General features: G+C 44.1%; 1 long non-coding RNA gene across 1 annotated transcript; it reads left to right on the forward strand.

The window, feature by feature from the left end:
* Window positions 1–15135: 15135 nt before the first annotated feature.
* On the forward strand, window positions 15136–28003 carry LOC117511669. Its single transcript, XR_004561031.1, has 3 exons — window positions 15136–15145; window positions 22302–22312; window positions 27883–28003. It is a non-coding gene; the product is annotated as an uncharacterized LOC117511669 (long non-coding RNA).
* The last annotated feature ends 44086 nt before the right edge of the window (window positions 28004–72089 follow it).

Consider the following 72089-nt stretch of genomic DNA (forward strand, 5'->3'; position numbering starts at 1 on the left):
TACGACTGTCTACTTTCCTCATGCCTTTGACTATTCCAGTTCTTTTTTTTTCTATTCCAAAATGTTTTTCTCTTTATACTTCCAGGAAGGTCTTCATTCCTCCACGAAATCTCCTTGTCATCCTTCCTCTGACCAGATGTCATACCCAGTACCTTTCCATATGTCTCCTTCACCATTTCTGCAATAGTTTGTCAAGGGTCGTAAGATTAATGTACATTATAGCATTCATACTGATCCTGCAGAGAAAAAGAAGTGACTTTAACACTTGATGAACCAACTATGGATGGTGGAAGCATCACACTGCAGACAGCAATAATTTCCAACACTAGAATTAATGATACGTACAGGATGCTTACATGTGGGACTGGAACCATGTGGTCATTGCATTAAAAACAAAGAAAATAAACAAGTAAACAAACAAAAAAAATCCTCCTGCGAAAGAGCTGAATGCTTCAACAAAAAATTTAATTTAGTAATTTATAATTTTTTTTTTTTTTGCACTCCTTCTTCGGTGTGTTTATGGTAATTAATTGCTATCTATAGCAATTTTCTCCCAGATGAATCCTTATTTGGTTTGTCTATTTTCAGACTGGGGAAGAGGTGCTGCTCTGCTGAATATATGAGAACAATTATAGTCCCATTATGAAAAGTGTGTGCACTAAAACAGAACCGTAAAATAGAAGTACTGCTGAATGTTGTCAGAGAAAACAAAAAACACCATGCAAAATACTGTGAAAATCACATAATTAAATAAAAAAAAATACAACTAAAACAACAACAACAACAATAATAATAATATGCTGTCTGCTATAGACTGGTGTCCTCTCCAGGGTGTACCCTGCCTCTCACCCAATGACTGCTGGGATAGGCTCCAGCTCCCCTGTCACCCATAATTGGCATTTTTGGTATAGAAAGTAAGTGAATGAATAATATGCTGTGTAAAATATCTAATACATATGAATACATATATATTGATAAAATATGTCAGCACTTTTCACCTTTAAAAAGGCATAGTTTCCAAATTAAAATTATTGTAGGTGGTCTTCTACAAGTAATGAAAACGATTCAGTCGGGTTTATACAATAACTTGTAATAATAAGTTGTAATAACTAGTAATCAACAGTGTTTGTGTTGTCAGCCAGTGCATCTGGAATGGATTGATAGCGAGCTCGCCAGCCAGCCAGCCAGCCAGCCAGGCAGGCAGGCAGGCAGGCAGGCAGGCAGGCAGGCAGGCAGGCAGGCAGGCAGGCAGGCAGAGACAAACTCAAACTGGGAGGTCATGGCAGCCAGTAGTGTGCCACGAAGGGCTAAGACAGTGCAGGTTTTTATCCTGATCACCTCAAGGAAAAGCTCGTCAGTAAACCCACCTGCTGAGATGATTGGTTGCAAGGAAAACCTGCCACCAGTTTCATGTTGAGTGGATCATGGACTGACGATGAAATACTAGTAGGTGTGGTTGTCAGTGAGACAGAAAGGCTATTTCCAGCAGAGAATTGTTACATTCTGATTGTTTGCAATGAAGACACGCACACCCAAAACACGTAAAAAGGTGTGTAGGAACATAAAAAATTGTACCAAAGATAGAGACCAAATGATCCGCACAGCCACAGCGCTCCGATACAGAAAAACCTTTATTTGACACAACGTAATGTTTTGGGCGACCTGCCCTTTGTCAGACCTCTGACGAAAGACAATGATTTCAGAAATTCTTGTCAATTTGTTCATTCATTCCTTCCAGGTCCTTTGGGTGATTTACACTAATTGTTGGGAAGGTGTCATAGCACGGACCCACAACAGGGGGCGCAAATGAACGGACAATGAGTAAGCCAAAAGGTAACAATTTAATGTTGTGATATTACACAACGAAACGTGTCTTAATATTCACAGTCAATAAACACCAGGTGACGTGTGGGCAGGCTCGAAGATAGAAGACGCCCGACGAGAGAGAAGCCGCGTCCCACACGGCCTCCACCACCAACGGCCTGAAGAACACCGGAGCCGCCAAGTCCCGAGTCCCCAGGTGGCCTCTGTCTTCGGCTGTCGACCCTGGTACTGCTGGCAGAAAACAGAAAGATGATGTGTGAGTGTGAGTCTGCACACTCAGTAATTAACAGTCCAAACACAGTTGGGAGGAAGCACCTCCACCTCCAACCTAGGAACACACTAGCAGCTCCTGGAACCACTTATCTGGATGGAGTGAGAGGCGAAGACGTCGCTTCTCTCACTGACCGCCAACCCAGTTGAAAGGGCACCACAGGACAACGGCTGCAAACAGATCAGACATAAGTCACAGTTTAAATTCAGCAGAGAAATTACCTTAGTACTGGTAGTCGATTTCTCGGCGGGGAGGTGGAGTTGCAGTCCGGATTATATGGTGGTGTAGATGAGTGACAGCTGGAGTAATGAGTGACAGCTGTCACTTCCTCTGGGTCTGGCGCCCTCTCGTGCTTGGAGCCCGCACTCCAAGCAGGGCGCCCTCTGGTGGTAGTGGGCCAGCAGTACCTCCTCTTCAGCGGCCCACACAACAGGACCCCCCCCTCAACGGGCGCCTCCTGGCGCCCGACCAGGCTTGTCCGGGTGTCGTCTGTAGAAATCGGCCAGGAGGGCCGGGTCCAGGATGAAGCTCCTCTTCACCCAGGAGCGTTCTTCAGGTCCATACCCCTCCCAGTCCACCAGATATTGGAACCCCCGGCCCTTACGACGGACGTCCAGGAGCCTGCGGACCGTCCAAGCAGGCTCCCCGTCGATGAGCCGGGCAGGAGGCGGAGTAGGTCCAGGTGCACAGAGGGGCGAGGTGTGGTGTGGCTTAATACGGGACACGTGGAAGACAGGGTGGATCCGCAGTGAAAGTGGGAGTCGGAGCTTCACTGCGGCCGGGTTGATGATCTTGAGGATGGGGAATGGTCCGATGTACCTGTCCTTTAATTTGGGTGAGTCCACACAGAGGGGGATGTCCTTTGTTGACAGCCACACCTCCTGCCCGGGCTGGTACGTGGGGGCTGGGGAACGTCGGCGGTCCGCATGGGTCTTGGCCCTCGTCCGGGCCTTTAACAGGGCAGAGCGGGCGGTCCGCCACACCCGGCGGCACCTCCTGAGGTGGGCCTGGACCGAGGGCACACCGACCTCTCCCTCCACCAGCGGGAACAATGGGGGCTGGAACCCCAAACATGCCTCAAAAGGGGAGAGGCCGGTAGCAGACGAGACTTGGCTGTTATGGGCATACTCGATCCAGGCCAGATGGTGACTCCAGGCCGCCGGGTGCGCGGAGGTGACGCAGCGAAGGGCCTGTTCCAACTCCTGGTTAGCCCGCTCTGCCTGGCCGTTGGTCTGGGGGTGGTACCCGGACGAGAGACTCACGGTGGCCCCCAGCTCCTTACAGAAACTCTTCCACACCTGCGAAGAGAACTGGGGACCACGATCTGATACAATGTCCGATGGTATCCCATGCAGCCGCATGACGTGGTGGACCAGGAGGTCTGCCGTCTCCTGGGCTGTCGGGAGCTTCGGGAGGGCCACGAAGTGGGCCGCCTTGGAGAACCGGTCCACTATCGTGAGAATAACGGTGTTGCCCTGGGACGGCGGGAGGCCCGTGATGAAGTCCAGGCCGATGTGAGACCAGGGGCGATGAGGCACTGGCAGGGGTTGGAGGAGTCCCGTCGTCCTCCGATGGTCTGCCTTGCCCCTGGCGCAGATGGTACAGGCCTGGACGTAGTCCCGGACGTCGGTTTCCAGGGACGCCCACCAGAAGCGCTGCTGGACTACTGCCACGGTCCTACGCACTCCGGGATGACAGGAGAGCTTGGACCCGTGACAGAAGTCCAATATGGCAGCTCTTGCCTCTGGTGGGACGTACAGTCTGTTCTTGGGGCCAGTTCCCGGGTCCGGGCTCCTTGTCAGGGCCTCCCGGACGGTCTTCTCCACGTCCCAGGTAAGGGTGGCCACGACAGTGGACTCGGGGATGATGGTCTCGGTGGGGTTCGACAGCCCCGCTTTGGCTTCTTCTTCGTGCACCCGGGACAATGCATCTGGTTTTTGGTTCTTGGTCCCGGGGCGATACGTGATCTGGAAGTCAAAGCGCCCGAAGAACAGAGACCAGCGGGCTTGCCTGGGGTTCAGCCGCTTGGCGGTCCGGATGTACTCCAGGTTCTGATGGTCCGTGAAAACCGTGAAGGGCAACGATGCCCCCTCCAGCAGGTGTCTCCACTCTTCAAGAGCCTCCTTCACCGCAAGAAGTTCCCGATTGCCGACGTCATAGTTCCGTTCAGCTGGGGTCAACCTGCGGGAATAAAAGGCACAAGGATGGAGGACTTTATCAGCCTCCACGCTCTGGGACAGCACGGCTCCTATCCCTGAGTCAGAGGCGTCCACTTCTACTATGTACTGGCGATCAGGATCAGGCTGCACCAGAACTGGTGCAGTCGAGAACCGACGTTTCAACTCCTGGAACGCGGCTTCGCACCGATCCGACCAGGCGAAGGGGACCTTGGTGGAGGTCAGGGCAGTCAGGGGGCTAACTACCTGACTGTAACCTTTAATAAACCTCCTGTAGAAATTTGCAAAGCCTAGGAACTGCTGTAGTTTCCTGCGGCTTATCGGTTGGGGCCAATCTCTCACCGCCGCAACCTTAGCCGGATCAGGGGCGACGGAGTTGGAGGAGATGATGAACCCCAGGAAGGACAAAGAAGTGCGGTGGAACTCGCACTTCTCGCCCTTCACAAACAGCCGGTTCTCCAACAACCGCAGTAGGACCTGACGTACATGCTGGACATGGGTCTCAGGGTCCGGGGAAAAGATGAGTATATCGTCCAGATATACGAAGACGAACCGATGCAGGAAGTCCCGCAAGACGTCATTTACCAAAGCTTGGAACGTCGCGGGGGCGTTAGTGAGGCCGAACGGCATGACCAGGTACTCAAAATGACCTAACGGGGTGTTGAATGCCGTCTTCCATTCGTCTCCCTTCCGGACCCGAACCAGGTGGTACGCGTTTCTAAGATCCAATTTTGTGAAAATTCGGGCTCCATGCAGGGGCGTGAACACTGAATCCAACAGAGGTAACGGGTATCGGTTGCGAACCGTGATCTTGTTCAGCCCTCTGTAATCAATGCATGGACGGAGTCCGCCGTCTTTCTTGCCCACAAAAAAGAAACCAGCACCCATCGGGGAGGTGGAGTTCCGGATCAGCCCGGCAGCTAAGGAGTCCCGGATGTAGGTCTCCATTGATTCGCGTTCCGGACGTGAGAGGTTGTACAACCTACTGGACGGGTACTCAGCGCCCGGGACCAAATCGATGGCACAATCATACGGTCGGTGCGGGGGAAGAGTGAGTGCCAGATCTTTGCTGAAAACGTCAGCAAGATCGTGGTACTCCCTTGGCACCGCCGATAGATTGGGGGGAACTTTGACCTCCTCATTAGCCGTGGTGCCGGGAGGAACCGAGGATCCTAAGCACTCCCGGTGGCAGGTTTCGCTCCACTGCGTCACAACCCCAGACGGCCAATCAATCCGGGGATTGTGCTTCACCATCCATGGAAAGCCCAAAATCACTCGGGAGGTAGAAGGTGTTACATGGAACACTATCTCCTCCCTGTGATTCCCAGACACAACCAAAGTCACTGGTTGTGTCTGATGTGTGATTAATGGAAGCAGGGTGCCATCTAGTGCTCGCACCTGCAATGGTGCCGGCAGAGCCACCAGAGGGAGCCCTACTTCCTTTACCCATCTGCTGTCCAGCAGATTCCCTTCAGACCCTGTGTCTATCAGTGCTGGGGCATGAAGGGTTAAATCCCCACAAAGGATTGTTACTGGGATTCGTGCAGATTTGCGGGGTTTTCCCGCGTGCGTGTTATGACCCACCCTTAGCCCAGTTTCTAAGGACGGGCGTTGTAGATTGACCGTTTTAGGGCAGTCCCTCTGCATGTGCTCGCAAGAGCCGCAGACAAAACACTCCCCGCGGGCCAGCCTCCTTTGTCTGATTTTTGATCTTAATTTGGCCCTGCTCGTGTCCCTAGCCTCCTCAGCAGGGGGAGCCGTAGCCACACGGAGCTCTCTGGCAGTGAAGCGTGGGGACGACGTCACCTTGTCGGAACCGGAAGGGGGAGGGACGGCTCGTGCCCGGTCACGCCCCCCGGCCTGCTCCCGACGATGCTCATTTAAACGGTTGTCTAAACGTATAACTAAATCGATCAGCCCGTCGAATTCCCGCGGTTCATCCTTGGCCAGTAGGTGCTCCTTAAGGACCGGGGACAGTCCATTTACAAAGGCGGCGCGGAGCGCAACGTTATTCCAGCCGGACCTCGCTGCTGCGATGCGGAAGTCGACTGCATACTCGGCTGCGCTACGGCGCCCCTGTCTCATCGACAGCAGCACGTTCGAAGCGGTCTCGCCTCTGTTGGGATGATCAAACACTTGTTTGAATTCCCGTACGAACCCAGTATAAGACGTTAGGAGCCGTGAATTCTGCTCCCAAAGCGCCGTAGCCCATGCGCGTGCCTTTCCTCGAAGCAAATTAATAACATAAGCCACCCGGCTAGCGTCTGATGCGTACATGACGGGGCGCTGTGAAAAGACGAGCGAACACTGCATGAGGAAGTCCGCGCACGTCTCGACACAGCCCCCGTACGGTTCCGGAGGGCTTATGTATGCTTCAGGGGACGGTGGGGGGTTCGTTGAACGACCAGTGGAACGTCTGATACGGGCCCAGGACCAGCCAGAGGAGTGGCTGCAGCAGCGCCCTGATCGCGCGCTTCCACCCTGGCGGTGAGAGCCTCCACCCTCCGATTAAGGAGGACACTCTGCTCGGTCACTAATTCTAACCGGGCCTTGAAGGCGGTTAAGATCTGCTGCAGCTCACTCAACCCGCCTCCCGCTGACGCCTGCGCTCCTGGCTCTTCCATTGGCCGTTCAAGCTGGAGTTGACGCCCCTCGGAGTCCATGACGATGGCCGAGAAATCCTGTTGGGAAGGTGTCGTAGCATGGACCCACAACAGGGGGCGCAAATGAACGGACAATGAGTAAGCCAAAAGGTAACAATTTAATGTTGTGATATTACACAACGAAACGTGTCTTAATATTCACAGTCAATAAACACCAGGTGACGTGTGGGCAGGCTCGAAGATAGAAGACGCCCGACGAGAGAGAAGCCGCGTCCCACACGGCCTCCACCACCAACGGCCTGAAGAACACCGGAGCCGCCAAGTCCCGAGTCCCCAGGTGGCCTCTGTCTTCGGCTGTCGACCCTGGTACTGCTGGCAGAAAACAAAAAGATGATGTGTGAGTGTGAGTCCGCACACTCAGTAATTAACAGTCCAAACACAGTTGGGAGGAAGCACCTCCACCTCCAACCTAGGAACACACTAGCAGCTCCTGGAACCACTTATCTGGATGGAGTGAGAGGCGAAGACGTCGCTTCTCTCACTGACCGCCAACCCAGTTGAAAGGGCACCACAGGACAACGGCTGCAAACAGATCAGACGTAAGTCACAGTTTAAATTCAGCAGAGAAATTACCTTAGTACTGGTAGTCAATTTCTCGGCGGGGAGGTGGAGTTGCAGTCCGGCTTATATGGTGGTGTAGATGAGTGACAGCTGGAGTAATGAGTGACAGCTGTCACTTCCTCTGGGTCTGGCGCCCTCGTGCTTGGAGCCCGCACTCCAAGCAGGGCGCCCTCTGGTGGTAGTGGGCCAGCAGTACCTCCTCTTCAGCGGCCCACACAACACTAATCATTCTAGGTTGATGAAGGTGTAGCCTGGAATTGCAGTTAAAAGGTTTGTTTTGGAAAAGGTCAAGGTATTTGGGATCAAATGTCAAAATTCTGGTTTGTCTATCTGTTTGTTCCTCTCCTCCACCCAGCTCCTTGGCCTGATTTCACCTTAACGTGGTATATTGACAAATTTCAAATCTGGAATTGTCCTGACGGGCTTCTTTTGGAAAAAGTCAAGATCACTGGGCTAAACAGTCTTTATTTATTTATTTATTTATTTATTTATTTATTTATTTATTTCATTTGTAGGTCTACTAAAGACAGCATAAACATGTAGGTAGTCTCTGAAATTGCACAGGTGAGATCAAACTTTCCAAAGCTCATTCACTAGAGACAAGGTAATTCAGGTCAAAGGTCAGTTTTTGATTTTCACTGTCATTTCCACCAAATTGTTGTGTGGGCCGCCAGAAGAGGAGGTACTGCTGGCCCACCACCAGAGGGCGCCCTGCCTGAAGTGCGGGCTTCAGGCACGAGAGGGCGCAGCCGCTTCACAGGAGCAGCCAGGGTGACAGCTGTCACGCATCACCTGCAACAGCTGTTACCCATCATCTGATCAACAGGGGAATATCAGCAGGACGACGCCTCCACCTCTTTGCCGAGATATCGTTCTACCTGGAAGGTAACGTACCTCAGCTGACTGTTTTGACAGTATTTTTTGTGACTTGTGCGTTGTTAGTGTGGACTACTTTTCCAACGAGAGGTGGAGGTAGCATTCCTGCTATACGGATTCCTGGGTGCAAACGCGCCCTCATTTAATTGCTTTTTGTTCCTCGCCAGCAGTACCAGGTCCGACACGCGGAGGCAGTGGCCACCTGGGAGTTCGGGACTTGGTGGTTCCAGTATTCCTGGGGTCTGGTGGCGGAGGAAATCGTGTGGTTCCGGTTCTGCTTTGGACAGGCGTCTCCTATCTTCGAGCCTGCCCACACGACATCTTTGTGAATTGACTTTTGTCCATTGTTGTAATCTGTTGTATTTGTTGTGCACATTCACAACAGTAAAGTGTTGTTATTTGACCTACTCCATTGTCCGTTCATTTGCGCCCCCTGTTGTGGGTCCGTGTACCTACACTTTCCCAACAGGATATCTCGGCCAACGTCATGGATCCCGAGGGGCGTCAACCGGCTGTTGAACGGCCAATGGAAGAACAGGGCGCACAGGCGTCCGCAGGAGGAATGATCGGTGAGTTGCAGCGGATCCTCACCGCTTTCACGGCTCGGTTGGATTTAATGACCGAGCAGAACGTCCTCCTTAACCGCAGGGTGGAGGCTCTCGCCGCGCAGGTGGAAGCGCGCCCTCAGGGCGCTGCTGCGGCTCTCCCTCCTGTCGACCCTGTGCGTAATAGTGACGTTCCACAGGTCGTTCAACGACCCCTCCCACCTTCCCCTGAAGCATACATAAGCCCTCCAGAGCCGTACGGGGGTTGTGTGGAGACATGCGCGGACTTTCTTATGCAGTGTTCGCTCGTCTTCGCACAACGTCCCGTCATGTACGCGACTGATGCTAGTAAGATAGCTTATGTAATTAATCTGCTTCGCGGCAAGGCACGCGCTTGGGCTACAGCGCTTTGGGAGCAAAATTCACGGCTCCTTCTGACATATGATGGGTTTGTGAGGGAGTTCAGAACAGTGTTCGATCACCCAAATAGAGGAGAGACCGCTTCAGCCGTGCTGCTGTCAATGAGACAGGGGCGCCGGAGCGCAGCTGCTTATGCAGTCGACTTCCGCATCGCGGCTGCGAGGTCCGGCTGGAATAACACTGCCCTCCGCGCCGCCTTCGTAAACGGACTGTCATTGGTCCTGAAGGAGCTCCTGGTGGCCAAGGACGAACCGCGGGATTTAGACGGGCTTATTGATCTCGTTATACGATTAGACAATCGGTTAGAGGAACGCCGTCAGGAGCGAGGCGAAGGACGTGACTGGATACGCGCCGCCCCTCTCCCTTCCGGGTTCGAAAAGGGGCCGCCCTCCCCACGCTCCACAGCCGCAGCGCTTTGTGGGGCAACAGCTCCCCCTGTTGACGTTGTTAGGGAAACGCACAGGGCCAAAATGGGGAGGCTGATCCGTGGAGAGTGTTTTCTCTGCAGCTCAACAGAGCACACACAGAGAGACTGCCCCAAACGGCCAAAACGTCAACACTCGCCCTTAGAGACTGGGCTAAGGGGGGGTCAAGACATTCAAGTGAGACACACACAAATTGCCACACGACTCCCAGTCACAATCCTGAGCGGGGATTTAACCCTTCAAGCCCGAGCACTGGTGGACACGGGGTGAGAAGGGAATCTGCTAGACAGCAGATGGGCAAAGGAGGTAGGGCTCCCTCTGGTGGCGCTTCCTACGCCATTGCAGGTGCGGGCACTAGATGGCACCCTCCTCCCTTTACTCACACACAAGACACAACCAGTAACTCTGGTGGTGTCTGTAAACCACCGGGAGGAGATTGAGTTTTTTGTAACTCCTTCTACCTCCCGCGTGATTTTGGGCATCCCATGGATGTTAAAGCACAATCCCCGGATCGATTGGCCGTCTGGGGTGGTGGTTCAGTGGAGCAAAACCTGCCATCGGGTGTGTTTAGGATCCTCGGTTCCTCCCGGTTCCCAGGCTAAGGAGGAGGTCAAAGTCCCTCCCAATCTAACGGCAGTGCCGGTTGAGTACCACGATCTTGCTGACGTTTTCAGCAAGGATCTGGCACTCACCCTTCCCACGCACCGTCCGTACGATTGTGCCATTGATTTGGTTCCAGGCGCTGAGTTCCCGTCCAGCAGGCTGTACAACCTCTCACGACCTGAGCGCGAATCAATGGAGACCTACATCCGGGACTCATTAGCTGCCGGGCTGATCCGGAACTCCACCTCCCCGATGGGGGCAGGTTTCTTTTTTGTGGGCAAGAAAGATGGCGGACTTCGTCCATGTATTGATTACAGGGGGCTGAATGAGATTACGGTTCACAACCGATACCCGTTGCCATTATTAGATTCCGTGTTCACCCCCCTGCATGGAGCCAAAATCTTTACTAAGCTGGATCTTAGAAATGCGTATCACCTGGTTCGGATCTGGAAGGGAGACGAATGGAAGACAGCATTCAACACCCCATTAGGTCACTTTGAGTACCTGGTCATGCCGTTCGGCCTCACAAACGCCCCCGCGACGTTCCAAGCATTAGTTAATGATGTCTTGCGGGATTTCCTGCACCGATTCGTCTTCGTATATCTAGACGATATACTCATCTTTTCCCCGGATCCTGAGACTCATGTCCGGCATGTACGTCAGGTCCTGCAGCGGTTGTTGGAGAACCGGCTGTTTGTGAAGGACGAGAAGTGTGAGTTTCACCACACATCTTTGTCCTTCCTGGGGTTTATCATCTCCCCCAACTCCGTCGCTCCTGATCCGGCCAAGGTTGCGGCGGTGAGAGACTGGCCCCAACCCACTAGCCGTAGGAAGCTGCAACAGTTCCTCAGCTTTGCAAATTTCTACAGGAGGTTCATTAAGGGCTACAGTCAGGTAGTTAGCCCCCTGACAGCCCTGACCTCACCAAAAGTCCCCTTCACCTGGTCGGATCGTTGCGATGCCGCGTTCAAGGAGTTGAAACGGCGCTTCTCGTCTGCACCCGTTCTGGTGCAGCCCGATCCTAGTCGCCAGTTAGTGGTTGAAGTGGACGCCTCGGACTCAGGGATAGGAGCTGTGCTTTCCCAGAGCGGGAAGACCGATAAAGTCCTTCACCCGTGTGCCTATTTTTCCCGCAGGTTGACCCCGGCCGAACGGAACTATGACGTCGGCAATCGAGAACTCCTTGCGGTGAAAGAGGCTCTTGAAGAGTGGAGACATCTGTTGGAGGGAACGTCCGTGCCATTCACGGTTTTCACTGACCACCGGAACCTGGAGTATATCAGGACCGCCAAGCGGCTGAACCCCAGGCAAGCCCGCTGGTCACTGTTCTTCGGCCGTTTTGACTTCCGGATCACCTACCGTCCCGGGACCAAAAACCAGAAATCGGATGCCTTGTCCCGGGTACATGAAGATGAAGTCAAAGCGGAGTTGTCGGATCCACCGGAACCCATCATCCCGGAGTCCACTATCGTGGCCACCCTCACCTGGGATGTAGAGAGAACCGTCCGGGAGGCCCTGGCACGAAGCCCGGACCCCGGAACTGGGCCGAAGAACAAACTATACGTCCCACCAGAAGCTAGGGCTGCAGTCCTGGACTTCTGTCACGGCTCCAAGCTCTCCTGTCACCCAGGGGTGCGAAGAACCGTGGCAGTTGTCCGGCAGCGCTTCTGGTGGGCGTCCCTAGAGGCCGACGTCCGGGATTATATCCAGGTCTGCACCACCTGTGCCAGGGGCAAGGCTGACTATCGCAGGGCACCAGGCCTACTCCAGCCGCTGCCTGTGCCTCATCGCCCCTGGTCCCACATCGGCCTGGATTTTGGCACGGGCCTCCCGCCATCCCAGGGCAACACCACCATCCTCACGATAGTGGACCGGTTCTCCAAGGCGGCCCACTTCGTGGCCCTCCCGAAGCTCCCAACAGCCCAGGAGACAGCGGACCTCCTGGTCCACCACGTCGTCCGGCTGCATGGGATTCTAACAGACATCGTCTCCGATCGCGGTCCCCAGTTCTCCTCGCAAGTCTGGAGGAGCTTCTGCCGGGAACTGGGGGCCACGGTGAGTCTCTCGTCCGGGTACCACCCTCAGACCAACGGGCAAGCAGAACGGGTAAACCAGGAGGTGGAACAGGCTTTGCGCTGCGTGACTGCCGCGCACCCGGCGGCCTGGAGTACCCATTTGGCCTGGATCGAGTATGCTCATAACAGCCAGGTGTCTTCAGCCACTGGCCTCTCCCCTTTTGAGGTATGTCTGGGGTATCAGCCCCCGTTGTTTCCGGTGGTTGAGGGAGAGGTCGGTGTGCCCTCGGTCCAGGCCCACCTACGGAAGTGCCGTCGGGTGTGGCGTGCCGCCCGTACTGCTTTGCTAAAGGCCCGGACGAGGGCAAAAGCCCATGCAGACCGTCGGCGGGCCCCGGCCCCTGCGTATCGGCCAGGGCAGGAGGTGTGGTTATCCACAAAGGACATTCCCCTCAAGGTGGACTCCCCCAAGCTACAGGACCGTTACATCGGCCCATTTAAGATCCTTAAGGTCATCAGTCCAGCCGCGGTGAGGCTTCAGCTTCCGGCCTCACTGCGGATCCATCCTGTGTTTCACGTGTCCCAGATAAAACCACATCACACCTCACCCCTCTGTACTCCGGGTCCGGCACCGCCTCCTGCCCGGATCATCGATGGCGAGCCGGCTTGGACTGTACGCCGGCTTTTGGATGTCCGTAGGATGGGCCGGGGCTTCCAGTATTTGGTGGACTGGGAGGGGTACGGCCCCGAAGAACGCTCCTGGGTGAAGAGGAGCTTCATCCTGGACCCGGCCCTCCTGGCCGATTTCTACCGCCGCCACCCGGACAAGCCTGGTTGGGCGCCAGGAGGCGCCCGTTGAGGGGGGGGTCCTGTTGTGTGGGCCGCCAGAAGAGGAGGTACTGCTGGCCCACCACCAGAGGGCGCCCTGCCTGAAGTGCGGGTTTCAGGCACGAGAGGGCGCAGCTGCCTCACAGGAGCAGCCAGGGTGACAGCTGTCACGCATCACCTGCAACAGCTGTTACCCATCATCTGATCAACAGGGGAATATCAGCAGGACGACGCCTCCACCTCTTTGCCGAGATATCGTTCTACCTGGAAGGTAACGTACCTCAGCTGACTGTTTTGACAGTATTTTTTGTGACTTGTGCGTTGTTAGTGTGGACTACTTTTCCAACGAGAGGTGGAGGTAGCATTCCTGCTATACGGATTCCTGGGTGCAAACGCGCCCTCATTTAATTGCTTTTTGTTCCTCGCCAGCAGTACCAGGTCCGACACGCGGAGGCAGTGGCCACCTGGGAGTTCGGGACTTGGCGGTTCCAGTATTCCTGGGGTCTGGTGGCGGAGGAAATCGTGTGGTTCCGGTTCTGCTTTGGACAGGCGTCTCCTATCTTCGAGCCTGCCCACACGACATCTTTGTGAATTGACTTTTGTCCATTGTTGTAATCTGTTGTATTTGTTGTGCACATTCACAACAGTAAAGTGTTGTTATTTGACCTACTTCATTGTCCGTTCATTTGCGCCCCCTGTTGTGGGTCCATGTACCTACACTTTCCCAACACAAATATGATGCAAATGTGGAGGTGGGTTGTGGAATTGCCCAGGCCAGATCAGTCACCAGGGTTAAGGTCATGTCTGCCTGTCCTCTCAGGTCTTTGACCTGATTTCAACCCAGCTCATGCTAGTGAAACCTAACCACAGAATTGGTCAAGGCTAAGGAATTTGATTTTCAACCCAAGTTGGGTCAAATATCACACACACTTCTGTAGATTTCATAATTGCCCTGGCAAGGTCAGGCAGCAGTCAGACATTTGGGTCAGAGTCAAGGTCACTGGGGTCATATGTCAGATTGCCATATCTTTTAATGGCTTCATGTGCACTGGCACTATATCTTAGTATACAAAATTAATTATTTTTTGATTAACTGTGGTTACATTCTAAAATGTAAATAATGGTCACAAGTACACACAACGCTGCTGAAAGGATTTTGTGTGAATGTAGCTGAATCAGACACTTCTCTCCACAGATGTGCAGTTTAGAAGTTACTTGTCACTTCAAATGAGCTTATTTACCTATTTCTTAAATTTCCATATCATCTGCTTAATGATCACCAAGGCCACTGCTGCTTGTTTGCAATTTTTATATAAAAATACAGACACAAAGTACATGTGGTCGTCCGTACACCAATATGTCTGTTTAGTGTATATTACATGCATGAGTGTGCTGTATGTGCCTGTGTCCATGCTTTGGAATGGGGTGAATATGTACAGCAGTAGAGCCTGAAAATAAATCTGTTTGGGATTGGGGGTGTGGGGATGAAATATGGTCCCCGGGATGTGGAGCAATGTGAAAAACTCGGCAACGCCAGGGAATAACAAATCTCCTGATGTCGCCTTGCTGCAAAATAAATACACTCCCACATACAAGTCATCCATCTGGACTATGAGTCGCAACAAAGAGGCCCCCAATACATCCCCAACACACCCACGGGCCCAACACCCACCCCAGAATGTAGCTGTATTTATTTACATGTTTATTTATTTGTTTGTTTGTTGATTTAAATGGAAACTGGTAGTGGGGGGCTATTTATTGTTTTTATGAATGACGCATTATCCCCCTCCACCCCACCCCCATGCTGCCCATGTCTTAATGGGTGGTTTAGAGGGACTGCAATAAAGTGTGGGGTGGGGGGAGGGGGGGGGGTAAGGTTTGTGAACCGGGCATTTTAACTAATGATCGATCACGGGGGATTAAATAATTAAATTTCAGTCCTGACAATTTAAAAGTCTCCCCGCACATGTGGGACTGAATGAGGAAGGAGGGAAAGATGAAAGAAAGGGCCTGCAGCAATGCATCAGATTCAACATCTCATACGTTACAAAAAGCAAGTGGAAGGGTGCGTGCATATGTGTGCATGCTCTGCTGTCTGTGTCTGACATGTAGCGTGGGCCACCAGATTCTTCTTCACTCCGTATATCGCAGCCTTTTCTTGCAGACGCTCCATTATGTATTACTGTATGTATATTATTTCAAACTGTAATGGGTATTGTTATAATCATCAAGATCATCAGAAAAGAAGATGGTGTGCTGTCAATTGTTGAGAGAAATAGAGAAAATTAGCATTTAAAACAGCACAGTATTGCTTTTCCTTAATTTTTTAACCTCCACCAAATTTCAGTGTTGATCCAACTTTCAAATCCAACCTGAGGTCTTCATAGAGCCGACGTCAGGATATCTACATAGATCTGACATTGGGATATCTACATAGATCTGACATTGAGATATCTACATAGATATGGCATTGGGATATCTACATAGATCTGGCATTGGGATATCTACATAGATCTGACATTGAGATATCTACATAGATATGGCAGTGGGATATCTACATAGATCTGGCATTGGGATATCTACATAGATCTGACATTGGGATATCTACGTAGATCTGACATTGAGATATCTACATAGATATGACATTGGGATATCTACATAGATCTGACATTGGGATATCTACATAGATCTGACATTGAGATATCTACATAGATATGGCATTGGGATATCTACATAGATCTGGCATTGGGATATCTACATAGATCTGACCTTGAGATAGCTACATAGATATGGCATTGGGATATCTACATAGATCTGGCATTGGGATATCTACATAGATCTGACATTGAGATATCTACATAGATCTGACATTGAGATATCTACATAGATCTGACATTGGGATATCTACATAGATCTGACACTGAGGTATCCACATAGATCTGGCATTGGGATATCTACATAGATCTAACATTGAGATATCTACATAGATCCGGCATTGGGATATCTACATAGATCTGACATTGGGATATCTACATAGATCTGACATTGAGATATCTACATAGATCCAGCATTGGGATATCTACATAGATCTGACATTGAGATATCTACATAGATATGGCATTGGGATATCTACATAGATCTGACATTGGGATATCTACATAGATCTGACACTGAGGTATCCACATAGATCTGGCATTGGGATATCTACATAGATCTAACATTGAGATATCTACATAGATCCGGCATTGGGATATCTACTTAGATCTGACATTGGGATATCTACATAGATCTGACATTGAGATATCTACATAGATCCAGCATTGGGATATCTACATAGATCTGACATTGAGATATCTACATAGATATGGCATTGGGATATCTACATAGATCTGACATTGGGATATCTACATAGATCTGACACTGAGGTATCCACATAGATCTGGCATTGGGATATCTACATAGATCTAACATTGAGATATCTACATAGATCCGGCATTGGGATATCTACATAGATCTGACATTGGGATATCTACATAGATCTGACATTGAGATATCTACATAGATCCAGCATTGGGATATCTACATAGATCTGACATTGAGATATCTACATAGATATGGCATTGGGATATCTACATAGATCTGACATTGGGATATCTACATAGATCTGACATTGAGATATCTACATAGATCCAGCATTGGGATATCTACATAGATCTGACATATACGAGGTCTGTGATAAAACTAACGTACCTTTTTATTTTTTTCAAAAACTATATGGATTTGAATCACGTGCGATTACATCAGACAACCTTGAACCCTTGTGCGCATGCGTGAGTTTTTTCACGCCTGTCGGTTACGTCATTCGCCTGTGGGCTGGCTTTGAGTGAGGAGTGGTCCACCCCTCCCGTCGGAATCTCTTTGTCTGAGAACTTCCTGAGATACTGACGCTTTGCTTGATCAAAATTTTTTCCAAAACTGTGAGGCACATCGAAGTGAACATCATTCGAGAAATTCAGATGGTTTTCTGTGAAAATTTTAACGGCTGATGAGAGATTATGGACTGTTGCTGTCGCTTTAAGGACTGCCCACGGAGCGGGATGTCGCGATGCGCCCTGAGCCGCCGCTGTCTGCCTGTTTCGAGCTGAAAGCTTCCAAATTTAAGCCTCTGTTGACCCAGGACGTCGTGAGAGAACAGAGAACTTTCAGAAGAGGTCGGGATCAGCAGTTTATCTGGACATTCCACTGTTAAAGGAGATTTTATTAATGAAAGACGTGCGGACGGGTCCGCGCGTCAGGACGCAGCCGGCGCGGTGCGGCGGCACAGGAAAAACACCTCCGTGATGATAACCATTTGTAAAAACCAGGCGGCTTTTGATGGCTTTCAGTTGAGTTGAGTTTTTCTAACTTCTTTATTTTACTCCCATTTGTGTGAATTCACTTTTTTTGAGGATGAGTAACTTATTTGACTTATATCATAAAATTAAACATAGAAAATCCAGTTTTCTGATCAAACTATTTATTTTAAAACCATTGTCAACCTATGTCTAAGTGTGTACCTTGTAATACACCAGCCAGCCATTACGATGTGACCACTGACAGGTGATGTGAATAATGTAACAACAATTATCTCGTGACAGTAGCACCTGTCAGTGGGTGGGAAATATCATGCAGCAAGTTAACATTTTGTCCAAAAAGTTGATGTGTTATATGCAGAAAAAAAGAGGAAATATATATTTGAGTGACTTTAACAGGTGCCAAGTTGTAATGTTACAAGACTGGGCCAGAGCATCTCCAAAGCTGCAGCTCTTGTGGACCTCACCCTTTCACAAAGCAAATGTATTTACAAAGTCAACTATGGCTCTGGTTTACCGGGCTATACCAAAAGTGGTCCAAGGAAGGAAAACTGGTCAACAGCTAAGGTTCACTGATACATGTGGTGAGTGAAGGTTGGCCCATGTGATTTGATCCAACAGAAGGATCTGCTGCTAATGTCTTGGGGCCAGATACCACTGCACACCTTCAGAGGTCAAGTGAAGTCCATGCCTCCAATGGGTCAGGGCTGTTTTGGAGGCAAAGGGGGGCCCTATAACATATTAGACAGGCAGTCACAATGTTATGGCTGATCAGTGTGAGTTATCAACTTACTAAGATGTGTACATGTAAAAACTCTTTTTTGTGTGTGTGCCAAAAAGGCTCTTCAACTTAAGGTACTAACAGAGGGACCCATCATCACTTGGGAGAAGAGTAGTTACAAAATTGTCGGTGTTTATCTATTGAAAAAACAAATAATAAACTATTGAAATTTAGCCTGTAAATAAACTGCAGCACTCACAGACTGCTCTTGTGTAGTCTTTTAAAGGTGCTTTATGATTGTGTTAAAATGATCAAACTTGTGTTGTTTCCCAAGTGTTAAGATTTTTATTGTTCATTTGGATTATTTTATATTTCATTTGATTGTTTCATGTTCATTATTTTGAAGACGTCCACTTCCATGTGGATCACTGCACACCAGCTGCCTTGGTCCCTCACTTGTTCTTCTCAGGTCCTCCAGTCAATGGAGCAGCTCTTTGGGAGGTCCTTGTAAGGTTTCATCTGCCCTCCTCTGGACTGTTTTCCCTTGCTCAGCTGGGAGTAGAGGATCTGCTTGTGAAGTGGGCTGTCACCCATTCTAATGATGTGACCCACCCACCAAAACTGATTCTTGATGATGACACACTCGATGCTTTGTAGCTTCGGTTCAGCCGGGATGTGGATGTGGGTACAGTAGTCTTCCGACCTGATGCAAAGGATACTCCTCAGGCAGCATTGAACTGGGTCTTCGTATGGTGGCAGTAGGTGGTCTAGGGCTCAGATCTGTATAGCAGGGTTGGCATGACAAGAGCTTTGTAGGATTTTTGTTCAGGAAAGCATAAGGGGAAAGAGGTTGGTGAAAAAGAATTGGGGTAGTCAGAGAGATGAAGAAAGTAGAGAGGAGTACAAGGAGATGCAGTGTAAGGCGCAAAGAGAAGTGGAAAAAGCTAAGGAAAAGGCATATAGCAAGTTGTACAAGACATTGAGCATTCAGGAAGGAGAAAATAACCTGTACTGATTGACAAAGGAACAGCTCTGGAAAGGATGTGCAGCAGGTTAGGGAGAAAATGAATACAGATGGTAAACTGCTGAAAGGGAGGAGAGTGTGTTGAGAAGGTGGAGGAAATATTTTGAGGAGTTGATGAATGAAAAAAATGAGTGAGAGATAAGGCTGAATGATGTGGAGAGAGCAAATTAGGAAGTACGAGAGATTAGTAAGGATGAAGTGAGGGCAGCTATGAAGAGGATGAAGAATGGAAAAGCACTTGGTCCAGATGACATTCGAGTGGAGGCATGGAAATGTTTAGGAGAGATGGCAGAGGAGTTTCTGGCCAGATTGTTTAATAAAATCTTGGAAAGTGAGAGCAGTGGGGACACAGTGTGTTGGTTCCTATTTTTAAGAATAAGGGTGATGTGCAGTCCTGCACTAACTACAGAGGCATAAAGTTGATCAGCCATGGCATGAAGTTATGGGAAAGAGTAGTAAAAGCTAGGCTTAGAAAACTGGAGCCCTACGATGCAATGTCTTGTCTGAGAGTACTTATGGAGAAGTACAGAGAAGGCCAGAAGGAGTTAAATTGTGTGTTTGTGGATTTAGAGAAAGCTTATGACAGGGTGCCAACAGAAGAGTTGTGTTATTGTATGAGGAAGTCTGGAGTGGCAGAGACGTGTGTGATGAGGGGAGTGTAGGACAGGAACAATGATAGCATGACAGTGGTGAGATGTGCAGTATGAATGACAGATTAATTCAAGGGGGAGGTGGGATTACACCAAGGATCAGATCTGAGTCCTTTCTTTTTTGTCATGGTGATGGACAGGTTGACAGATAAGATCAGACAGGATTCTCCATTAACTATGATGTTTACCGATGACATTGTGATCTGTAGTGAGAGTAGAGAACAGGTTGAGTCTAACCTGGAGAGGTGGAGATATGCTCTGGAGAGCAGGGGAATGAAAGTTCATGAGAGCAAGATCGAGTACGTGTGTGAATGAGAGGGAGCTCGTGGGATACTGCAGTTACAAGGAATAGAAGTGGTGAAAGTAGATGAGTTTAAATACTTGGGGTCAACTGTCTAAAGTAATGGAGAGTGTGGTAGAGAGGTGAAGAAGAGAATGCAGGCAGGGTGGACTGGGTGGAGAAAGGTGGCAGGAGTGATTTGTGACTGAAGAATATCTGCAAGAGTGAAGGTGAAAGTTTACAAGACAGTAGTGAGACCAGCTATGTTGTACTGCTTAGAGATGGTGGCACTAACAAAAAGACAGGAGGCAGAGCTGAAGATGCTGCGATTCTCTTTGGGAGTGATGAAGATGGACAGGATTAGGAAGGAATATATCAGAGGGACAGCTCAGGTGGGATGGTTTGTAGGCAATGTCAGACATGCAACATTGAGATGGTTCGGACATGTACAGAGGAGGGACCCAGGGTATATAGGGAGAAGGATGCTGAGGATGGAGCCACTAGGCAGGAGTAGAAGAGGGATCAAGGCCAAAAATGAAGTCAAAAATGGTGGGGAGATATGTAGCAGGATGAAGTCTTGGTGATTTTCTTCTTGGTTCTTACTCGGCTCAGGATGAAGAGCTTTCCATCCATTCTGTACATGATGTCAATTAATGGTGGCACCTTGACCTTGATCAGGTGGAGGATTGTTACCACAAAGATGTTGAAGAGTGTAGACGTGATGACACATTCCTGAATGAACATTGAAGTATTCAGTTTTTGTGCAATTTGCCAGAATTTTGGTGGATATGCCATTGTGGTGAAGCTTCAGTATCTTGAGGCCATCGAACCTCCTCCCCTGGTTTCAGCAAAGCAGTTGGCTGAATAATGCCAGGAAGAAACATTCATACAACACAAATTATAGGTAGAAAACATACTAATCTACTAATACTAATATATTTTTGTGTTTATATATGTGTGGCGCATTATGAAGTGCAAAATACGACAACGGAGACCCCGGACTGTTGAACAACTGAAGTCATACATCAAGCAAGAATGGGAAAGAATTCCACCTACAAAGCTTCAACAATTAATGTCCTCAGTTCCCAAACACTTACTGAGTGTTGTTAGAAGGAAAGGTGATGTAACACAGTGGTAAACATACCACTGTCCCAGCTTTTTTGAAATGTGTTGCAGACATCCATTTCAAAAGGAGCAAATATTTGCACAAAACAATGAATTTTATCAGTTTGAACATTAAATATCTTGTCTTTGTGGTGTATTCAATTAATATAGGTTAAAGAGGATTTGAAAATCACTGTATTCTGTTTTTGTTTACATTTTACACAACGTGCCAACTTCATTGGAATTGGGGTTGTATGTATATTAATCACCACACAAAGCGAAGCAGAGAAGCACCCATTTTTACATTAATGTTTGCCATTTTATTATTTTCTTTAGAATCTGCTTTTCCAATTACGCTCCATTCTCTTGCTTTAATTAGGTCACAGTGAGTTGTCACGTTCTGTGTGTGAGGGTCATTCTGTCCCTCCAAGGGATAAATATTAGCCTATGTTATTTGTAAATAGGTGATGTATGGTGGTCATATCTCTCGGTGATGAATGTTTTTTAGAAATTTCCTTTCCTTTATCAATTGACTAACAAACCCATGTATCACTGCCACTCTCTCCCACTCGCCACATAAATTAAATAAGCAGCTTTCTCTCCATCTCCCTTTCTTCTCACTTTTCTGCCGCTCACCTCTTCCCTTTTCATTATTCCTCTTAACTGCAGTGCTTTCATTGAATTTTATCCATTTCTTTTCAGTTTTCACAAACATCCGAGCTTGATGAGATGCGAGTTCGCGCCGTCGCCACATACATCTCGATCACAAACATCCCTGCAATGTGATGGAAACAATAAAGGTGCATTTCAGCCTGATCACTCTTTGGCCTCCAGCAGATTATTTGATGGGCTGATCGTCAAACTGCGTGAGACATACTTAAGGACGGATCGTCATATCAGAGAATGTGTTTACTCGTTACGATTTATTACAGAGATGCTGGATTAAATGGGATGTCTTTCAGAAGGATGGTGCGTAAAGAGCTACAGGCTGAGGACGGGCGGGTTCCTCTCTGTCACAGGATGATGACAGGAGCCCGATTATGCCAGAGTGCCATATTGTAAACTACTCATCATTAGTGAGCCCATCCTGGCTAACGATCGCAGTGTAGATTAACGGGGGCAATGTGGAGAGCCATCTTCAATCAAGGAGGGCCGTTTAGAGAGGGTCTCTGTCATTAAGCACAGCTGTATCGCACCAGGATATGGGAGATGCTGAGCTGTAAAGTCAAGCCAGGCCCAGCCTGGAGCTCCACGGGGGGTTTCCATGACGCACTCTTTAAATCCAAAATGATCACGAGTTGAAAAACAACAAACGCCTACAACATTCAGCCAAATTAAATTATGATCCACCATAGACGGTTTGCAGTCGCAGCCTTGCAGGGATTCTCAAGCTTCAGTCAATAGTTTGAAGGAGGGGGGAGGAGAAATTGAAACTGGTGGTTTATTTTAATCCCTCGCTCCATCTGTCTCCACTCCTCTGTTTATACACAACACTCGCTTCTGTCCTCATCATCTCACTTTCCCGCTTCCAGCTTTGCTTTTTTGTGGTTCGGATTGTGCAGGTTGTTGGCTTTCGAGAGAAACAGGTTTATAATGATGAGAATGGTTCATCACATAACGGAAAGAATAACAACTCCAAGGATAACATACTTGTCTTTCCAAGTCAGCAAACTCGCACTTCATGGCTATTGTGCTGAACAGAGGAACTCCGTTTTCTAGAGGTTTACTAGACAGTTATTGGACTTTCTTCATTGTTGAGATGTTTTGCAGTTCATCCAAGTGACAACTTTGGTTTTAATCCTAACAAACCCATGTTTCAAAAAGGAATGAGTGGCGCAATATCTCAAAGACTGGAATGAAGTCCAGTTTCCAGAGAACAAAAATATAAACGCAACACTTTTGGTTTTGCTCCCATTTTGTATGAGATGAACTCAAAGATCGAAAACTTTTTCCACATACACAATATCACCATTTCTCTCAAATACTGTTCACAAACCAGTCTAAATCTGTGATAGTGAGCACTTCTCCTTTGCTGAGATAATCCATCCCACCTCACAGGTGTGCCATACCAAGATGCTGATTAGACACCATGATTAGTGCACAGGTGTGCCTTAGACTGCCCACAATAAAAGGCCACTCTGAAAGGTGCAGTTTTATCACACAGCACAATGCCACAGATGTCGCAAGATTTGAGGGAGCGTGCAGTTGGCATGCTGACAGCAGGAATGTCAACCAGAGCTGTTGCTCGTGTATTGAATGTTCATGTCTCTACCATAAGCCGTCTCCAAAGTCGTTTCAGAGAATTTGACAGTACATCCAACCAGCCTCACAACCGCAGACCACGTGTAACCACACCAGCCCAGGACCTCCACATCCAGCATGTTCACCTCCAAGATCGTCTGAGACCAGCCACTCGGACAGCTGCTGAAACAATCGGTTTGCATAACCAAAGAATTTCTGCACAAACTGTCAGAAACCGTCTCAGGGAAGCTCATCTGCATGCTCGTCGTCCTCATCGGCGTCTCGACCTGACTCCAGTTCGTCGTCGTAACCGACTTGAGTGGGCAAATGCTCACATTCGCTGGCGTTTGGCACGTTGGAGAGGTGTTCTCTTCACGGATGATGCGAAGGAGCTGTGTTGCACTGCATGAGGCAAATGGTGGTCACACCAGATACTGACTGGTATCCCCCCCCAATAAAACAAAACTGCACCTTTCAGAGTGGCCTTTTATTGTGGGCAGTCTAAGGCACACCTGTGCACTAATCATGGTGTCTAATCAGCATCTTGATATGGCACACCTGTGAGGTGGGATGGATTATCTCAGCAAAGGAGAAGTGCTCACTATCACAGATTTAGACTGGTTTGTGAACAATATTTGAGGGAAATGGTGATATTGTGTATGTGGAAAAAGTTTTAGATCTTTGAGTTCATCTCATACAAAATGGGAGCAAAACCAAAAGTGTTGCGTTTATATTTTTGTTGAGTATAGATACATTGTACCTGGATGAATAAGAACCTTCATCCAGCAATATGAATGTGCTTAAGAGCTGCTTTTAAGATTGATTAAATGATTGAAGGGAGTAGAATTTCACCATGATGTTTCACATTCATGATCAAGTCAAAATGTGTCATGACATGACATGCTGATGTTGATAAATGTGCCCGGTCTTCTTTGTTGAGGTTTGGGTGGGTTCACTTGTGGACCTTGAGTCCACTTTATGATCTATGAACTCCGTGGACTTGTCCAAAAAAGGCAGCTGAAGACTTGTTGTTTTAAACTGGGGTTTGTATTGTATTTTATTGTTTCTGTTTTAACTGTTACTGCTGTTTTACATATTTAGATTTTGCTTTTATTTTTTTCTTTTAGTTTTATGTGAAACCCCTTGTGATTTGTATATTGAAAGGCGGTATATATGAGGTCTGTCAATAAAGTAACAGTCCTTTTTATTTTTTTCAAAAACTATATGGATTTCATTCATATGTTTTTACGTCAGCCAAGCTTGAACCCTTGTGCGCATGCGTGAGTTTTCAAGAGGGTTCAAGGGTCACGAGGGTTCAAGCATGTCTGACGTAAAAACATATGAATGAAATCCATATAGTTTTTGAAAAAATAAAAAGGACCGTTACTTTATTGACAGACCTCATATATATATATATATATATATATATATATATATATATATATTCACTTATTAACTTAGTTCATTGCTTAGGTTTCCCTTCAGGAGCAGAGGAGGCAGGGAACCCATCAAACAGAGTAAAACTAATGAAATTAGTAAAGTCAATGAATTTCTTGAATTTCTTCTCAATAAAACACATTTCATTATATTGCAAATACAGGCCTATTGTTTCACATATCAGAGGTGATTGAAATGTTTTGAGTCCAACCAAGAAGAAACCACTACTGAAGGAATGTAATGCTTTATTTTTCACCATAATCCCCATGTACTCGTAAGTCTTAACACTTCTTCCAGCGTCGCTGCAGTGCCTTAATGCTCAGAAGGTCTTATTGTGGAGCTCAAGTCCACAAGTCATCCACTGCAGATATGACATCATTATCAGTCTTACAATGAGCTTCAGCAAGATGCCTTTTCATGTTTGGAAACAGATGGAAGTCAAAAGGAGCCAAATCAGGGGAATAAGGTGGGTGTGGAACAAGTTCAAAGCCATATTCATGAATGGCAGCCATCGTGATGATGGATGTCCCTGGACATCTGGAACCTCGTGCGTTTCTGATCAGCCATGAGAAGGCTTGACAAATCTTTCATCATGCTGAAAGTTTTGTCATTCCTCGTTCTTCCATCAGAACCAAATGAACTCTCTCCTGGGAAAATGCCTCCAGTACTGGCTATGCAATGCTCATTTACTCTTCTGTCAATGAAGACTATATCATGGATCTTCTGGATCATACAGGGCGATGTGTCAGTTCTGTGTCTAATCTTGCTCCATCTTTGAAGCTTGTTCTGCCCCTCATGAATCAGTTGACCAGCGTTTAACTGTAGTATAAGACGGGGATTCCTCCCCTAATGTCATTACCATGTTCTCATGGATCTCCTTCGAAGACATTCCCTTTTTTGTGAGATACTGGATCACAGCACGCCCACCAGCTTTGTCCATTTATCCAATCTGCCACACCACAACTCACCTCACTGAAATATTGTGTCTGCAACATTGCACCCAGTGAGTCAAAATTTCACGCGTTGGTTTGTCAGAACACAGAAGATGGAGAACCACACGCTACTTTTGCTGGGTCAGGCTCAAAGCTTTTCAATCACCCCTCCTACAGTACATGTTATTTTTCTGGGATGTGTGAAATTGTTTTAAAACAGTGTTTCATTTTGACTCTTGGCTGACAGTGTTGAGGGATGGATAATCTGTTGATCCTCAAGTACTAAATTAGATTAGATTAGTTTTGATCAAACTTTATTAATGCCTTGGGAAGACTCCCTCAGGGAAATTGAGGTTCCAGCAGCACTGGACAGTAGTACACAGGGTAAGAAGCACACAGAGTATCAGAAGTAACAGACAATTTGCAACATGTAAATACAAATATAAATACCAGAAATACTGTCTTACTGGCTACTACTGTTCCTCTCCTTCCCATCCTCTGTCTTCCTGTTACTCCTCCTCCCCCTGAGTGAGGAGTTGTACAGTCTGATGGCCTGAGGGATAAAGGAGCCTGTTGGTCCTGTACTTGGGAAGGAGCAGTCTGTGGCTGAAGAGGCTCCTCTGGTTGCTGATGAGGGTGTGCAGAGGGTGGCTGGCATAAAAAGACAGATAGCAAAGAAAAGGTCAAAATCATCAGGTGCCAGTTTAGCAAAAAGAGAAGAGGAGAAACAAGCAAAAAATAAAGGTACACTGTCAAAAATTAAAGTATGATGCTGTGGGTGCCAGACTACCTCTGTAAAAAAAAAAAACAAACAAAAAAAAAACAGTAAAACAATTGTTATCTTGATTAAAATTTTGTAAAAAGTAATCAATTCAGTTTTAATAATAGAAAAAAGCTGGCAGCTGTGATTGTTTTTTTTTTGTTTGTTTTTTTACAGTGTACAGAGCTATGTCATCAATTTATGAGTATGATATTATAATGAAAGGGGCAAATGCTACTTTGTACAAGTCTTGTGTTTTTTTTTAGCCTCTTGCTATGTTGCTTGCTATGCATATGCATTGCTTATACACAAGATGATAGTTTTCAGTCCAAATGAATTAGCAAACATCTAAACATTCAAACATTAAATCTCAAACATAAGATAAAATGTTATGGTTTTGCAAAATGGGGAGGGGGTGGGGGATCTGAAGGGAGGACCAAGGGCACCATACAAGCTAGAACCGCCTCTGTGCCCACCAGCTGTGTGGGTGTGTCCAGTGGTGGGCACAGTTCCACTAATCAGCTAACTGCTAATTAGCAAAGATAACGTTTTTGTTAGCAGATTAGCTTTTCAGTTAACAAATTAGTTTTCATTAAATTTATTTCTGCTAACTTTCAGTCCACAAATATTTTTTGCTGGTAAAGTGAGTAAATTTAACGGTTAAAAATGTTTGTAAACCCTAAAATCATACATGTTAGTTCCTGCTAATGAATGCAGAGAGCTAGCTAACACTTCCGGGTCACAGGTCAAAGCACACAAGTGCTGGTAAGAAGACAAGAAGTTACACTGTAGACAAAAATAGTATGTAAACAGCTCAAAAGTCAGTATTTTTATTTACGTATTTATTTTTTGTGCATTTGTTTTGCGTTTGTGAAGGCAATACGGGTGAGTTGTAGCTTCGTTAATGGTTTATACATATAATATAATATAGAGATAAACTGTGACTTCTAATACTGAGATTTACTGCTTTTGATAAAGATGATGACAGTGTTTTGAGTTTTATTTTTTATTTATTTCTTTTCGTGTGTTCGTTTTTTGTTTGTGATAAGTTGGTTCCACTCCTCCAGCCAATGCAAAGGAGTCGGTATCGGGTTATTTGGTCACGTGACTTTTAGTCAGGATTCTGACATTTTGCTGATTGGCTGAGACACACTGCTCTCTGATTGGCTACAGCCTTTTTTACAATGTTTCAAACCTCCAAATGTTTTCGGTTGCTGTGCGAATTCCAGACACACAAAGCAAATACCTGGTTTCCATTTTGGTTTGACAGGCGTGAGATAAACTCCCACCCCCAACATTTGCAACATTTTGCAACTAGTTTGTCTCACTTTTCAAGTCTTTCAGTTTGTTTTTCACATTTTTGGCAGTTACGGCACAGCCAATCACAGAGCCATGTTTTCAAAAACACGCTACCAGTCTCTTTGTATAAGAGACTGTGGTACCAGTGCTATGTTTGTGATCGCCTTTGAATTTACCCAGCAGCCCCTGCGGCACTTAAACTCAAAACTGGCTTATCAGTAGCCTACAGTGTACCGAGTCAATACTAAAAGTTAGTGGTTAGCGGTAACACACGCTAAATTTTTTTGTCAGTTTATCGGTTTAGCGTTATAAAAGTTAGCTTTTCAGTTAGCGGTTTAAAAACTATCAAAGCTAACTTTTCGGTTAGCTGTGCCCACCGCTGAGAGTGTCATACTGCCTCAGTGGGTGTGTCTCACAGCAAATAAAACTTCACATATGGAATTGCATGACATATCTCACAAATGTATAAAATTAAGTGTTTCCAGCCTATGATTACTTTAAAGCAGGATAGTTTCTACATGAGTTGTGGGACTTTGAGGATTTCATGTGAAACCCTAACCATATATACCAGGTAAAGTGGGAAAATATCCAATTTTGCACCACATGGCAACTTTTAAAAACGAATTTTATACATTTCACAGTAAAATATTTGACTACTGGCATTAAATTTATGATAAATTTGGAATCCTTCAACCACCTCTGGTCTCTTTTTTTTCCCCTCTACTTGTGCCTCCTCCCTCCTGACTTCATCTCAGTGCTTCTTTTGCCGCCTTTGCTGTGATCTCCAGATAACCTCCTCTTGTTCAGAAGATGGACAGGCATGACTTTTGTGGACAGGCTGCAGCTCTCTCCACAATTGCTTGAACAATTGGAGGTAAATACGCTGGAGACAGCCCATTTGTTTTGGGCTGGTGGTGATGCATGCTTTTGCAGCGAGCAGCACATTTTTACAGCGCAGCCCAAAGCAGCTGTGAATAATGGACTGCTCCGGCCTGTCCACTCATACTGCTATTTTTATTATTGTCTCCCTTATAGTTTTCATTTTTCATATCATGAAGAGAGAGAGAAAGAGAGAAAACATACAGCATCGCCTTATATGTTCTCTCCCTAAAAGAGGCAGGAAGTGAGGCCCCACATCCTCCTTTTCACTCACTTTATCATCTACCATCAACCATTCCTCCCGTTTATTTATTTATATATTTATTTATTTATTTATTTTCCTCCCGGCAGATTTAGTTGGATGTCAGGATGAGACAAATACAGGATTATCAACTGACAAAACAATCACTCATCTCGGACGACTTCATCGTGATTTTTCATCAATCCATCATTCAGATCTGTCCTCCGGGGACGAAGCATCCTTCCAGTTCGCTGCCAAAGTGCAGAAACGCGAAGCTGAAGCTGAAGCTGCTCGGAAGAATATAAAGATCGTATACATGTGGAAGCTGTGACCACAGAAGTGGGGAAAAAGCTTTGAAGATGATTCACTAAGCAGCTAAAATTATCCGGCGCTCCCGGCCCGAGGGAGACGACTGGTGTTTTGCATTGAGGCTTGTGTATAGGCACCTATAATGGGCGCCTCTTAATTCCACTGACAGCCTTACAGGTCCTGAGTTATGGAGCCACAGCCGCGCTGCTCGTTAGGCCCAAGCCAGGCTTCAGACAGGGTTACACTAATACACCTCCTTCCCTGCTCTCCTGCACTCCTTTATGAGCTCATAGATGCGCGCACGCAGACCCACAGAGATACCGGCCCACACAATCCCTCCGCCAGCCTCTCTCATATAATGGGGGGTTATTTGTTCAAGTTGCTCAGGGCGTGTGATCAGATTTATTTCCTTACTTCTGATGTTCATTTTCTGCTCCTCTGGTTCACCTACATTTTCGTCTCGACTTATCCTCTCTCGCCGTGCTCGCCGGGGCAACATCTTCTTCCTTCTCTCCTCCCCTCTCCCACCTGCTCCCGATCTTGCCAGGTGATCCATCTCTGTCAGCCCGCTAAAATGATAACGCCAATTAAAGCGGAGGAGTAATTGCCCTCTGCTTCCTCTGATCCCCCGCAGACCCTCAACATGAGTCACTGGCCGCGAATCCGAGTGACACCCAGGGCCTCCAGGGGCCCTCGCTGGGCGAGCGGAAGGACAGGTGGGGAGGAGAGTTGGGCTGGAGGAGGGGTGATTTGTAACTTTTAACCTCTACTGATCACCGATGGCCTTGACAAGGAAGGAGCGGAGGGGCGAGGAAGAGATATCTCACACAAACACAGAGGGATGAACCCACACACACGTCCAAGGTCACTGTCGGAGGACTTATGGCCCCCACTGATGGACTCTCAGTGTGAGGACCCTAATAGGAAGTGAAAGCACTGTAACGCCACTGATCAGAGGTGACACGGCTGCACTTGGGTCAGTGAGGCCACTGTTATTACCACAGTCACAGTCACAAATTTACTTTTAGCTTTGCTGAGTCAATAATGCTTAGAGCTGGTGTGTCTCAAACTAAGCAGAAGGACACTGAGAGCGGGCGTACCTCCTCCAATGGAGTCATCGAATCTGTCATAGATCAGGCTTTAACACCAACCGGGATGTGTGTGAAGATTATCAGTGTTTGCAGCATCATAAAGCTGAAAATGACTGATGCAAATCTTACATGTGTAATAAGGACATACAGACCTACAAGGATACAAGTCAACTCTGGGAATATGTACTGTGTCACATGTTTCTGCATCCACCACACCACAAAAACACCTTGTGTCCTGGATGGCAACTACCAATACAGACAATTTTCAATTTCAATTTAATCATCTTATAATGCGCCAAATCACAACAAAAGTGGTCTGAAGGCGCCTCACACAGAACAATTCAATATAAAAATTAAATAAATAATTAAAAATGAATAAAAAAATTCAAATACATAATTAAAAACATAAGTAAAAGAATAAAACAGATAAAAAAAAATACAAACTATTCATAAGAAAGAGAATAAAAATGGGTTTTAAGTCTTGACTTAAAAATGTCCAGGGACTCCAACTGCCTCATGGTCGCAGGAAGACTGTTCTACAGGGTGGGTGCACGATGAGAAAAAGCTCTTTGACCTGCTGACTTCTTCTTCACCCTGGGAACACAGAGAAGTCCTGCATCCTGCCATCGCAAAGCTTGGGCCGGCACGTAAGGTTCCACCAGATCAGCCAGATAAGATGGCGCCAGTCCATGAACAAGTTTAAAAGTCAATAACAAAACCTTAAAATCTGCTCTCACAGAGACAGGGAGCCAGTGTAACAACGCCAAAATGGGTGTAATATGTTCAGACCTTCTGCTACGTGTCAAAGGTCTGATGGCATCGTTCTGAACCAGCTGAAGACCCCTAATGCTGGACTGCGGTAACCCCAAAAATCAAACATTACAATAATCTAGTCTGGAAGAAACAAAAGCATGAATCAGGGTCTCAGCATCAGCCATAGACAGGATGCCATAGGCGGATCCTCGCTATATTTCGCAGATAGAAAAAAGTAGTCCTAGTAACATCCCTAATGTGGAGGTCAAAGGACAATGTGGGATCAAGAATTACCCCAAGGTTCCTCACTTTTCCATCTGATGTATGACACATGAACCCAGGCTGAGCACCAGCTGGTCAAACTGATGTCGATGTCTCACTGGACCAAGAACCATCATTTCAGTCTTATCAGAGTTTAAAAGTAGGAAGTTACTAGACATCCAGCTTCTCACTGATAGAAGACAGTCCTCCAGGGATTTTATGGGAATGAAATTTCCAGCAGTTATCGGCATGTACAACTGAGTATCATCAGCATAACAATGAAAGGCAATCCCAAAACTCCGCAGTATACGCCCAAGGGGTGCTACATATAGGCAGAAAAGCAAGGTGCCTAAAACAGATCCCTGTGGAACCCCAAATCTCATGACACTAAGGTTAGAGGTAGTGTTGTTATATTATACAAAACACATTGAGAACGACTGGACAGGTATGACGTCAACCACGCATGGGCACTTCCAGTAATCCCAAAAAGATTATCCAACCTATCGAGCAAAATATGATGTTCCACAGTATAAAACACAGCACTGAGACCTAACAACACCAAAACCATAGTGGTGTCTGAGTCCATTGCTTGCACATCATTCACTACTTTAGTGAGCGCTGTCTCTGTGGAGTGATATATCCTAAAAGCAGACTTATTCTCAGTGAGGTGGTCTGCGAGCTGCCATGAAACCACCTTTTCTAAAATTTTGGAACAGAATGATAAAGTTGATATCAGCCTGCAATTTTTCAATACACTAGGGTCAAGATTAGATTTCTTATGTAATGATTTAATCACTGCAGATTTAAAGCATTTTGGAACAGATCCAGAGGGTAATAACAGATTGATAATTTCCAGCACAGTTGGCCCAAGAGTGGGCCACAGGTCCTTAAACAGTTTTGTTGGTATAGGATCAAATAAACAGGTTGTGCTTTTTGTAGACGCCACGAGTTTCATCAGCACGCCAAATGAAATACTATTAAATTCTGTAAATCTAGGTAACATCTCAATGGTAGCATCCACCTCCATAGCAGCTTTTAATGGCTGGGCCGAAGTGTGCTGAGATATGCGCACCCTAATATCTTCTATTTTCTTCTCGAAAAAATCCAAGAAATCCTGCGCTGAAAAGGGAGAACGACTAACATGGGGCTGCCCGTGAATAAGAAATGCGGTCGTGTCAAACAAGAACTTTGAATTATGTTTGTTTTTACTGATCAAATCAGAGTAATAGGCCCACTTTGTGGCCAGTAGTGTATGCTTATAATCTAAAATAGCACCCCGCTATGCCATTTCCGTTCCAAACCTCTAGCCTTCTGCCTGAGGTCACGCAAGTAACCATTGAACCAAGGTGACTGTGCCTTGGGTGGGCATGGCCTTAAAAGAAGAGACGCAATCTTACCAAGTGTAGTTTTAAGTGCTGAATTTAATCAATTCACAAGGCTGTCTACTGATTTAGCGTTCTCCAAACTTGAAGTTAAAATATCAGGTAGTTTAGCCTCGAATTCAGTTATAGTTGAGGGTTTAATATGATGCCACAGTAGTAGACAAGATTGTTGTTCCACTAAACGTGGCAGCATAAATGTAAACCTGATAAGTGAGTGATCTGAGACTATAGATGCGAAAGGCAAGATGTCGATATTTGTGACAGCAAACCCACGTGCAAGAACCAGATCCAGGGTATTTCCACTAATGTGTGTTGGGTCCTGAATGGATTGCTGGAATCGCAACACATCCACAATTTGCATGAATAATTTGCTAAGGGGATCAGAGGGCTTATTTATGTGAATGTTAAAGTCACCAATAATCAAACTGTTATCTGCACTAGTTGACAAACTAGAGATGAACACACCAAATTCATCTAAGAAATCAGAATATGGGCCAGGAGGCCTATATACAGTGACAAAATTTTATCCAGTTTTATGACCCTGACAGTACTTAGCATCGTGGGCATAGCGGAGAGTCAGATGCTCAAATTAATTATATTTGTGACCCCCAACACCTAATAAAGAAAACCTAGATTTGTAAATAAAAAAAAATCAATCAATCCATCCATCGCTCTCAAAAGTAATTACAGTGAGGAAAATAAGTATTTGCACATCCTGCGGTTTTGCAAGTTCTCCCACTTAGAAATCATGGAGGGGTCTGAAATTTTCATCTTAGTTGCATGTCCACTGTGAGAGACAATCTAAAAAAAAAAAATAAATCCGGAAATCACAATGTATGATTTTTTAACAATTTATTTGTATGTTACTGCTGCAAATAAGTATTTGAACACCTGCCAACCAGCAAGAACTCTGGCTCACACACACCTGTTAATTTATGTTTAAGAAGCCCTCTTATTCTGCACTCTTTAACTGCATTAATTGCACCTGTTTGAACTTGTTACCTGTATAAAAGACACACTCAATCAATCACACTCCAACCTGTCCACCATAGCCAAGACCAAAGAGCTGTCTAAGGACACCAGGGACAAAACTGTAGACCTGCACAAGGCTGGGATGGACTACAGGACAACAGGCAAGCAGCTTGGTAGAAGACAACAACTGTTATGTTTATTTATTAGAAAGTGGAAGAAACACAAGATGACTGTCAATCTCCCTCGGTCTGGGATTCCATGCAAGATCTCACTTTGTGGGGTAAGGATGATTCTGAGAAAGATCAGAATTACACAGGAGGACCTGGTTAATGACCTGAAGAGAGCTGGGACCACAGTCACAAAGATTACATTAGTAACACATGATGCTGTCATGGTTTAAAATCTTGCAGGGCAGCAAGGTCCCCCTGCTCAAGCCAGCACATGTCCAGGACCATTTGAAGTTCACCAGTGAACATCTGGATGATCCAGAGGAGGCATGGGAGAAGGTCATGTGGTCAGATGAGACCAGAATAGAGCTTTTTGGAATCAACTCCACTTACCATGTTTAGAAGATGAGAACAACCCCAAGAAAACCATCCCAACCGTGAAGCTTGGGGGTGGAAACATCATAGTCTGGCGGTGCTCTTCTGCAAAGGGGACAGGACGACTGCACCGTATTGAAGGGAGGATGGATGGGGTCATGTAATGTGAGATTTTGGCAAACAACCTCCTTCCCTCAGTAAGAGCATTGAAGATGGGTCATGACTGGGTCTTCCAGCATGGCAATGACCCCAAACACACAGTCAGGGCAACTAAGGAGGGGCTCCATAAGAAGCATTTCAAGGTCCTGGAGTGGCCTGGCCAGTCTCCAGACCTGAACTCAATAGAAAATCTTTGGAGGGAGCTGAAACTCCAAACCTGAAAGATCTGGAGAAGGTCTGTGTGGAGGAGTGGACCAAAATCCCTGCTGCAGTGTGTGCAAACCTGGTGAAAAACTACAGGAAACGTTTGACCTCTGTAACTGCAAACAAAGGCTATTGATTTTCACAGGTGTTCAAAAACTTATTTGCAGCAGTAACATACAAATAAATTATTAAAAAATCATACATTGTGATTCCCGGATTTTGTTTTTAGATTATGTCTCTCACAGTGGACGTGCACCTAAGATAAAAATTTTAGACCCCTCCATGATTTCTAACCCTCATTTTACAAGAGTGCTGTCTTTCCCTCCGTCTTGCATCTCTCGCTATCATGTACACACAAATATCCTGGTTCAGGTAACACATGCGATAAATATGACAAAATTAGCGTGTAGCCACGCTCACCACTGTTGCACCTTACTGACATGGACATTTAACATCAGTGTCTATGATGTGAGGTTGTAAATTGAAACAATGTGGTTCATTTCATGAATGGACACAAGTTATGGAGATCAAAACCGTATTTTCATACCAGGTTGTTAAAATGTTTCTGAGGTAATGTTGCCCATCCCAGCAGTCACAGGGTGTGAGGCAGGGTACACCCTGGACAGGACACCAGTCTATCACCATACACTTTCTAACGTGTGGGCCTTCAACATCTGCAACACTGCAACATCTATTGATTGGAACTACAACATTTGGCACTTCTGCATTGGCTTCATTTTTTGCGGCACTACAGGTTGGGACTTGGCATTTCAGCCATCACGAGAAGCAAAAATTTGCTGGTGTCTTTGCAGAGATGCAGAGAGTACCTTCTCTAGCTACCAGTAACAAAATGTCAAATATTTCTCTGTGCACAGGAGCTCAGGCTGATTACGCACACTAGATGTAACATGTTCAACACTGAATTAATTCATAAATCTTTCTTTCTCAGATGGCGAACGTTCACTATGTCATCTAACAAAGCTGATGTGCCGCATACATGCTCAAAGTGACACACGGTCATCATGAGATAATAAGTGTGGGTCTTAACGTTCACCACCAATTGAGTGCCCATGACAGCTTATGCATCACAACATACTTATGGCAGCGTGGTGCTGAGTGAAGAGGTTATCATTAATGTTCCCGGAGTGTGTGGGCAGACAGCTGGATGCCGGCTGAAGTGTGTAGGTGGCTGTTAGGAGAGCCTCTGTCACCCGTTATGACTGAGTGGTGACCTGTGGCACTGGGAAGCAGGCGGCACAGCAGCGGGACACAGGACTCGAGGATAAAAGTCACATTGCTGACCTGTTTTCACAGTCTGACCATCTGAACAAAAATGATGGGACTGTAGGACTTAAATGCCATATATATATATATATATATATATATATATATATATATATATATATATATATATATATATATATATATATATTCAAATTCTTGAAAGGATAGTTGTAAAACAGCTAACTGATCATCTGCAGAGGAATGGTCTATTTGAAGAGTTTCAGTCAGGTTTTAGAATTCATCATAGTACAGAAACAGCATTAGTGAAGGTTACAAATGATCTTCTTATGGCCTCGAACAGTGGACTCATCTCTGTGCTTGTTCTGTTAGACCTCAGTGCTGCTTTTGATACTGTTGACCATAAAATTTTATTACAGAGATTAGAGCATGCCATAGGTATTAAAGGCACTGCGCTGCGGTGGTTTGAATCATATTTGTCTAATAGATTACAATTTGTTCATGTAAATGGGGAATCTTCTTCACAGACTAAAGTTAATTATGGAGTTCCACAAGGTTCTGTGCTAGGACCAATTTTATTCACTTTATACATGCTTCCCTTAGGCAGTATTATTAGACGGTATTGCTTAAATTTTTATTGTTATGCAGATGATACCCAGCTTTATCTATCCATGAAGCCAGAGGACACACACCAATTAGCTAAACTGCAGGATTGTCTTACAGACATAAAGACATGGATGACCTCTAATTTCCTGCTTTTAAACTCAGATAAAACTGAAGTTATTGTACTTGGCCCCACAAATCTTAGAAACATGGTGTCTAACCAGATCCTTACTCTGGATGGCATTACCCTGACCTCTAGTAATACTGTGAGAAATCTTGGAGTCATTTTTGATCAGGATATGTCATTCAAAGCGCATATTAAACAAATATGTAGGACTGCTTTTTTGCATTTACGCAATATCTCTAAAATCAGAAAGGTCTTGTCTCAGAGTGATGCTGAAAAACTAATTCATGCATTTATTTCCTCTAGGCTGGACTATTGTAATTCATTATTATCAGGTTGTCCTAAAAGTTCCCTAAAAAGCCTTCAGTTAATTCAAAATGCTGCAGCTAGAGTACTGACGGGGACTAGAAGGAGAGAGCATATCTCACCCATATTGGCCTCTCTTCATTGGCTTCCTGTTAATTCTAGAATAGAATTTAAAATTCTTCTTCTTACTTATAAGGTTTTGAATAATCAGGTCCCATCTTATCTTAGGGACCTCGTAGTACCATATCACCCCAATAGAGCGCTTCGCTCTCAGACTGCAGGCTTACTTGTAGTTCCTAGGGTTTGTAAGAGTAGAATGGGAGGCAGAGCCTTCAGCTTTCAGGCTCCTCTCCTGTGGAACCAGCTCCCAATTCAGATCAGGGAGACAGACACCCTCTCTACTTTTAAGATTAGGCTTAAAACTTTCCTTTTTGCTAAAGCTTATAGTTAGGGCTGGATCAGGTGACCCTGAACCATCCCTTAGTTATGCTGCTATAGACGTAGACTGCTGGGGGGTTCCCATGATGCACTGTTTCTTTCTCTTTTTGCTCTGTATGCACCACTCTGCATTTAATCATTAGTGATCGATCTCTGCTCCCCTCCACAGCATGTCTTTTTCCTGGTTCTCTCCCTCAGCCCCAACCAGTCCCAGCAGAAGACTGCCCCTCCCTGAGCCTGGTTCTGCTGGAGGTTTCTTCCTGTTAAAAGGGAGTTTTTCCTTCCCACTGTAGCCAAGTGCTTGCTCACAGGGGGTCGTTTTGACCGTTGGGGTTTTACATAATTATTGTATGGCCTTGCCTTACAATATAAAGCGCCTTGGGGCAACTGTTTGTTGTGATTTGGCGCTATATAAAAAAATTGATTGATTGATTGATATATATACACACACGAGGGCCGTCCATAAAGTATAGGTCCTTTTTATTTTTTTTCAAAAACTATATGGATTTCAATCATATGTTTTTACGTCAGACATGCTTGAACCCTCGTGCGCATGCGTGAGTTTTTCCACGCTTGTCGGTGACGTCATTCGCCTGTGAGCACTCCTTGTGGGAGGAGTCGTCCAGCCCCTCGTCGGAATTCCTTTGTCTGAGAAGTTGCTGAGAGACTGGCGCTTTGTTTGATCAAAATTTTTTCTAAACCTGTGAGACACATCGAAGTGGACACGGTTAAAAAAATTAAGCTGGTTTTCGGTGAAAAGTTTAACGGCTGATGAGAGATTTTGAGATGATACTGTCGCTTTAAGGACTTCCCACGGAGCAACACGTCATGCAGCGCTCTCAGGTGCCGTCGTCAGCCTGTTTCAAGCTGAAAACCTCCACATTTCAGGCTCTATTGATCCAGGACGTCGTGAGAGAACAGAGAAGTTTCAGAAGAAGTCGGTTTCAGCATTTTATCCGGATATTCCACTGTTAAAGGAGATTTTTTTAATGAAAGACGTGCGGGCGGATTGCAGCGTCGACTCGCAGCCACCGCGACGCTCCACCACAGGAAAAACACCTCTGTTGGAAGCCTTAAGGACAAGTTGGAACATGTCCAGCTGTTGAACAATTTCTCATATACTCACTCCACTGAAAGCCATCAAAAGCCACCTGGATTTTACAAATGGTTATCAACATGGAGGTGTTTTTCCTGCGTCCCACCGCACCGCGCCGGCTGCGTCCTGACGCGCGGACCCATCCGCACGTCTTTCATTAAAAAATCTCCTTTAACAGTGGAATATCCGGATAAAATGCTGAAACCGACTTCTTCTGAAACTTCTCTGTTCTCTCACGACGTCCTGGATCAATAGAGCCTGAAATGTGGAGGGTTTCAGCTTGAAACAGGCTGACGACGGCACCTGAGAGCGCTGCACGACGTCTCGCATCGTGGGAAGTCCTTAAAGCAACAGTATCACCTCAAAATCTCTCATCAGCCTTTAAAATGTTCACCGAAAACCAGCTTAATTTTTCGAACCGTGTCCACTTCGATGTGCCTCACAGGTTTAGAAAAAATTTTGATCAAACAAAGCGCCAGTCTCTCAGCAATTTCTCAGACAAAGGAATTCCGAGGAGGGGCTGGACGACTCCTCCCACAAGGAGTGCTCCAAGGCGAATGACGTCACCAACAGGCGTGGAAAAACTCACGCATGCACACGAGGTTTCAAGCATGTCTGACGTAAAAACATATGAATGAAATCCATATAGTTTTTGAAAAAAATAAAAAGGACCTATACTTTATGGACAGCCCTCGTATATATATATATATAAACCTGGCTGTCGCCCAGTTTCTGGCAAAATTTGATGCCGTTGCGCTGCTCCAGTTGTTCCGTCTTTTTCCTTGCAATGAAAATCCGACGAGAGCACGACACACGACCTCACACAAATGCTGCTTGCCAGCAAATGACGCAATCAACAGGCGTGAAAAAATTCACGTATGTGCACGAAGGTTCAAGGTTGGCTCATGCAAGCACACGTGATTCAAATCCATCAGGTTTTTGAAAAAAAAAAAAAAGGTCCGATACTTTTCTAACAGACCTCGCATATATATATATATATAGAGAGAGAGAGAGACATATAAATATATTCATATATAAGAAGGTTGTGGGATTGCTTCCCGCCCTTTCTGTGTGGAATTTTTGAACATCCTCCCTGTGTTTGCTTGGGTCTAAAGACATGTGGTTTAGGTGTATTGGTAACTTTAAATTGACTGTAGGTGTGAGTTCAGGCGTGAATGCGTTTGTCCATCTATATGTGGCCCTGCAATAGACTGGCGTCCTGTCCAGGGTGTACCTCACATTTTTTTTGCAAATTTTTTGCAAGTATTCACAGCCTTTGCTAAATACTGTGTTGATGCACCTTTGGCAGCAATTACAGCCTCAAGTCATCTTGAATATGATGTCACAAGCTTGGTGCACCCATCTTTGGGCAGTTTTGCCCATTCCTCTTTACAGCACCTCTCAAGCTCCACCAGGCTGGATGTGGAGTGTCGGTGCACAGCCATTTTCAGATCTCTCCATAGATGTTCAATTGGATTTAGGCAATCCTTTGATATCTTGGCTGTGTACGTAGGGTCACTGTCCTGCTGAAAGATGAAATGTTGCCCCAGTTTGAGGTCAAGAGTGCTCTGGAGTAGGTTATCCAGGATGTCTCTGTACATTGCTGCATTCATCTTTCCCTCAATCCTGACTAGTCTCCCAGTTCCTGCTGCTGAAAAACATCCCTACAGTATGATGCTGCCACCACCATGCTTCACTGTAGGGATGGTGCCTGGTTTCCTCCAAACATGACACCTGGCATTCACGCCAGAGAATTCAATCTTTGTCTCATCAGACCAGAGAATTTTATTTCTTATGGTCTGAGAGTCGATCAGGTGCCTTTTGGCAAACTCCATGTGGACTGCCATGTGCCTTTTACTAAGGAGTGGCTTACATCTTGCCACTCTACTATACAGGCCTGATTGGTGGATTGCTGCAGAGATGGTTGTCATTCTGGAAGGTTCTCCAAAATTGAGCTCAGGTGTCTCAATGTGATTTCTTTATTTTAATAAATTTGCAAAAATCTCAAGAATTGTTTTCTCATTGTCATTATGGGGTATTGTGTGTAGAAATTTGAAGAAAAAATGAATTTCATCCATTTTGGAATAAGGCTGTAACATAACAAAATGTGGAAAAAGTGAAGTGCTGTGAATACTTTGCAGATGCACCATATATGGGCCAAGTGATTGTCACTATTTCCAACTAGCATAAAATCAGCAATGTTTAAGATGGAGCCATGTGATGTCATGTGAAGTTAGTATTCCAATACAGGAATTCCAGGACTGTCTGTAGAGATTTAGAGTATGATGGTGATGGTACCTCTGATGTAGGAGTAGGAGTGGGGTTGGGGGGGATTCTCCTTCATGTTTGGCATTTTCAAATCCAAATGGAGACCATTTCATGCATCTTTAGCTTTTGACTTGTCTAAAATTACAAACTAATGACACAGGTGAGCCCAGGAGCCATTCAAGTAACTAATTCATCCAAAGGTCGTGTGGAGCACAACTGGCCATCTAGTGTTTATTTTATGCAGCTTGGGGACACATGCTTATGTTTTGTACAGCGGTGAGTTGAGGCACTGACAGCCTGCACATCAGGAGAGCAGCTGACAAGCTCCGCCGCAGAGACCCAATGAGCAACATCACAAGAGTAATGATCGCTGGAGCTTCAACGTGACAATAATCTCCGCTAACTTCATCAACACAATTTACGCCAGCAGGGCAACCAAATGTTTTCAATATGTTGCGTGTTATGACTGTCCTCCCAGCCAAACTCACACTTACAGTAACAGTAATATAACAGCACACATTGATTGTGTCGTAACGCCTTAGCTCCGCACCGTGGGCCGGCGCTAACATTGACTTATTACAAGGGAGCGTGGCGCCAAATCCATAATTAGACTCCTTTTGTTGCCCCCATTGTTGTTGAAAATGTAATTATGAAAAATGAAACACAGCCTTCAATGAGATGGCTGTAAAATAGCATAATTAATATGGGCTTTTGCGAGAACAATCCCCGCTTTACGGGAGCCCCGCGTTGGCCGTGAAATTAATTAAGTGTGCCAGGATTTATGGCCTGTACTCGGAAATGAAGAGAATTAATCGCAGTCTGAAGATGGATGGTTGCTTGAAAATGATGATACCCAGGACCGTGTGGGGGAGGCGGCTAACTGCTTTAGAGGGGCACTCTTGGAGAGGAATAGAAGGTTTTGACACAATTATTTAGACAACAGCTGGGCCAGTGGTGGGATGGAGTACTTTTTGAACGGCTGTAGAGTTATGAGGTTTTTTTTTTTCCACCTTGAATCTACCTGCACTTTGCCATAGCACAAAACATCAAAGTGGAACTGGTTTCGGGAAATCATGGACATCTTGGAAAGTCTTGTTTGGCTCTGTTATAACAGATGAATAATGTCTCATCTGCTTTACATTTGGACAGACAAACAATGTCATTGAACACAATTATACAGAATTACAGAATAAATATGATTATTTCAGAGATCAATTCAGCTCTAACAGTATATGACACATGGCACATGTCCTGCTATATCCCAAGACACCTCTCAAGCACATTCTAATAGGAGATCAAGGTGTGAGTCTCATGTGCCATCTGAAGCTGAAGCTGAACGTTGAGATCTTTTCTTTTTTTGTCTTCTTAATGCCACTCCATCATAATACAATATGACAGATGATGAAAGAGACAGATATTGGTACCACACATTAGTCAGTGACGGATGGAAATGAAGTCCAAGATGTTTTCAGCAAGTTGGAAATGTTTGTGTCAATCCCCTGACTTGTCTCATGAAAACTGACTGTAAAAGTGATGATTTGTATTAAAAACAATCCATAAATATAGTTTGTCCAATTACTTACGAGGTCTGTCAATAAAGTATAGGTCCTTTTTATTTTTTTCAAAAACTATATGGATTTCATTCATATGTTTTTACGTCAGACATGCTTGAACCCTCGTGCGCATGCGTGAGTTTTTCCACGCCTGTCGGTGACGTCATTCGCCTGTGAGCACTCCTTGTGGGAGAAGTCGTCCAGCCCCTTGTCGGAATTCCTTTGTCTGAGAAGTTGCTGAGAGACTGGCGCTTTGTTTGATCAAAATTTTTTCTAAACCTGTGAGGCACATCGAAGTGGACACGGTTCGAAAAATTAAGCTGGTTTTCGGTGAAAATTTTAACGGCTGATGAGAGATTTTGAGGTGATACTGTCACTTTAACGACTTCCCACGGTGCGAGACGTCGCGCAGCCACAGGAAAAACACCTCTGTTGGAAGCCTTAAGGACAAGTTGGAACATGTCCAGCTGTTAAACAATTTCTCATATACTCACTCCACTGAAAGCCATCAAAAGCCGCCTGGATTTTACAAATGGTTATCAACACGGAGGTATTGTTCCTGTGCCGCCGCACTGCGCCGGCTGCGTCCCGACGCGCGGACCCCTCCGCACGTCTTTCATTAAAAAAATATCCTTTAACAGTGGAATATCCGGATAAAATGCTGAAACCGACTTCTTCTGAAACTTCTCTGTTCTCTCACGATGTCCTGGATCAATAGAGCCTGAAATGTGAAGGTTTTCAGCTTGAAACAGGCTGACGACGGCGCCTGAGAGCGCTGCGTGACGTCTCGCACCGTGGGAAGTCCTTAAAGCGACAGTATCACCTCAAAATCTCTCATCAGCCGTTAAAATTTTCACCGAAAACCAGCTTAATTTTTCGAACCGTGTCCACTTCGATGTGCCTTACAGGTTTAGAAAACATTTTGATCAAACAAAGCGCCAGTCTCTCAGCAACTTCTCAGACAAAGGAATTCCGACGAGGGGCTGGACGACTCCTCCCACAAGGAGTGCTCACAGGCGAATGACGTCACCGACAGGCGTGGAAAAACTCACGCATGCGCACGAGGGTTCAAGCATGTCTGACGTAAAAACATATGAATGAAATCCATATAGTTTTTGAAAAAAATAAAAAGGACCTATACTTTATTGACAGCCCTCGTATATGCTCTGGAAGTGGATGGACTATGTATAAAAATGCCTCTGATTCCCATATTCTTAATGCTATTTGTATGTTAATGGTGTCTCTGGGCATGACCCAGCACACAGCTGCCTCAGGTTTGAGGACCAAAGAGGTTGAGAAGGTCAAGGGGACACCCACGTTTCACCTGTCTGTGGCAGATAGATGGTTAGTTTTGGGCGGTGGGGATGGACCATATGTCTGACTGACTAAACTAACTGTTATCCAGGACCCAAGGTGGTTCTATAGTGTGGAGGATGTGGAAATCCATTGCACCAGCATGTTGCTCACAGTCCTGACCTCAGTATTCTAGCAGACAATAGAAATTTATGTTTTGCAAATAATTTGAAGTCAGCATTAAGGTTGGATGAGTAGCAGCTGTTAAGAGATTCACTAACTTTGGGAGTAACATGTCTCAGGCAGTTCACATCTCTAGGAGCTCATACAGTAGGAAGATGGTCTGTAAGAGCTTAAGGTGGTATCTCACTGGGCTGCTACAGACAATTTCCACAAGGAAATTCACGCAGTTCGTAGCCGTTCACTGTCCCCTTGCCTCAGTCATGTGGTGGCGCCCACACATTGCTTGGTTTTTGAACAACCCAAAAAAGTCCTTCATGAAATCATCAGGCGGGCACGCTATACCTCTCACCACATCGTCTCTGCAACTCATAACGTGCTCAACATGTGAGACAACTTGTGAGGGGTTGACACACACTTTTCTTTTTATAAGCTCGGAGAGGAACAGCACTTCTGGATGTGACTGAACCATCCAGCAGCCTCCAGCCACCCCGCCCTGCAGCCGGCCGGCACCCACCCGATGTGCACATGCGAGAGCGAGCTGGTCAGGATGTGTCCACCAACAGATGAGATGCACGGACCGGATTCACTATGTTTATATATTTATTTTTCTGAGGAATGAAATGGAAATTAAGTTTAATGTTATAGGTCGGTGCACATCCGCCGTGCACGTGCAGTAGAGCTCGGGCCACATGTTATTTTTGTTCCACTTGGGGTTTTATAGGTGCAGACCACTTTGAACTCAATCAGATAAGATTTAGAGGTCCCCCAGAGTGACACATTTTCCTCTCACTCTGCTGGCAAGGCAACGTCACCCTAATGTGAGAAGGCTCTGATGCCATTATTTTCTTTTACAGGTACATGTGATGGCTTCTAATCACAAAAAGTGGTGGTTGATTGGTCACCCAGATGAGGAGAACATTACTGGAATTACTGGATTATTACGTTGTTTGTTTGTGGAAAATTATTGCTTTGTGGGGGACGCCTAAACAATGTCCGATCGCAGTAAAATTTGACACAGATCTTTTATTTTATTAGTGGAGCAAGAACAACATGTGGCCCAAAAGATTTTGTAACATTTGACATTTGGAACAGGTCTAACGTGCAGGAGCTGGCTGGACACGTCCTGCCCAGCCACAGATGAGCTGCATGGATAATCATAACCCAAACACCCCCACCTCAAATTTCATGATACCATCACAAAACAACAAAAAAAAATTTGATACTGTCACGAAATGTAACACATTTTCATGATAGTATCATAAACTAATAGATTAAATCATTGTTTGTAACACCATCACAAACTTGGCATGAGATCCGGTTGGGATATGGCAACACACAGCATCCTAGCATGTTCCTAGGCCTGAGCTAATCTCACCAGCTGTTTCTAAGATATGGCATAACACCCACGGAAGCAAAGACTGGAGAGACAGACAGCAAAGCTTTGTGCAATATGCTCCGTTTGAGTAGGAATGGTCTCACATTGTTCCTGAGCATAAGCCCAGAAAGATCTGAAAGATCTTAATTTCCTTGTATCCGTAACCTTATTCATTCAGTCACTACCCAAAGCTCATGCCCTAGGTGAGGATAGGTGTTATGTGTCGGACGCAGCTGGGAGAACCGACCAGCGTTTGAAGGACCCAGTATGAAATAAGCAGAGCACGGTACAAAGGCTAACTGAATTTAATACATAACAGTGATACAAAAAATAACAAAAGAAAGTGCGGTCTGGCGTGGTGCGCTCCCAGCAGCGCTAACGGTCCGGAGCCAGAAGCTGTTCGGACCCAAGGACCCCGCCGACACCCCCCAGGTGGCCGCAACAAACCGAGTCTGTGAAAGAAGGAACCATTATGTGAGTCCACACTCTACACACAGAGAGAACACTTAAAGGTGTACAAACAGCAAACACTTCCTGGCTTGATTACTAATCAGCTTCCCAACCTGCAGGCATGGAACATCCAGTTCACAAAACTCCACTGCAGTGGAAGCCGATACATGACTAACATACAGCTCAATATAATAAAGGTGTGAGGGACACCACATTTACTGACTGTATAAATGTTAGTCACAAAATCTAACGTACCTCAGGAAGTGTGCTGACGAGCGTGAGACCTCACCCCCTCCTCTTTCACAGACCGTGCATCAAACCCTGGACGTTCTCTGCATCCACTGATGATGAGATGGCTCCCGAGACGACGATCTCACCCGTCTGGTCACAAGGTCGAGTCTCTGGCAAATACACACTGTATACTCCAGTCTTAAATGCCACCATGTTCCAATCCATATAGATGCACCTCAGCTGTGAGTCCTGACGAGCCGCAGGTGATCAGGGTGAGGTCCTGATAACCTCAGCAACACAGCCACTCAGTCCCAAATGCAAGCCACCTGGAAGGAAAAACAAAAGACAGAAACAAAAAGGCAGCCAGGCCCCCCAGCCATACAACAGATAGGAGTGTAATTGACAGATACCTCTCACCTTTTACCATAGCTCTATCTTCAAGAAGATCCAGCACAGCTTCCACCAAGACCTCAGATGCACCTGAGTTTGTAAAGAAATTCACAACAATTTAATCTCAAGATTAACAGCCAGCAGAACTGCTGAATTTGAAGCTTTTTGAAATACTTGCTACTTTAAAAAAAAAAAACAACTTAAGAGAATATTACCAAACTGCACGCTTTGTTAAATGGCAACCAATATCAAGACCCCGTATAAAACTTTATGACATGTCCTTAGAATCAAAACAAGAGCGAAAGCACAACCTCCCAACCCGCTTAATGCACGTCCACTGACTGTTAGGTATGTGTACGTGTGAACTGTAATAATGGAGGGCTAATTACCCACCTCCCATGTCCCTGGACAGCGCCACTATGTCTGGGTTCGGTCTGTGTGTGGGCTGTTCATGGAGGTAATTAGCTTGATACACACACACCCTCAGAGACAAGATAAATGAAGACTGGGTGGGTGTCTGTTGTTGGACAGTTGATTGGGCAGGTACTATGGGAGTGTCTGAGGTCTCCAGAGCATGTCGGCTCCAATAATTATGTGTCCGCGCACCTAACTGTGTGTATTTGTGTGCACACTTCTACTGAGAAGGAGTTCTCAGCCCAAATTGGCGTCTCTTGTCTCATTGTCAGAGTGATTATGAAATATTGTTTAATTTACTGGGTGTTAGAGTCTTGTGTGATTTTGATGAATCGGAGCTCTTATTTCTTCATTCCCTTTATTGTCTTGTGGTTAAGCGTCGGCCGTTTGTGCACTCGAGTGTGTTGAGTGCTCCGTTTGTGCTCATATGAATAGATCTAACATATTAGAAACCATACTGATTGAAGTGTGGGGGTAAATATTAAATACAAACAGATTCATAAACTCAGAATCAGAGGTACTGTGCACGAGGAGCCACACATATGAGAAATTTGCATTGCAGACTGTTTCTGCACACTCTCTTGAATCAGTAGGGGTAGGGCTTGGTTAAATCTCCTCACTTTGCTTCTTGTGGAACCAGCAGCCACTAATGTGTTGTCAGTTTGGAGTCAATCATTAATTTGCTGTACTTGCTTACTCCATTTAAAGGTCACAGGGGGCTGGAGTCTATTCCAGCAGTCATGGGGTGAGAGGCGAGGCACACCTTGGACAGGATGCTATCACAGGGCCACATGTACACAAACAAACACTTCTGGTCATTTTAAAGTTTCCAATTTACCTAACCTGCAAACATGGGAAGAACATGCAAACTCCTGGAAAATCACAAAGGGACCTTTGGCAAGGTATTTAATTCCCAAGTTGGTCCTCAGTACACTCTGAATTTCCTAGCCCGGTCTCACATTTTTATTTGTTTGTGACAGTTTTTTTTTTTCTATTTATAAGCTTCCCCTTCTCCTAACTCCTAACCATAACCATAGCGTAAGTGTGTACCCTCAAGAAACGTTAACTATAACCCCCCAGAACCCCCCCTTTCACCCCACATGTGCCCCCCGTCACAAAATGAATTTGTGCCCCGTTATGAAAAACGTCCCATTTTCATACCCCCGTCACAAACCAATAGATTCATGTACTTTTTGTAACCCAGTCCCACGAACTGCCGGGAGACTGGGTTGGAATTTCCACAGTTTCTCCGTAGAGCTGGTCTAGTGGTTAAGGTGTTGGGCTTGAGTCCAGAAGATCATGGGTTCAAATCCCCGCCTGACTGGAAAATCACTAAGGGCCCTTGGGCAAGGCCTTTAATCCCCTATTGTTCCCGGTGTGTAGTGAGCGCCTTGTATGGCAGCACCCTGACATCGGGGTGAATGTGAGGCATAATTGTAAAGCGCTTTGAGCGTCTGATGCAGATGGAAAAGCGCTATATAAATGCAGTCCATTTATTTACCATTTAGCTCACGTGTCCCAACTGTGGATCAGATGGATGAACTGAAGCAACTATGAAGCTCTAAAATGTCATACAACATGTCAGCATCCAACACAGGAAATCCCAGGCGTCTCTGGTCCACTTTTTCATCAGCAGCTTGACTTTGGACAGAAAACAAAGCAAAAATCAATCAGCTAGAATGGACAGTGCACAGTAACGCCATCTCATAACAAACAGACGGAATGCTAACATGCTCGCCGGCACCAAAGTCCTATGCTTCGTTAACGTTCACCACCAGTCAGGGGTGCCGAAAAGGGGAGAATAAGGAGAAGGATTCTGGGGGCCCATGATTCACAGGGGCCCAGAGCCCCCGAATACAATTATAATACTGACAAAACACTATGGGGGTGGCGCAGCAAGAGTTCTTTTCATGGGACCCAAAATCCCTGGCGGCACCCCTGCCACCAGTAATGGATATATTTGAAATTGACAGGAAAGACAATGATTCAATATAACAAAGTCTATGTTAATTATAAGATAGAGAAAACAAAATCAGGCTATTTTAGCTCAGTGAGTAGACTATTCCTCAGGAAAAAAAAGCTTTGTGACCTGCTGATTTTTTCTTTACCTTTGGAGCACTCAGCATCCTGAGAACACAGAGCACGGGCTGCAACAGAAGCAGCCCGACAAGGCCAGAGTATATCAATGAATTCAAATTAGCACCACAATGAACTGTTAAGCAAATTGCGCGATTTATACATTAAAGCAACACCTCTGCCTTGTTTAGCAGAGGTGGGACACAGTCATTATCAAGTCATTCACAAGTCATCAATCTGCAAGTCCCAAGTCCAGTCTCAAGTCAGCTTGCCAACAACTGGTGGTCATTATGACTTGAGACTTAACTTGGGACTTGCAGATTGATGACTTGTGAATAACTTGATAATGACTTCGTCCCACCTCTGTTGTTTAGTACCACGGGCAGCATTCCAAATTAGACAATGAATCAGCAATTATTTATTTGCAAATATTTAACCATCTTGAGCAAATTGCAACAAATTCAATGACTGCAGTGAATATCACATAAATGAACAGATATTCATCACTCAGGACAAATGCAACCAAAACCTTTTTATGTGCAATCAAAACCTCAGATCCAGTTTCCTATTTGACTTGGATTTGTGCATTCGGGGTTTTCACGTATCCCATAATCCCTTGCGTGCCAGGGAGTCGCTGCAGTCAAAACAACATAGAGAATCCACACGATAACAATTGTAAATGAATATTATACTACAAAAACGTAATTTTTTATGCTTTCTTCACATTAATAAGAGACTGTTGCATGATACCCTGAAAACTTGCTAAAACAATTATAACAAAAAAATCCGTGTCTGCTACGTTTAATCTGCGTGGAATTTAATAAACGCAAACCGAATTTCAGACATATTATACATATTACTCTAGAACAAAGAGGACAAACAGTGTTGTAAAGAACAATAATCAAGACATTAAAGAGCAAACTTCACTTTCCCCCAGAACAACCTGATCAGGAAGCGAGCGTAGCTCACAGCAGCTCCCACTGAAAATAATGGAGAGACAGCCTGTGATTCTCGTATGTTTACATAAAACAAACGCAGTAACATCTATAAACCCAGAGAATATATTCACGAGAGTTTTAGGCACAATATAAAAATAGTTTTATGTTGTGATGTTAATTGTGTTGTCCATGTGCAGCGGTTAAAGTGAAGCGTGATCAGAGTGTCTCAATGCAGTTCTCAGTGTTACAGAGATCTCGCAGCGCAGTGACCTCTCCGAGGTTTTGCGGGATTTGAAACCTGAAAAGCTTCAATGGACATGTTATAAGATGTTTTTTTGGGTTTTTTTTTTTTGGAAAGTCAGCTTCTGAAAGAGTGAGTGGGTGTGTGAGAGAGGGAGGTCTAGGCCCCCACTCTAAATGATTATACCACTATTGACAGGGACCGAGAAAAACAGGCACTCACTTTCTTCTTGATTGAATTAAACACCTTTTATAGGGCAAATCGATGGGATGGAGATTATAGGATGGCAGATGAATGGATAAGGGGAGAGGAGAGCAGGGTGTTATGATATGTGGAGGTGAGATCTATCTTTAGGGTACTCCTTTACACACACACACACACACACACACACACACACACACACACACACACACACACACACACACACACACACACACACACACACACACACACACACACATACGTACATACAGGTGAGAGGTTGAAGTCATGTTGTAATTCAGGCAAATCAATGCTTTTAAAGCATTTAGCTATGCCTGCTGATGAAGTTCCATCTGAAAAAGCCAACCAGCAATGAGTCCACATCAATCAGAAATAGAGTGCCAGAAGGGGAAGGATCAGACTCCACTCCTATATTCACTCTTTTTATAGTTTGATCAAAGGTGAACAGAAAAAAAAAGAGGAAAAAAGTACAAGACCCATGTGTTCCCCAAGCTCGAGTCCTTGAGTAGAAGCCTGGGTCGGTTCCTAGGACTCTGCCTTTCTGGGCAGATACCTCTGATGTTGTGCCTGAAATTTCCTGGAGCCACTCATCCAGTTTGGGGGTTACAGCTCCAAATGCTCCTATTACCATTGAGACCACATTGGACTTAACTTCCACAGTGTTACATCGCATGGGGGGGCTTGGTCTTCCATGACATCGCCTCCTCCTGTTCCTTATTGTCTGTCTTCAGCTGTCTGAGGCACTCTTGCAACAGCAGATCTTGGGGTGGGGGGGCATCTTTGAAAAAGTAATCCAATTACTGATTACTGATTACTCCTTGAAAAAGTTACTTTGTTAGTTACTTTCCCCAGCTCCCGACAACAACCCTCTGCCACCTCAACATGACAATGATACTTGTTTTGCCAAAACTCACTTTATGGTCACCCTTTCTTGACTTCAATGAAAATAAATACTTATGTTAAAAAAAGTAAAATAAAGACCTCTTTCTTGACCTCATATTTAACTGTTGACAGCACTGTAACAGTAAAACTTGCCATTTCTAACCTACATTGTTTATAAATGTAACTATTAAATTCTTTCTAACATTTTTCTAACATTTAAATTCTCTCTAAACATTTTACTTGTTGAAATTATTATCATTATAAGTAGTATTAGTAGTTGTAGTAAAAAAAAAAGGCTTCAAAACTGGACCTTTAATCTAGGGGTGTTGTGGGGGGGTACATCCCTGCCCCATGCCCCCATTTCATCTGGACACGCTCCTGCTTTGGAGTTTGAGCACAAAGAATGGATAACATTTATTTATGCAGAAAATATGACCAGATTTACAGATAAGAAAGTTTTATTGCGTTTTCACATCAGAAAGAAAGTTTAGGTGCATTTGAGTGGAAAATAGTGTTGTTGATGCGTCGCGGAGGATCAGCTGTTTTTAGCGAACAGATATGGAACAGCTCAGCTCAGAATTCTAAATAAAGGAGAAACTAGAAGCACTCAGAGAGTGCAAACCTCCGCCAAGGCCATGGGGTCACTGACGCCATAACATCTACATGCCGTGGAATCATTGAACCTAAAAAAGTCTAACAATGATGTTTGCTCAGTAGTAAAAAAAGTTTCATCTTCTGTGACTGGATAGCATGTATCCTTAGCGCTTGGCATCACAGTTTATTGCAACTTGCACCTTTCCCAGAAGCTACTGTCATCTGAGCACTGATATTGATATTGCATGTGCTTATAGACAAAAACAAATAGGAGACAAAATTCAATTTATTATTCAACTAAACTGCAAATATATGAAAAAATATAAATATATATATAAAAAAATATATATATAAAAGTAAGTAAGCCATGCCTTCATCACCTCTCAGCTGGATTACTGTAATGCACTTTAACTTGGAGTTAGCCAGTCCTCCCTTGCATGTCTCTAGGTAGTTCAGAACGCTGCCGCTTGTCTGCTAACTGGAGTACGAAAGAAGGAGCACATTACACCTATTCTGACCTCCCTCCACTGGCTGCCTGTGCACATGGCCTTGCCCCACCCTATCTCTCTGAGCTGCTTCACCCCTACGCCCCTGCATGGTGCCTCCGGTCAGCTGATCAGCTGCTCCTTGAGATACTGAGGTCCAAGTGAACGCTTAGAGGCGATCAATCATTTCCTGTTTCAACTCCACAAATTTGGAATAATTTACCATTGCACATCAGGCAGGTCTCTTCACTGTCTGTTTTTAAAACTAATCTTAAAACCTATTTTTATTCACTGGCTTTTAACACAATATGAGACTTACTCTGTTTTAGTTGTTTTGCTTATTTATTGTTGTTTTTTATTGTTGTTGGGTGGTTCTGTTGTTTTATGCCCTTCATATACAGCACTTTGTTTCAGTTGTTGGCTGTTTGAAAGTGCATTATAAAGTTGAGTTGAACTGAGTTGAGTTGAGTTGAGCTGAGTTGAGTGGAGTCCGGCTTCAGTTTTGAAATGCATGTTTTAAAAATGCATGTTTCAAACACGCATTTCAAAACTGAAGCCAGACTGTCAATAACAATGCCAGAAACCATCTCAATTTGTGGCAAAAAGGAGGACATCTGGCCAACTTAGGTTTGAGGCCTATGCAGAACAGCAGCGGGAACAGTGCCTCACCTTAGTATATTCTAATACAACTATATAATTCTCTTTCTGCTTGATTGAATTAAATTTAATTCAGTCTTTAAACTTTGTAACAGAGTACATGGTTGGATAAGGGATTCCCATGCTGGCAGGATTAATTTACATTGTGTAAATGAAAGATATGCAACTTGTCTCATCCTCATTACCACCACTTAGATGCCTCTGAGCAAAATAAAGAGTCCTTAGCTGCTCCAGTGGAGCTCCTAAGTGACCAACAAATTGGACTGTGGTTACAACCCCAATTCCACTGAAGCTGGGATGTTGTGTAAAATGTAAATAAAAACAGAATACAATGATTTGCAAATCCTCTTCAACCTATATTCAATTGAAAACACCACAAAGACAAGATATTTAATGTTCAAACTGATAAAATTTATTGTTTTGTGCAAATATTTTCTCATTTTGAAACGGATGCCTGCAACATGTTTCAAAAAAGCTGGGACAGTAGTATGTTTACCACTGTGTTACATCACCTTTCCTTCTAACAACACTCAATAAGCATTTGGGAACTGAGGACACTAATTGTTGAAGCTTTGTAGGTGGAATTCTTTCCCATTCTTGCTTGATGTACGACTTCATTTGTTCAACAGTCCGGGGTCTCCGTTGGCGTATTTTGCACTTCATAATGCACCACACATTTTCAATGGATGGCAGGTCTGGACTGCAGAGAGGTCAGTCTAGTATCCGCACTCTTTTACTATGAAGCAACACTGTTGCACGTGCAGAATGTGGCTTGGCATTGTCTTCCTGAAATAAGCAGGGACATCCCTGAAAATGACGTTGCTTGGATGGCAGCATGTGTTGCTCCAAAACCTGGATGTACCTTTCAGCATTGATGGTGCCATCAGAGATGTGTAAGTTGCCCATGCCATGGGCACTAACACACCCCCATACCATCACAGATACTGGCTTTTGAACTTTGGGCTGGTAACAATCTGGATGGTCTTTTTTCTCTTTTGTCCAGAGGACATGGCGTTCCTGATTTCCAAAAACAATTTGAAATGTGGACTCATCAGACCACAGCACACTTTTCCACTTTGCATCTGTCCGTTTCAAATGAGCTCTGGCCGAGAGAAGGCGGCGGCGTTTCTGGATGTTGTTGATGTATGGCTTTCACTTTGAATGATAGAGTTTTAACTTGCACTTGTAGATATAGCGATGAAGTGTATTAACTGACAATGGTTTTCTGAAGTGTTGCTGAGCCCACGCGGTAAGATCCTTTACGCAGTGATGTCGGTTTTTAATGCAGTGCCACCTGAGGGATCGAAGGTCATGGGCATTCAGTGTTGGTTTTCAGCCTTGCCGCTTTCATGTAGAAAGTTCTCCAGATTCTCTGAATCTTCTGATTATATTAAGGACTGTAGATGATGGAATCCCTGAACTCCTTGCAATTGAAGGCGGAGAAACATTGTTCTTAAACTGTTGGACTATTTTTTCATGCAGTTGTTCACAAAGTGGTGATCATCGCCCCATCTTTGCTTGTGAATGGCTGAGACTTTTTGAGATGCTCCTTTTATATGCAATCATGAGTGTTGTTAGAAGGAAAGGTGATGTAACACAGTGGCAAACATACAACTGTCCCAGCTTTTTTGAAACGTGTTGCAGGCTTCCATTTCAAAATGAGCAAACATTTGTACAAAAACAATAAAGTTTTTCAATTTGAACATTAAATATCTTGTCTTTGTGGTGTATTCAATTGAATGTAGGTTGAAGAGGATTTGCAAATCATTGTATTCTGTTTTTATTTAACATCAACAACATCCCAACTTCATTGGAATTGGGGTTGTATATCGGGAATGCTTTTTTTTCTTAAACATTGTGTGACTGGACATTTGTGGACTGGCAGTTTTGTGAATTTTTCACATGATAGTGTAGATATGAGCACTTTACATATGCTTATTTTTTTCCATAAAAATCTGTTATTTTTTGAAAAATTCATGAAAATGCTGAAAATGACCTATCTAGAAATGTTAAAGAAAGTAGGGGGTAAAAAATTCCCTTTAAAAGTTAATGGTTTCTTCCTTGACCCATAGCCCACCCTTACACCAAGTTTCAAGAAAGTCAATTTAGAATTTTTTGTGCAATTCTGCTACAAGTCAAGTATCATTGAAACACAACCTTCTTGGCAGATGTAAAGATGTATCAAATGGTCAATACATTCAGCCTATTCAAGCAAAGACGGCAGGTTCAAAAGTAATGGAGAAACATCTAAAACAATAATCAAGACAGAAGTAGCGAATATGCAGAGAAATAGACACAGTATTTATCTTCCTGTGAATTGTGTAACTGGAATAATCAAAACTAAAAAGCAGCCATACCGCAGCTCTGCTGTATTCAGTCTTGTCATGGCAACAGTTCCAAGCAAAGTGACATCACGACCTCAAACGCATCTGCTAATCAATAAAAGCAAGGAAGGCTGATCTTTTTCAAATTTATCCCTCCCCTAATTAGTACACATGGACCTGATGTTGCCTGATGAGATTTGCTTTGGTAGTTAGGGGACTGGGCACCATGACCTCATGTGGCCACAGGGAGACACCACCCGTGACGTCTAGTAATCAGGCCCTCAGCATGGACATGGGATCCAATATGACCGCATTAGTCACCAACTGCTCCCAACCACTGACCCCCACAGACCACCGTACTAACTTCAATGTCTGGCTCAGCCAATCGACACTGATGTCAACACTGACCAAACCAATTTAAGTATCTAATGAGGGTCTTGTATAACAGTAACATGGCCATTAAAGAGCGTTTAAAGCGTGTGGGGGTATCAAGTGGAGGGCTGCGGGTTATGGTGTCATGGCTTATTAGTATTCAAAGAGCGTTTAGGTTCCATTAATGCAGCGTTGGTGAGAGCTTCTGCTCTCTTGATGGACCTGATGCTCATGATGTGATGACCCAAGACATTATGGACAGCTTTCACACCGATGACAACAATCTTCCCTCATAAAGAGCTCTTTTGGTTTCATTTGTGATACAGCGATATGCAAAATAAATAAATAAGTGCATGTGAAATGTGTTAAAAAAACAGTGACTTGACAGTATTACGCAGGCACTCAGTTTAATACTCAGCCATAATATTACTGGGGACAACCAAATAACTCCCTCTCTCTGCGTCGCACATACACAATAACTTCTGTAGATTCCAGTAGTGTAACACGTAATGCACACAACACACACATGCAAACAGATACACTGCCTCATTACGGCGAGCACAACCATCTATGAACCCTTCTTACACACAGTCATATATTACTGCATGTAAATAAACAGCAGCTAAACAGATGCATGATATATAAACTAAAAAGAGAAAATACAACTGCTGAAAAGGTGTTTGCATTACAGGAGAAGGACTTTGCTTTTTGTGCTCAGGTTGCCTTCATTCATCAAAGGTTCTAAATGCTGTCTTATGAACACAATTTAGTATGTGTGGAAGTTCAGTGATTGTGAATGTGCCCCCCAGTGTTCACAATCACGTGTGAACATGTTTACAGTCACTTTTTAAACTGTACTTTATTCATATATATATATATATATATATATATATATATATATATATATATATATATATATATATATATATATATATATATATTGCAGCTCTCACACACACACACACACACACACACACACACACACGCATATCTCAGAAGTGATGCAGGGTAGGTCTTGATTAGTACTTGACTCGGACACCTCTTGGGAACACCAGGGACTGTGTATGTTTCTCCTTGTAGAATTGGACTTGTGTCAGGAATGGCATCTGGCATAGAACTTGTGCCAAATCCCAATGTGGATCTGCACTGGATCCACTGTCTGAACAACCAGGGGCAACCCAAAGACAAACAATAACAACTTGCATATTGCATAAGGTTTTATTTCATAGTTCCCAGCCGCAGGCAAAATACGATGGGGGCGGGGGGAGGGGTAGGGGTCCTAAATAAATCTTGCTTCGAGCCCCCTGTTGCATAGAGCCAGCTGTGCATTCACTGTCATAACCACTAACACACAACTGACAATAAAAGTGTCTGTGGTAAGGCAGTGATTTTTCTTAGATGTAATATATATTTTTTTAAACTATTTCCCTAAAATTGGGGCAGTTGCCTTTATATTTCTGTATCAAATTCTTTGAACATTTAATGCAGGTCATCTTTATAATATTGAGATGGTGGCACCAATCCACATCTGCAATAATGGAAAAGACCCAAGATTTCTCAAACACTTTCTATATGTGATCAGAGCAAATCAGCCCATTAAGACTCAACACATACAACCTGTAGGACATAAACACAGTGGCTTTGTCAACATTGATATGATGAAACTGATGGATGGCAGAACAGAGAGAAAAGATGAATAGATGATGATGATTTATGCATTTGAATGCAAACTGTCAGAGGGCAGAATCCAACATCAACCCATTGATCTCACAGATATGAATACAAGTACATGAATTAACAATCAATTAATTTGTTTTTCTTTCAATTTACATAAATCAGGCTGTTCTGAGCAAAATAAAAAATGAAAATGACTCCTTCTTTTACTTCAAGTTCTCCCAAATGTCTATTTACTTTCATCTGCTGTCTTTAAAACCTTCACTCCTCCATGTTGCATCACAGTGTTACATTGGTGTTATATTACTGTTACATATTGCAAAACAGTGAAATGTGCAGTGGAGACAAACCTCTGTAATAGTCCACACTCTAAAAAAAATGAACTGCTGTCTCAATGAGAAAAAGTGATGTAACAATTTGCATAATTTTTTTAAGTTATTTCAACTCAGTTATTTCAACTTTCAGCTGAGTTAATGCCACAAGACATAACTAGTTAAGTTGTGTATCATGTTACATCCTACATAGTGCTGGCCTGGTGAATTCATTTTGCATAACTGCGAGTTTAAATCCATTCAAACCATTATCCAGTCTGAGTTACAATTCCATGAATATACGTATTCCGAGGTGATTGTGGGATTCCAGTTTCCACAGCTACACAACAGTGGGAGTCAGGCAATGTGGGATAATCTACAAAAGGATAAGCAGATACAGAAAATCTGAAGGGATATGAAATAATTTTGCAACACAAATTATTTTTCTGACTCTTCTGTGATGGCTTTGTTGTGAAATACTAGACACTTTAACTACTTAAATGCTCTAAGGGTGAACCAATCCCCCCTTCATTGCTGATTTTTGGCCCTAGTTTCAGTTCCAATTTCAAAAGTGGAAAAAAATTGGCCTTGAACTTTTTTTAATGTAGGCAAAATTCATATTACTTACTATTTCATATCTGCTTATATACAAGTGTAACCAATTATTACAGAATACAATTCCTATTACATGATTGTAATTCCTCAGAATTTTCCTGAAACTTTTCCAAAAAGCTAAGATGTCTCTATTAACATCTAAAAACTGTCTTTTATACTTCAATAAAATATATACAATCATATACACTAGTGTGACATGCTTTTCATGGGTTTCATGTTGCGGAGGAGGATCAGAAGGAGGCCTCTACTCAGACAATGGTTGGTCCTAGTTATTGCATATTGTACCTGATTGTCCACTTTGTCCTTCTTTCACACAAGATTACCTCCATTCTATATCAATTAAATCAGATTATTCACATTTGTTAAATTTATCTCAATGTGACAAAGTGTAAAATGCCACTTTTACCAATAATTCAACCCAATTTCAAGCCCCAGTTGGGTATCTGATTAATTAATTAATTAATTAATTAAATTGCCAAAAACATAGATAATTGGGTATCAATTTCAATTTCAATTTATTTTCCTTTATATAGCGCCAAATCACAACAGAGTTGCCTCAAGGCGCTTCACACAGGTAAGGTCTAACCTTACCAACCCCCGGAGCAACAGTGGTAAGGAAAAACTGCCTCTGAGGAAGAAACCTCAAGCAGACCAGACTCAAAGGGGTGACCCTCTGCTTGGGCCATGCTACAAAAATAAATTACAGAAACAATTCACAGAGCAATTCACGGACGAATACACAAGAATTGCTGTTGGTGCACAGGACAGGAGGGTTGCCAACACAAATACAACTCCCATCTCTGGATGGAGCTGCACCTTAAACAGAGAAAAAACAAACAGGCATCAGAAAGACAAAAAAATACTGTATAATTTGCCAGCATTAATCAACAAGAAAAACAGAAGAAATACTAAGGTGATTGCTGGCCACTAGCCCTAAGCTTCAATAAAAGACCCAGAATTTAGGTAAAGTTGAGGCCGCGGCCTGCCCCAATTACTAATAACATGAATTAAAAGAGTAAAAAGCATAAAACAAAACTGTACCAGTATGCTAGCCATATGAAAGGGAAAATAAGTGCGTCTTAAGTCTGGACTTGAAAGTCTCCACAGAATCTGATGCAGGGAGATCATTCCACAGAACAGGGGCACGATAAGAGAAAGCTCTGTGACCCGCAGACTTCTTATTCACCTTAGGGACACAAAGTAGTCCTGCACCCTGAAAATAAAAGCCCGGGCCGGTACGTAAGGTTTAATTAGGTCAGCTAGGTAGGGAGGTGCCAGTCCATGAATAATTTTATAGGTTAGTAGCAGAACCTTAAAATCTGATCTCACTGGGACAGGAAGCCAGTGAAGGGATGCCAAAATGGGTGTAATGTGGTCGAACTTTCTGCTTCGTGTCAAAACTCTGGCTGCAGCATTTTGAATCAATTGGAGAGCCCTAATGCTAGACTGAGGTAAACCAGAAAATAGAACATTGCAGTAGTCCAATCTAGAAGAGATGAACGCATGGATCAGGGTCTCAGCATCAGCCATAGACAGGATGGGACGGATCGTCGCTATATTTCGTAGATGGAAGAAAGCAGTCCTAGTAATATTTCTAATATGGAGGCCAAAGGACAATGAAGGATCAAAAATTACCCCAAGGTTCCTCACTTTGTCAGTGTGATGTATGACACACGAGCCGAGGCTGAGGATTAACTGGTCAAATTGATGCTGAGTATCATCTGCATAGCAGTGAAAGTATCAAACATTACAATGAGAGACCACCCTAATAAAGATGTATATAAAATGATAGGATAGATAGAATAAAAGGGATAGAGCACAATGACATGGGTATAAAAGAATATTTATGATTTGAAACACCAACACAATGAACTACATATAAATTATAGGCGATGCCCTCATCGGCCCATTACTTCCATCTAGCACTAAGCAGCACAAGTCTCCTGAACCTTGGGATGAGGCAAAAAAAGGTGAAGAGATATGTAGCAAGATGAAATCAAGATGCATGTCCTTCAAACAATACCATTAGGTGACATTGTTGGCAAGGACTTGGATGATTCGTTGAAGTGTATCATTATGTGGTAAAACTGGTGAACTTTTAGAGCTTTTCACTTATCTATTGATCCTCAGCCTTTCAACTCAATCAATCAATCAACTTTTTTCTTATATAGCGCCAAATCACAACAAACAGTTGCCCCAAGGCGCTCCACATTGCAAGGCAAGGCCATACAATAATTATGAAAAACCCCAACGGTCAAAACGACCCCTATGAGCAAGCACTTGGCCACAGTGGGAAGGAAAAACTCCCTTTTAACAGGAAGAAACCTCCAGCAGAACCAGGCTCAGGGAGGGGCAGTCTTCTGCTGAGACTGGTTGGGGCTGAGGGAAAGAACCAGGAAAAAGAGATCGATCACTAATGATTAAATGCAGAGTGATGCATACGGAGCAAAAAGAGAAAAACAGTGCATCATGGGAACCCCCCCCCACAGTCTACGTCTAAAGCAACATAACCAAGGGATGGTCCAGGGTCACCCGATCCAGCCTTTGGAATCATTAGATTGCTAGTCCGAGATCTTTGAAAATGAGTGACTTGGTGACTCAATGTCCTTGGTCCTATGTTCCTTTTGGTACCACTGGAATGACATTGTATCAAAAGAGCAGTTACTTACAGAGACTCACACAAGTAGTATTACTTGCACTGTGAGTGGATATCAAGTACAACATTTTGACCATGTGGTACGTTCAACCCAAAGCCAGCAGGTGCCTCTTTGTTAAAGCTACAGTACTGTGCAAATGTATGATACACTGTACAATTTTGATAATAATGTTTGTGATTGATACTGATATAAGAAAATTCCTATTCCTATTCCTGTTACAACTTGAGCACCGCACTCATAGAGTGCAAATCTTCGCCAACACGAGTTTCCAATTCCACAAAATTTTACCTTGGAAAAAAATTTTAAGGTCAAAGTCCTGTTAGAAATGACTTTTCATAAGATAAATTAGATGTGATCAAAAGTAAGAAGTATGCATTTAGTTCATGTGCTTGAATCAAAGTTTTTTGTGGTGTTGTCAGGTTTTTCCCCAGTTTTTCGTTTTCTGGTGTTTTTTTTTTTTTTTTTTTTGTCATTGCTTTTTCATACTTTGTTTCCGACTGATAACTGGAAGATAGACAAACAGGCATAAAATTGGAACCACCATCCAATTTTGGTGGTGTAGGTAAATCCATAACAGAAAAATGAGAGTGACTGAGACACTTTTGACTGAGATATAATGCAAAATGTACACCACATGGGCTTTTCAATATTAAATTCAAATGTCCACAAAATCCATAATCCGCATCAGATCTGGATCAAACTTTGCCAGATAATAGTGAGTGCCAGTCTGCACCTCACTTTCAAATATGAGAGTGCTTGGGGCATGTTTGATTGAGATATAATGTAAAATATTCATTAAGTGGGGTTTTCAACATTAAATTTAAATGGCCACAAAATCTGGAAACTGGATCAGATCCAGATCAAACTTTGTCAGCCAATAAAGGACACCATCAATCAATCAATCAATTTTCAATCAATTTTATTTATATAGCGCCAAATCACAACAAACTATGGCAAGGCCATACAATAATTACGTAAAAACCCCAACGGTCAAAACGATCCCCTGTGAGCAAGCACTTGGCGACAGTGGGAAGGAAAAACTCCCTTTTAACAGGAAGAAACCTCCAGCAGAACCAGGCTCAGGGAGGGGCAGTCTTCGGCTGGGACTGGTTGGGGCTGAGGGAGAGAACCAGGAAAAAGACATGCTGTGGAGGGGAGCAGAGATCAATCACTAATGATTAAATGCAGAGTGGTGCATACAGAGCAAAAAGAGAAAGAAACACTCAGTGCATCATGGGAACCCCCCAGCAGTCTAAGTCTATAGCAGCATAACTAAGGGATGGTTCAGGGTCACCTGATCCAGCCCTAACTATAAGCTTTAGCAAAAAGGAAAGTTTTAAGCCTAATCTTAAAAGTAGATAGGGTGTCTGTCTCCCTGATCTGAATTGGGAGCTGGTTCCACAGGAGAGGAGCCTGAAAGCTGAAGGCTCTGCCTCCCATTCTACTCTTACAAACCCTAGGAACTACAAGTAAGCCTGCAGTCTGAGAGCGAAGCGCTCTATTGGGGTGATATGGTACTATGAGGTCCCTAAGATAAGAAGGGACCTGATTATTCAAAACCTTATAAGTAAGAAGAAGAATTTTAAATTCTATTCTAGAATTAACAGGAAGCCAATGAAGAGAGGCCAATATGGGTGAGATATGCTCTCTCCTTCTAGTCCCCGTTAGTACTCTAGCTGCAGCATTTTGAATTAACTGAAGGCTTTTCAGGGAACTTTTAGGACAACCTGATAATAATGAATTACAATAGTCCAGCCTAGAGGAAATAAATGCATGAATTAGTTTTTCAGCATCACTCTGAGACAAGACCTTTCTAATTTTAGAGATATTGTGTAAATGCAAAAAAGCAGTCCTACATATTTGTTTAATATGCGCTTTGAATGACATATCCTGATCAAAAATGACTCCAAGATTTCTCACAGTATTACTAGAGGTCAGGGTAATGCCATCCAGAGTAAGGATCTGGTTAGACACCATGTTTCTAAGATTTGTGGGGCCAAGTACAATAACTTCAGTTTTATCTGAGTTTAAAAGCAGGAAATTAGAGGTCATCCATGTCTTTATGTCTGTAAGACAATCCTGCAGTTTAGCTAATTGGTGTGTGTCCTCTGGCTTCATGGATAGATAAAGCTGGGTATCATCTGTGTAACAATTAAAATTTAAGCAATGCCGTCTAATAATACTGCCTAAGGGAAGCATGTATAAAGTGAATAAAATTGGTCCTAGCACAGAACCTTGTGGAACCCCATAATTAACCTTAGTCTGTGAAGAAGATTCCCCATTTACATGAACAAATTGTAATCTATTAGATAAATATGATTCAAACCACCGCAGCGCAGTGCCTTTAATACCTATGGCATGCTCTAATCTCTGTAATAAAATTTCATGGTCAACAGTATCAAAAGCAGCACTGAGGTCTAACAGAACAAGCACAGAGATGAGTCCACTGTCTGAGGCCATAAGAAGATAATTTGTAACCTTCACTAATGCTGTTTCTGTACTATGATGAATTCTAAAACCTGACTGAAACTCTTCAAATAGACCATTCCTCTGCAGATGATCAGTTAGCTGTTTTACAACTACCCTTTCAAGAATTTTTGAGAGAAAAGGAAGGTTGGAGATTGGCCTATAATTAGCTAAGATAGCTGGGTCAAGTGATGGCTTTTTAAGTAATGGTTTAATTTCTGCCACTTTAAAAGCCTGTGGTACATAGCCAACTAATAAAGATAGATTGATCATATTTAAGATCGAAGCATTAAATAATGGTAGGGCTTCCTTGAGCAGCCTGGTAGGAATGGGGTCTAATAGACATGTTGATGGTTTGGATGAAGTAACTAATGAAAATAACTCAGACAGAACAATCTGAGAGAAAGAGTCTAACCAAATACCGGCATCACTGAAAGCAGCCAAAGATAACGATATGTCTTTGGGATGGTTATGAGTAATTTTTTCTCTAATAGTTAAAATTTTATTAGCAAAGAAAGTCATGAAGTCATTACTAGTTAAAGTTAAAGGAATACTCGGCTCAATAGAGCTCTGACTCTTTGTCAGCCTGGCTACAGTGCTGAAAAGAAAACTGGGGTTGTTCTTATTTTCTTCAATTAGTGATGAGTAGTAAGATGTCCTAGCTTTACGGAGGGCTTTATTATAGAGCAACAGACTCTTTTTCCAGGCTAAGTGAAGATCTTCTAAATTAGTGAGACGCCATTTCCTCTCCAACTTACGGGTTATCTGCTTTAAGCTGCGAGTTTGTGAGTTATACCACGGAGTCAGGCACTTCTGATTTAAAGCTCTCTTTTTCAGAGGAGCTACAGCATCCAAAGTTGTCTTCAGTGAGAATGTAAAACTATTGACGAGATACTCTATCTCACTTACAGAGTTTAGGTAGCTACTCTGCACTGTGTTGGTATATGGCATTAGGGAACGTAAAGAAGGAAACATATCCTTAAACCTAGTTACAGCGCTTTCTGAAAGACTTCTAGTGTAATGAAACTTATTCCCCACTGCTGGGTAGTACATCAGAGTAAATGTAAATGTTATTAAGAAATGATCAGACAGAAGGGAGTTTTCAGGGAATACTGTTAAGTCTTCAATTTCCATACCATAAGTCAGAACAAGATCTAAGTTATGATTAAAGTGGTGGGTGGACTCATTTACATTTTGAGCAAAGCCAGTTGAGTCTAATAATAGATTAAATGCAGTGTTGAGGCTGTCATTCTCAGCATCTGTGTGGATGTTAAAATCGCCCACTATAATTATCTTAACTGAGCTAAGCACTAAGTCAGACAAAAGTTCTGAAAATTCACAGAGAAACTCACAGTAACGACCAGGAGGACGATAGATAACAACAAATAAAACTGGTTTTTGGGACTTCCAATTTGGATGGACAAGACTAAGAGTCAAGCTTTCAAATGAATTAAAGCTCTGTCTGGGTTTTTGATTAATTAATAAGCTGGAATGGAAGATTGCTGCTAATCCTCCGCCTCGGCCCGTGCTACGAGCGTTCTGGCAGTTAGTGTGACTCGGGGGTGTTGACTCATTTAAACTAACATATTCATCCTGCTGTAACCAGGTTTCTGTAAGGCAGAATAAATCAATATGTTGATCAATTATTATATCATTTACTAACAGGGACTTAGAAGAGAGAGACCTAATGTTTAATAGACCACATTTAACTGTTTTAGTCTGTGGTGCAGTTGAAGGTGCTATATTATTTTTTCTTTTTGAATTTCTATGCTTAAATAGATTTTTGCTGGTTATTGGTAGTCTGGGAGCAGGCACCGTCTCTACGGGGATGGGGTAATGAGGGGATGGCAGGGGGAGAGAAGCTGCAGAGAGGTGTGTAAAACTACAACTCTGCTTCCTGGTCCCAACCCTGGATAGTCACAGTTTGGAGGATTTAAGAAAATTGGCCAGATTTCTAGAAATGAGAGCTGCTCCATCCAAAGTGGGATGGATGCCATCTCTCCTAACAAGACCAGGTTTTCCCCAGAAGCTTTGCCAATTATCTATGAAGCCCACCTCATTTTTTGGACACCACTCAGCCAGCAATTCAAGGAGAACATGCGGCTAAACATGTCACTCCCGGTCCGATTGGGGAGGGGCCCAGAGAAAACTACAGAGTCCGACATTGTTTTTGCAAAGTTACACACCGAGTCAATGTTAATTTTAGTGACCTCCGATTGGCGTAACCGGGTGTCATTACTGCCGACGTGAATTACAATCTTACCAAATTTACGCTTAGCCTTAGCCAGCAGTTTCAAATTTCCTTCAATGTCGCCTGCTCTGGCCCACGGAAGACAATTGACTATGGTTGCTGGTGTCGCTAACTTCACATTTCTCAAAACAGAGTCGCCAATAACCAGAGTTTGTTCCTCGGCGGGTGTGTCGCCAAGTGGGGAAAAACGGTTAGAAATGTGAACGGGTTGGTGGTGTACACGGGGCTTCTGTTTAGGGCTACGCTTCCTCCTCACAGTCACCCAGTCGGCCTGCTTTCCCGGCTGCTCGGGATCTGCCAGAGGGAAACTAACGGCGGCTAAGCTACCTTGGTCCGCACCGACTACAGGGGCCTGCTGTAGAATTTTCCACGGTGCGGAGCTGAGTCTCCAATTCGCCCAGCCTGGCCTCCAAAGCTACGAATAAGCTACACTTATTACAAGTACCATTACTGCTAAAGGAGGCCGAGGAATAACTAAACATTTCACACCCAGAGCAGAAAAGTGCGGGAGAGACAGGAGAAGCCGCCATGCTAAACCGGCTAAGAGCTAGTAGCTGCGCTAAGCTAGCGGATTCCTAAAAACACGCAAAGTGAATAACGTGTAAATAATTTAGAGGTGATTCAGCAGAGGGAGTGCTTTAGTTAAGGCACTTGAAGATAACACTGTGAAACAAATCGTTATCTAGGTAACTAGATCAATCTAACTGCGCAGATTAAACAGCTAACAGATACAGCAAAACACCGCTGTGCTCCGGAACAGGAAGTGATACAATACCGCAGTGAGAGCCCAACCATCTTACATAACGCTCTCAAATATGAATGAATGAATGAATGAATGAATGAATGAATGAATAAGCTTTATTGTCATTGTATAAAAAACAATGAAATGTCGTTCGGCAACACCCCTGTGCAGCAGCTCCCTCACAGATAAATTACAATATACAATAGACTATCACATATAAAATATATAGTCTGTTAAAAACTCAGTATAAATAAGATAATGAATATTAAATACATATTTTAAAGAATAAAACAGTGGAGAGAATATCCGGTGCAATAATAAAAACAGTGCAGTGTGATCCCCAGTGTGATACAAGTAGTCAATATTCTTCTAAAAGTCTTTTCACAGCCATTGGGAAAAAGCTGTCCTTCAGTCTGTTTGTGCGGGCTCGGATAACTCGGAGCCTGCCAGACGGGAGGATGGAGAAGAGGGAGTGTCCCGGATGGTAGGGATCATTCGTGATCTTTATGGCCCGTCCGAGAAGGCGTATTGAGTAAATCTCAGCCAGGGATGGGAGCGGGCAACCGATGATCCGCTGAGCTGTTTTAATCACTCGCTGAAGCTGTTTCTTCTCAGATGCGGTGCAGCTGGCGTACCACACCATCCATATGTGAGTATGCTCTCAATGGTGCAGCTGTAGAAATTCTTCAACAGAGGCGGAGGCAGCTTGTTCTTTTTCAATGTTCTTAGGAAAAATAGGCGTTGCTGGGCCTTTTTAACCATATGATTGGTATTGGCTGTCCAGCCAACTTCCTCAGAGATGTGTAGTCCTAGGAGCTTGAATTCTTGGACACATTCCACCCGTTCCCCTTTGATCATCAGAGCATGGTGAGGTGTAGCCCGCGCCTTCCGAAAGTCAATTATTATTTCTTTCGTTTTCTTGGTATTCAGGTCGAGATGGTTTTCACTGCACCATGTCACCAGTGAATCCACTTCCTCTCTGTAGGGCGTTTCATTGTTGTCACTAATCAGTCCCACGACTGTCGTGTCATCAGCAAATTTGATGACAGAGTTGGTGGCGCTGTGAATAGCAATGCAGTCATGGGTGTACAGTGTGTACAAGATGGGGCTTAGTACACACCCTTGTGGCACGCCAGTGTTGATGACAGTGGAAGCGGATGTGGAGTTGCCTATTCTCACATACTGCCGTCTGTTTGTCAGAAAGTCCTTAGTCCATAGGCATAGCGGGGTTCCAAGCTTCAATGCCTGCAGTTTGTTGACAAGCCTACTAGGGCTGATGGAATTGAACGCTGAGCTGAAATCAGTAAACAGCATTCGGACATAAGTGTTTGGATTTTCCAAGTGGCTGAGAGCAGAATGCAGCGCAATGGAAACTGCGTCATCTGTGCACCTATTGGACTTGTATGCAAACTGGTGCTTGTCGAGGTCGGGTGGAATCTTGTCCTTGATGTAGTTTTGCACCAGCTTTTTCATACACTTCATTATCACTGGTGTCAGAGCCACTGGCCGGTAGTTATTCAGTCCCAAAATGGCAGAGCATTTGGGCACAGGAATGATCCTGGCAGTTTTCAGGCAGGCGGGGACTGTGGTCTGCTGCAGTGATTGATTAAAAATCTTTGTAAACACGTCAGCCAGTTGGTAAGCACACGACTTCAGCAGCCTCCCTGGCACATTGTCGGGCCCAGGTGCCTTGCTGATATCGATCTTCCTCAGTACCTGCAGTACCTGGTGCTGCTGGATAACAAGGGGCTGACTGTAAGGTGATGTTGGTGGCAGCAACGTGTCTTCAGCCTGTCCTCTTCCTTCCTCAAAGTGGGAGAAGAAGGCATTGAGCTGGTCCAGGAAAGCCACATCTGCGTCAAGGGGAGTGATGTGGCATTTTTTATAATCCGTGATGTTTTGGATACCCTTCCACATGGAGCGTGCGTTGCCCTCTATGAAGTTGGCCTCTATGCGCTTCCTGTAGTTTGCCTTGGCAGCCTTAATACCTCGGGTCAGGTCTGCTCTGGCCTGTCTGTATGAGTCTCTGTTCCCTGACCTCAGTGCCATGTCCCGAGCCTAGAGAAGTAATCTGGTCTTTTTACTAAACCAGGGTTTTTGGTTGGGGAAGACCTTCACCACCTTTTTAGTTGTTGCATTGCCCATAGAAAAAGAAATGTATGACAGGACTGAGTCAGTAAAATGCTCAATGTCTGTGTGCTCAAAAATGTCCCACTCTGTGTCCTCAAAGCAGTCTTGAAGAGACAGTTTGGTCTCTTCAGTCCAACACTGAATTGTTTTATTCAGCAGTTTAGACCTACAGATGAGTGGTTTGTAGGCTGGTGTCAGTATCAAAGAAAGGTGATCAGAGTGGCCCAGGTGGGGGGAGGGACGGGCTTTTTATGCCTCTGAAGAGCTAGTGTAAACCTGGTCTAATGTTTTGCTTTTCCTCGTCCTGATATCCACATTTTTGTAGAACCTGGGGAGCACAGTCTTTAAATTTGTGTGGTTAAAATCCCCAGCCACAATAAAAAAGCTATCTGGGTGTTTGTTCTGCTCTCTGGTTATGCTGTCATACAGCTTGGACATCGCAATTTTAGCATTTGTACGCGGGTGTACATACACAGCGGCTACAAACACTCGGCCAATTTCTCTCGGCAAGTAATAGGGTCTGCATTTTAATAATAAAAACTCTAGGTCGGGGCAGCAGTGCTTCTCAATGACCGTAGTGTCCGCGCACCACTTGTTATGAACGTAGACACACAAGCCCCCTCCCCTGGCCTTACCGGAGTTTGTTGTGCGGTCTGCCCGGTAGATTTTGCGACCTGCTAACTCCACAGCCTGGTCGGGAATATTTCCATGGAGCCACGTCTCCGTCATCACCAAGAGGCAGCTATCCATCGCGTTGTTGGTGTCGCGTAGTTTAATCTCGTCCATTTTATTAACCAACGAGCGAACGTTTGCTAAAAAGACGCTAGGAACAGCCGGCTTGTGTGGGTTGGCGGCTAGCTGAGCCCGGCTGCCGGCATGCTTGCCTCGTTTCTAGTGTCTTCCACACCGTCTTCGCTGCCTTCGCTCTGTCTGTAGACTCTTCCGCTTCCTTCGGCTTGTGCACTCCTGCCGCACGATCCGCTCTTGGTCCATCTTCTCAATCCGTCCTTGCCGACGTATTTCGCCTGGGAACAAACTGAATCCTTCCGGCATGCAGCCGGTCCAATATTGTTCCAGTTCAATAATTTTGGTTCGAGTAATAGTATTTCTCTGTGGATTGCTGCTGTCAAAGGAAGAGCGCCGGGCCCCTGCGTCTACACGCGCCGCCATCATCACATTTTAATTTCATTTAAATATGAAAGAAATTTGAAATTTTATGACAGAGGTATGAATTTTTGAAAATTCCTTAAGTGTTATTTTTCTTTCCTTAAGTGTTATTTTTCTTTCCTGACTTTAACCTTTGACTTTGAAAATTGAATCACTTCTCCCCTATCAGGATATGAGTCATCAGTAAAAATTTCATAACGACACATATGAAAAATTGTGGGCTCCAGGCTAAACAAACAAGCAAACGGGGGTGAAAACATAACCTCCTCCAACTTTGATGGCAGAGGTAATAATGAAGTGTTGCCACAGTTACTTTGAAAAAGTAATCCAGTTACTGATTACTGATTACTCAATTGTAAAAGTAACTAAGTTAGATTACTAGTTACTTTTTTAGTTACTTTCCCCAGCTGCCGACAACAACCAGCCACCTCAACATGACAATGATACTTGACACATGACAATGCCAACACCACAGTGGTGGTGAAGAAAGCCCAGCAGCGACTCCACTTCCTGAGGGTGCTCAGGAGAAACAATTTGGAGGAGAAGCTGCTGGTGTTGTTCTACAGAGCCACCATCGAGAGCATCCTGACGTACTGCGTCACAGCATGGCATGGGGGGTGCACAGCAGCAGACAGGAGAGCACTGCAGAGGGTGATCAAAAAGCCCAGGGGATCACTGGTTGCTCTCTGCCCAGCCTGAAAGATATTGCCAGCTCTCGCTACCTCAGCAGAGCTGCCAGCATCTGCAAAGACACATCCCACCCCAACAACCACCTGTTTGACCTACTGCCCTCCGGCCGAGGTATAGGTCAATCAAAACTAGCCAAACAGACTCAGGGACAGCTTTCTCCCCAGAGCGATCACTGCACTGAACAATAACAAATCACTCTAATCCGCACCTTTCAAGTTTCTTGTGCAATATCTGTAAACCATGTGCAATTTTCCCGTGCAATATGATTCCACAGTTGTATATAATTCTCGTTTTACATTACTTAGTCCACATTTTATTTTATTTTACCTTATGTTTATATTAGTTGTACATATACCCTGAATAATTTACTGTTAAATTTCACTTTTATTTAGCTAAAAATTACTCACACCACGGAAAGCACCTTTTTGAAGTTGCACTCCAGTCTCGTTGTAATGCAAATTACAACGACAATAAAGGCGATTCTAATTCTGATACTTGTTTTGACAAAACTCACTTTATAGTCACCCTTTCTTGACTTCAATGAAAATAAATATTGTTTTATAAAAAGTAAAATTAAGACCTCTTTCTTGACCTCATATTTAACTGTTGACAGCACTGTAACAGTAAAACTTGCAATTTCTAACCTACATTGCTTATAAATGTAACTATTACATTCTTTCTAACATTTAAATTCTCTCTAAACATTTTACTTGTTGAAATTATTATTATTATAAGTAGTATTAGTAGTTGTAGTAAAAATAAGGCTTCAAAACTGGACCTTTAATCTAGGGGTGCTGTGGGGGGGGGGGGGACATCCCTGCCCCACGCCCCCATTCCATCTGGATTCGCCCCTGCTTTGGTGTTTGAGCACAAAGAATGGATAACATTTATTTATGCAGAAAACATGACCAGATTTACAGGTAAGAAAGTTTTATTGCGTTTTCACATCATGTGGTTCTCAGAAAGAGAGTTTAGGTGCATTTGAGTGGAAAATAGTGTTAGTTGTTGATGCGTCGCGGAGGATCAGTTGTTTTTAATGAGCAGATACAGAGCGGATCAGCTCAGAATTCTAAATAAAGGAGAAAAAAGCATAAAAATGTCTTTGTAAAGCTCAGTGCAGTTGTGCTGTTGTCACCGCACTTTAAGAGGTGAGGACGAGTCGTAGCTTCTGCAGAAAACCGCAGATGAAAAGCTCACAGCTCGCTTAAAGAGGGCAGTTCAGTCGAACCCCGACCTCCTGCCCACGGACCAAGTTTAATGCTGCTGTCGACCCACAATCCAAAAATAATAGTAACGCACAGTGACTTGGAGAAGTAACTTTAATTAATTACTGATTTGGAATTACTGATTTGGAAAGATTAACGAGTTAGATTACTCGTTACTAAAAAAAAACTGGTTAGATTAGACGCGTTACCGGCATCACTGATAATGAAATAGTAATTTGCAAATAAATAAATAAAAGCAAAAGCAACAATGTGTACTTCTTTGTAGATGTGCTGACTGTAACATGACAACAAAGCATAAGTTACTCTGATGATCACTCAATAATGAAAGTGAGACTAAAAACTTTATTAAATACAACTTGATTTTCCTAGAAATTGCAAGGAAACCCCTAAAATAAATTATCTACCTTTTATCTTAAAAAAAATACATTTTAAAAGTTGAAAGATGCTGACACATTTTATATATTTATACCTAATTATTAATATTATTTAATGGGTTTTCATCAATTTTTTTGCACACTACTGTACTTAAAATTCCTGAAAGTGGAATGGGTTACCTGCTTTGTATTTTATTTTATTTTATTTTAGTGTTGCAGCTGAATTTT

The sequence above is a fragment of the Thalassophryne amazonica genome, chromosome 6, assembly GCF_902500255.1.
Source record: "Thalassophryne amazonica chromosome 6, fThaAma1.1, whole genome shotgun sequence".
NCBI lineage: Eukaryota > Metazoa > Chordata > Actinopteri > Batrachoidiformes > Batrachoididae > Thalassophryne > Thalassophryne amazonica.